At 44.2% G+C, this 69,682-nt stretch overlaps 5 protein-coding genes across 6 annotated transcripts; all 5 read left to right on the forward strand.

Annotated features, from left to right (window-relative positions):
* The first annotated feature begins 431 nt into the window (after positions 1-431).
* On the forward strand, positions 432-5,694 carry LOC100973858 (keratin, type I cuticular Ha7-like). The gene is made up of 7 exons (XM_003813834.4): positions 432-860; positions 2,269-2,351; positions 3,419-3,575; positions 3,877-4,038; positions 4,114-4,239; positions 4,593-4,813; positions 5,580-5,694. Exons 1-7 carry the CDS (start codon positions 432-434, stop codon positions 5,692-5,694), a joined length of 1,293 nt encoding a protein of 430 aa, XP_003813882.4.
* A 7,648-nt stretch (positions 5,695-13,342) lies between these two features.
* Positions 13,343-18,545, forward strand: LOC100971782 (keratin, type I cuticular Ha1). The gene is made up of 8 exons (XM_003813828.6): positions 13,343-13,771; positions 14,139-15,084; positions 15,281-15,363; positions 15,700-15,856; positions 16,647-16,808; positions 16,900-17,025; positions 17,202-17,422; positions 18,097-18,545. Exons 2-8 carry the CDS (start codon positions 14,644-14,646, stop codon positions 18,248-18,250), a joined length of 1,344 nt encoding a protein of 447 aa, XP_003813876.2. The 5' UTR covers positions 13,343-13,771; positions 14,139-14,643; the 3' UTR covers positions 18,251-18,545.
* A 6,330-nt stretch (positions 18,546-24,875) lies between these two features.
* LOC100973499 (keratin, type I cuticular Ha4) lies at positions 24,876-34,612 on the forward strand. 2 transcript variants are annotated; one of them, XM_003813833.7, is made up of 8 exons: positions 24,876-28,674; positions 30,027-30,378; positions 30,482-30,564; positions 31,066-31,222; positions 32,551-32,712; positions 32,804-32,929; positions 33,106-33,326; positions 34,135-34,610. In XM_003813833.7, the coding sequence occupies exons 1-8, from the start codon at positions 28,625-28,627 to the stop codon at positions 34,220-34,222; spliced, it is 1,239 nt and encodes a 412-aa protein (XP_003813881.3). In that variant the 5' UTR covers positions 24,876-28,624; the 3' UTR covers positions 34,223-34,610. The 2 variants fall into 2 exon arrangements, with proteins under 2 accessions (XP_003813881.3, XP_034797786.1); XM_034941895.4 differs by having other exon boundaries at positions 28,594-30,378; positions 34,135-34,612.
* Positions 34,613-42,510: 7,898 nt separating this feature from the next.
* Positions 42,511-48,777, forward strand: LOC100971439 (keratin, type I cuticular Ha3-II). The gene is made up of 7 exons (XM_003813827.5): positions 42,511-42,858; positions 44,284-44,366; positions 45,649-45,805; positions 46,722-46,883; positions 46,975-47,100; positions 47,276-47,496; positions 48,322-48,777. The coding sequence occupies exons 1-7, from the start codon at positions 42,511-42,513 to the stop codon at positions 48,437-48,439; spliced, it is 1,215 nt and encodes a 404-aa protein (XP_003813875.4). The 3' UTR covers positions 48,440-48,777.
* Positions 48,778-60,677: 11,900 nt separating this feature from the next.
* LOC100971092 (keratin, type I cuticular Ha3-I) lies at positions 60,678-66,575 on the forward strand. The gene is made up of 7 exons (XM_003813826.4): positions 60,678-61,824; positions 62,816-62,898; positions 63,608-63,764; positions 65,025-65,186; positions 65,278-65,403; positions 65,579-65,799; positions 66,011-66,575. Exons 1-7 carry the CDS (start codon positions 61,477-61,479, stop codon positions 66,126-66,128), a joined length of 1,215 nt encoding a protein of 404 aa, XP_003813874.4. The 5' UTR covers positions 60,678-61,476; the 3' UTR covers positions 66,129-66,575.
* Positions 66,576-69,682: the final 3,107 nt, after the last annotated feature.

A 69,682-nucleotide genomic window follows, 5' to 3' on the forward strand; every position in this document is an offset into this window, starting at 1 on the left:
GGTTTTGCTGCATTGGGAACATTCAGAGGTAGGAAAAGAATGTGGGAGTGAGAGAGACTTGCAGGACATTTTAGGAGCCTTTAGTTCTTGATTATTTCATAGACATAAGCTGACAGAAGGGGAAAGATTTCACAGCCACAGAAAGTGGGCTGCTTGAAGAAGACCTTGTTTTCTCTGTTTTCCAGGACCCTGCAGTGATGGGAAGAAAGAGGTTAGGGCCTCTTTCATGAGCTCATTAACTCTTTATAGGAAACAAAAACCACTGACTAATAGAGTGATTGTATAACAATTGACATAAATATTAATGAGGAAAATGCCAGTTTTCTTGCACCAACACCCACTAAGGCTTATATAAGGTCTACAGGAGAAGGAAGATTTTGGTGTCAAGCAGATCCAACTGTGGGCAAAGCAGGATCTTGCCTTTTAGCACCATGACTTCTGACCATTGCAGTTCCCTCCTCAGCGGGCAGGTTTCAGAGGCCAACGCTGCCTCTCTGTGCCTCTTGGCTAATGTGGCACATGCCAATCGAGTCCGTGTGGGGTCGACTCCCCTGGGCCGCCTCAGTCTCTGTCTGCCCCCAACCTGCCACACCACTTGTCCCTTGCCAGGGACCTGCCACATTCCTGGCAACATCGGAATCTGTGGGGCCTACCGCGAAAACACCCTGAACGGCCACGAGAAGGAGACCATGCAGTTCCTAAACGACCGCCTGGCCAAGTACCTGGAGAAGGTGCGCCAGCTGGAGTGGGACAATGCAGAACTGGAGACCAAACTCCATGAGAGGAGCAAGTGCCACGAGTCCAGCGTGTGCCCAAACTACCAGTCCTACTTCTGCACCATCCAGGAGCTCCAGCAGAAGGTGAGGTTTGCGGTGCACCAGATCAGGGGTCAGGAATCTGCTTACTGCCTGTCGGCCAAATCCGGCCCACCACCTGCTTTTGCAAATAAAGTTTTATTGGTTCATGGCCATGCTCATGCATTTGTATGTTGTCTGCAGCTGCTTTTGTACTACAGTGTCAGAGTTCAGTCATTGTAATGGAGACTGTAGGGTCTGCAAAGCCTAAAGTATTTACTATCTGACCCTTTACAAAAAAAGATTACTGACCCTGGGGCAGCAGTGGATTTTTTTTTTCTTTTAATGTGGGAAGAGAATCTCTTGAGTGAAGGTGAATGGGAATTTGTAAAGGATGAGATGTAGAATTTATCACTCTAGGATTCTGAGTTCATGCTTACTTAACTTCAGCACATAAAATTCCTAAATCGTAGTCACAAAAATCATGCTATTTTCATGAAAACCATGCAAAAACCGTGCTGAGTTTATGAAAGTTGCAGTATACTGAAACTTCTGGTGCAGTAAACAGGGCAAAAGGAATATTTCCTAACATCCTTGCCAAGGCAGTGTCTATCCACACAACAGCATCAACCTCTTATGCATATCTATTGTCACCTTTGATTATCCAGTTAAAGCTTCTGAAGAGCCTACATCTTAGTTTTGGAGACAAGAAGACAAGGAATGTCAAAATAGGGGTTACAGAAACCTGGCTAGATTCAGAGAAGACCTGTGGGGAGGTTGGACAACCAGAGGAAAGATCTTCTTTAGAACAGATCCTACTTTATCTAAAACATTCATAGCCAGTCCTCTGTTCTGTGGCCTAGATTTTTTTTTTTTTTTTTTGAGACAAAGTCTCGCTCTGTCACCCAGGCTGGAGTGCAGTGGTGCAATCTCAGCTCACTGCAAACTCTGCCTCCCAGGTTCAAGTGATTCTCATGTCTTAGCTTCCTGAGTAGCTGGGATTACAAGTGTGCGCCACCACTCCTAGCTAACTTTTATATTTTTAGTAGAGACGGTGTTTCACCATGTTGCCCAGGCTGGTCTTGAACTCCTGACCTCAGGTGATCCATCTGCCTTGGTCTCCCAAAGTGCCGGGATTACAGGCATGAGCCACTGCGTCCGGCCAGATCTTCTTATTTATATTGGGCTAAGCATCATATCTGGCAAAATGAAAGCAAGTCTTTGTTATATGTTCAGTTTGCTACTGTCTTCCATCTCCTGGTTCCTTTGACTCTATGTCTTCATCCTTTTCCAAGAAGTCTCTTGCACATCTTCCTTCCCACACCACAAAAGCATCTGTTGCATGTTTGGGAGTTTGTGTTGTCCAGGTGGATGCTGTAGGTTCAACTTCAGCCAATAAAACTTCCTCTCACCTGAGGCTATAGGTGTCTCTGGGATCAGTAAGACACTTACTGAGCCTACTTTCTTACCCCAGATTCTGTGCACCAAATCGGAGAACAATAGGCTGGTTGTGCAAATAGACAATGCCAAATTGGCTGCAGATGACTTCAGGACCAAGTGAGTTGGGGTTGGACAGGGATGGGAAGGAGCCAAGTGAGAGTTGGGGTTGGATGGGGATGGGACAATGCCAAGTTGGCTGCTTCTGTCTCATGTGGCATCGGATGTCATTGACCCAGACCCCAACCCAGTATTTATAGCAGAAGAGAACAAAGGGCATTAAGCTCAAGATCCTGAAAAACTATCCGCTCTCCAGTGGTTTAGCATTAACAGTTTACAACATGTGCTAGAATGCATCATCCACCTGGTAAGCAACTTGTGAAGCAGACGGGCAGGGATAGAATCTCCTCCACAGGTGGGGACCCTGAGGCTTGGGGTGCTGGTGTGACTTGCCAGAAGCCATGTGGGTACTGAGTGGCAGAGCTGGGACTTGGCCTTAAATTTTGTACCAAATTTTCCTTTCTTGAAGCAATTTCCTGTGAAACTGTTGCCTTAATAAGGATATGTTTCTGTGCTGCAGCTTGATTAATTTGTGAGTGCTGATAATTCATAGCAGAAATCATGCTCCATAGCCTAAGATGAAAACATGTGGAAGTCAAAGGGTTGACACCACCTGAGGAGGGTCTACCCTGGGTGCTGGAAGGGACATTGTGTTTTACCATCTTTCTTCAGGGCACTGTGCAAGTCTCACTCTTCTAGAGCTAAAGAAAGCCATTTCCTTCCTCTCATGCTGGCAATGTGGCTTTTACTCTAATAGGGAATCCAGGGTCCCTTTGGGTATGGGGCTTGTAGAGAGGGGCCTGCAGTGATTGCACTGTGTTGCAAATGCCTGGTTACTTTGCCACCTCCCTTTTGGGCCATTGTGTGTAAAGGCAGGTGCTGGCTGTGTGTCCATCACAGTATCCTCAGTACCAGCTGCTCCCCTTGGTTCATCTCAGGTGCTTAGTATTGACTGAGTGGGGAACATCCTGTTGCTTCCTGGGCTTTGAGCACACTACACAGGATAAGCCAACTCACAATTAGATGGCAAAGGGCAGGCCAGTGGACTTACAGCTGCGAGCTGGGAGTCATGTCCTGGTGCCCCTTCCTGCCCTCTAACTGTCACTCCTGCACTTTCCCTGTTACAGGTACGAGACAGAGCGCTCGCTGCACCAGCTGGTGGAGGCTGACATCTGTGGCCTGCGCAGGGTGCTGGACAACCTCACCCTCGCCAAGTGTGACCTGGAGGCCCAGCTGGAGTCCCTGAAGGAGGAGCTGCTTTGCCTCAAGAAGAACCATGAGCAGGTGTGTGACCCTTGGTGTGATGCATTGAGACTTTCTGGAGGTGAATTCAGGCTCATCTGGGGGGAAAAAACGGAGGCTTCCTTCTGCTTGGGATTGAAGCTTTGCAGGTGAGCTCTGGCTTTTGGTGGGAGATTCCTTCTCATCCACAGCTTCTGGAAGCTGCTAGGCTGGTGCAGGCAGCGGTTTATCTTCAGAGGAGCACAGGGAAATTACTGGGGAGGATGGAAAGTGGGAGTTGAGAGTTTGGGTGAAGGGCAGTTGGGGGCCCTGCAGGCGGGTCATACTCCTCTGATGCCTACAGGAAGCCCACACTCTAAGGGGTCAGCTGGGAGACAAGCTTCGGATAGAGCTGGACATTGAGCCCACCATTGACGTGAGTAGGGTTCTGGGGGAGACGCGAGGCCAGTACGAGGCCATGGTGGAGACCAATCGCCAGGATGTGGAGCAGTGGTTCCAAGCCCAGGTGAGGGGGACTGCTAAGCAGCGGGGATTGGCCTCCATCTGGGCAGGTAGGTGACCATGTTTCTCTATGCTCCAGTCTGAAGGCATCAGCCTGCAGGCCATGTCCTGCTCTGAGGAGCTGCAGTGCTGCCAGTCAGAGATCCTGGAGTTGAGACGCTCGGTGAACGCCCTGGAGGTGGAGCTTCAGGCTCAGCACACACTGGTGAGTCCCTCTGCACGCATGGGAGACCCAGCTTGGCTCCCACTACCCATGAGTAGCTCTCTGGGGTCAGTACAGGCCTCGAATACCAACCACGGACTCAGCTTAAACCTTGGTTTCAACTCTTTTGGAAGCACTTCCCTGTAGATGTGGATGCTGAGTGAATCAACATTAACTCAGGTCAGAGGGCTCTGATCTTAAAGGTCTACCATGAAGTGTGTTAGTTATTCTGGCTGAAGACAGCTAAAGGGAGTTAGATTGCTCTCTGGACCTGGCAATGTCTTGGGGTGTCACAATCTTAAGAGGTTGGAGATCCATGATTTTTAACTTGCTTCCTCCTTTCTTTGATATTATAGAAGGACTGTCTACAGAACTCCCTGTGTGAAGCCGAGGACCGCTACGGCACAGAGCTGGCCCAGATGCAGAGCCTCATCAACAATGTGGAGGAACAGCTGTCTGAGATCCGGGCTGACCTGGAGCGACAGAACCAGGAGTACCAGGTGCTGCTGGATGTGAAGGCACGGCTGGAGAATGAGATTGCCACATACCGGAACCTTCTGGAGAGTGAGGACTGCAAGTACGTACCCTGTTGTTGTCTATGTCAACACCGTGTGCAAAAACAGATAACTTCTCTTGGGAATGACCTAAAAGGAGCTCTGGAGGCCAGGTGGGGGTGGCATTGCAGATCCCATCTTTGGAGCCAAACTTGCTACCACTAGGCCTGGTGAGCTAATGCCTGCCTAGGCGTAGGTGAGGGTGTACAGGAGTTTTCAGGTCATGGCATTTGTTTTCTGACCACGTTGTGCTCCCAGTTGCTGGCTACTCCCATAGAGGGCTAAAATACTGAATGCCCAGCACATTCAGGTTTTGCTAAATTCTCTCCAGAAGAAATATTCCAGTAATGAGTATTCTTTGTGCTCATAGCATTTAAAGTATTGCTAAGGGCATGTGCACTGACTCATTTTAGTTCCACAATAGCCCTGTGAAAAGGGTCAGAGGGCTGATATACCCCTCTAAGCACTAAGGAACACTATGAGGGGCTGTGTTTAAATGGAATCAGTGGCTGACATCTGGGCCATTCTTGTTCCTCTGGCCTTTCTGCCTTTCTCTCTGCTGTGTTCCTTCCATATGGGACGTGACCCTGGCCTGGCACACAGGTACACTGAGTTCTGGCCCCAGCTCCACTGTGGACTATGGGCACGTCATTGCCCCTTTCAGGCTTAGAGGGACCTCTAAGGTCTAAGGTCCTCTTTTGCACTTTAATTCTAAAGTGTCTATAATATACTTTTGTCTTTCACATACTTCTCATGCCAATGTTTCAAACACCCTTTTTCTCTATGCAGATTTCCCTGCAACCCGTGTGCAACCCCAGCCTTCAGCACTCCTAGTCCAGTCCCTGCAGCCTGCGCCCCCTGCTCCCGGGCCACCCATGGGCCCTGCTCATCAACTGGATACTGACACACTCCTCAGCCCGAGGTGCTGGGAAAGGGGAGGTGTCTTCAGCTTGTTAGGCTTTGCTCTGCAGGCCTGCTACCTGGGCCTTGCCTCCCTGGCCAGCCAGGCAGGAGACTGAAGAGAGACAGTGCCACTCTGTGGATAGGTGTTTGAGTCCAGCAGCTCAGCCCCTATGGCTGGATTTGTTTCTTCCCCTCAAGGTGTCCCAAGTGCTCCATTTTCTCTCTTCTGTTGCCTCCTGATCTCTCTGAGATGGGGCAGGCACTTTTGTTTTTATTTTGCTATTAAACTTCGCTTCTGCAGCAGAATGAGCCCAGTGCAGTCCGGCCTCAGCATCTCCATCCCATGCTGAGAGCCTTGCTGGGAACTCCTTGAGCCACATGCTTCTGTAGACGGGGGTTGTGGCTGGCTCACCAGAGTGGTTCTGGGAGATGGCAAAGCCAGTGAAGGCTAGAGTTAAAAATGGGACTGCGGCAAAGTGGCACAGAGGAGAGATACCCAACCTTGGACCTCACCAAGTGTATTTGGAGACAGATTTACAGATAGAGCTTTTAAAATATAGACGCTAAGTAAAATTTCCCTTTCATCTGGATAAGCCACCTGGTCCTTGTGTAAAGGAAGAGCTCAAATCTGCGGCATCACAGACCGTTGCAAAACTCTGAAAATATTAACTGATGGTAATTGCTATCAGTCTAGAAAGGCCCAAACAACCTGACCCGTCCAAGCTCCCCAGTAAGCTCCACTGGTAAGTCCTGGCAGCTGTCTGGCTTGGAATTTGTAGACAGTAGAACATGAATCAGAAGCCCCAGAACAGGTAACTTAAATTGAGCTTTTAGGATGACATGCCCATTATGAGCAAGGCACTGGCTGGGGCTTCGCCGACATTGTGTCACAGGGCACCACATCAGCCCTGCAAAGAAGAAGCAGCTGTTATTATTCTCAGTTGGTGACTGAGTCAAGACTTGAAACCTAGTCTCTTTGAACCAGATCCAAAGCCCGTTCTTTGGAAGCTTTGAGGGGGAAACAAATTAAACATGAGAAGGTCTAGGACAGTGGTTCTTAAAGCATGGTCCGCCAGCTGGTAGCACTGGCATTACCTGAGAACTTGCTAGACATGCACATTCTTGAGCACCACCCCTGACTTACTGAACCAGCATTCTGCTTTAGCATGACTTGCAGGTGATTCTGATGTTGGTTCAAGTTTGAGAAACACTGGGTTAGGAGGTTTATTTGATGAATGAGCCCTTGACTAGCTAGACCCTCTACAGAAAGGGCTGGCCTTGCCGTCCTGATATGTCCTCCAGTGAGGAATCCCTCATACCATCAGATCAGGATAGAGCCTTTCTCTTTTACATTGCAAAACTCTGAAAATGTTACATGATAGTTATTTCTATCAGTCTAGAAAGGCCCAAACAAGCTGACCCATCCAACCTCCCCAGTAACCCCCATTGGTGAGTCCTTATGGCAACTGTCTGGCTTGGAATTTGCAGATGGTAGAACATGAATCAAAAGCTCCATATTTTGATAGCCGTGGCTGAGAATCAGCACATCCCTAGAATTCAGCATCACAGCTGGCCAGAGAAGAGAAGCAGTGAGTTCCCTATCCTTGGAGACAAGCAGAGGCTTCAGAATCACTGATGGGGATGTTGAGGGGAACACTTAGGGAACTGATGGGTCTGGTTGAGATGGCTGTAGCCCCCCTAACTCTGTGCGTCCCTGCTTTCTACGTCTTATTGATCAGTGAAACCACAGGCATTGAAGTGGAACCACCAAATCTACTTTAGGAGCTGGTTTTGGTCTTCCCTTTCCCTCTGTGAATTCTCTGAATCACTGTAGTTTGCTGAAAAATTTACAAGTACAGCTGGTTCTGGTTTAATCCAGGTCTTCCTGATACAGCGGTGTGGTGCTTGAGTGACCACAGTCCCGAGCCCCAAGGCTGGAGGGAGCTTAAGTGAGAATCTTGTTGCTCTGCCTCCAACTGCTCTCAAGCCCAGCGTCCTACTTGTTGGTCATTGCTCATGTACATAGGACTGATCTGCTTGAGAGACACTGGGATTTCCAGCATAGGAAGCCCAAGAAGGGTCAGAGGCTGCCACGCCCTCCCCTCCTCTGTTCTTTTTCTCAAGTGGTAAAACTGTTTTGGCACACGTGACACACCCCTTGGGCACCTACCCAAGAGAAGCTCTCAATAATGAAGAGCCATCTCGATTAGTCTTAATTTAGTACCTGACCCAGCTGCCCTCATCTCCTTTGTACTTAAATAGCTCCTTTCATCCAACAAGTTCAAAGCTGTCTAACAAAATAAACCCACTTATTCTTGCACCATGATGGCGTAGGCAAGCATTGTCCTTCCCATTTAAGGGAGAGAGAGAGAAGGTGAGTCATTCAGTGGTTAAGGGATTCTGCTGGTGACATAAAGTGAGTCAGTGGGGCCCCAGGGTGATTGACCTGTGTTTCTTAAGTTCACATCCAGTGCTCTCTCATTTCTAATTAAAAGATTAGCTTTGATGAGACAGTACGTGTGTGTGTGCACGCGCATCTGTGTGTTTGTCATGTGTGAAGAGTTTCCCTGGAAACCACACAGGTCATCATTACCATCACCATCACCAGAATCATCATCATCATCATCAAATCATATAGCTTCACCATCATCATCATTGTCATAGAACCATATATCCATCAAGCTCTTACTATGAGCCAGGCGCTGGTCTAAATTATAGCTACAGTCATATGGGTAAACTCATTTAATCATTACAACAATCCTAGAAAGCCAATGCTATTGTTTTCTCATTTTGCAGACAAGGAGCCAAGACTCAGAGAGGTTAAGTAACATGCCCAAGGACACACAGCTATTAGGTGGTGAAGCCAGGATTCAGATCCAAGCAGCCTGCCTCCAGCAACTGTGCTCTTAACCACTGTGCTTTACAGAGGCCAAGTCTCAGATTTTGTCAACAGGATGATAGAATCATAATGACCCCATTGTTTTGATTCCTTTCCTTGAAGGAAATGAGTATGTTTATGTTAGAAGAAACGTTTCTGAGAATTTATGCCACAAAGGGTGGTACAAGGAATAAAAGTTCTTTAGTATCTCACAGGATCTTGAAGCTTGAGGACTCTGGCAATTTTAATAAACTAGGAGTTGCCAAAGAAGCTCAACTCACTTCCTGCCATTGTAAAACCACCTTGTCTATTGAGAAAGAGGAGGAGGGAAACAGAATCCCTATAGATGTTCATTGTTTCACCATTTACAAAATACTTGTTAAAGTACTTTGTGTTGTATCCAAATGGAGGCCCCAAACAACCTTGAGAGAGGGGAACAGACATCACAATCCCCATCGTGCAGTGGGAGAAGTACAGGTGTAGGGAGGTGAAATGCCCCCTCTGCACCTCACAGCAGGTGAGGGGCAGCTCCATGCACTCAACCCCAAGTCTTCTCATTTCTTTTTCCCTGCTCTTTCCCTGTTCCCAACTGTGAGGGCCTTGCTGGAGGTACATGTGGATAAAACTTCACGTTCAGACCACTCTGAAATCCTGGATGGATTTTACGGGAAAGGTATCCTAGGGTCTGGGATCTTCCTAGGGGTGACCTTCTCGGTGCTGTCCCCCATCAGCATTTTAGACTCAGCTTCTGGCCTTTGGCCATTGCCTGGAGGCTCCCCCGTTTGATGCTGGTTATTGCATCCAAACCTCCCTTTCCCTTCCTTCCTCCCTGGTTCTTGGATATCCTATACAACCTGCCTCAGTCATTCACATTGGTCTCCAAGGCCCTCTGCCCTCAGGAGGTTTCTCTGGTCTCAAGGGGGCACAACTGTGTCCACTCACCAGCAGGACTGCGTGCTCCCTCCGTTTCCCTCCACCAGCCTTATTCCCCTTTCTATTTCCTCTGTCAATTTGCTTGATTTACTGTAGGTGCTTTTCTTTTTCTGCCCACACCACATCCCTGGAATGATTTCCTATGCTGCACCTGGCGAAAGCCTCTTTCATTTGCTTTGAAACTTACCTTGATGCCCATGGATCCTGTGGGGATGCCACAGGGCTGAAGCGATGGGCCATCACCACCGCCTCTCCTGTGGTCTCCAAAGCAACAAGAACCAGATGCCGAAACAATTCATTACCCTGCCTGGCTGAAGACTAGATTATTAAAGGGAACAAGATTCTAATGAGAACAGTTCTCTGAATTCTGCTTATGAGTCACTTAGAGAGCGAAGCACAAACAACTCTTTGGGATCAAGTGCATAACCTGAAATGGCTTCATCCCCTCGCCGTGTGGCTGAAAATCATGAGCTGGATTGGAATGCCCTGAATGCGGTTTGGGTCAGGGGTGGGTGTAGGAAGAAATGGAGTGGGTAGGGGAAGGAGATATTTTTGGGTGAAGGCCCAATCACATTACATTATGCTAGCTGTGGACCTGTCTGCTCAGCAGGACTCAGAGTTCCTGGGTGCAGGGACATGACATACCCCCCCTCCCCACCATGTCCCCTGCCCCTGGGACTGTGCCAAGCACACAGTAGATGTTCAACAAGTGACTAATGCCCATAATGTCACATGAACAGTTTTCTTTTTATTTATTTTTAATTTTTAGATGGGGTCTTGCTGTCGCCCAGGCTGGAGTGCCGAGGTGTGATCATGGCTCACTGTAACCTCAAATTCCTGGGCTCAAGCAATCATCCTGCCTCAGCCTCCAGAGCATCTGGAACTAAAGTGTGCTCCACCAAGCCTGGCTCATTTTTAAATTTTATTTTATTTTTATTTTTTTAGATGGAGTTTCGCTTTTGTTGCCCAGGCTGGAGTGCAATGGCGTGATCTCTACTCACCGCAACCTCCGCCTCCCGGGTTCAAGAGATTTTCCTGCCTCAGCCTCCCAAGTGGCTGGGATTACAGGCATGTGCCACCAGGTCCGGCTCATTTTGAAACTCATTTTTAATTTTTTTTGTAGACATGGGGTCTTGCTATATTGCCCAGGCTAGTCTTGAACTCGTGGGCTCAAGTGATTCTCCCACCTCAGCCTCCCAAAGTGCTGAGATTACAGATGCAAGCCACTGCACCCAGTACCCATTTTCTATTTACATTGAATACAAACATATTTCTAAATGCCCATCTTACACCTTTTAAATATCTCCTTTCCTTAACTTCTGGCTATTTCTCATACATATTGAGGACCCATCTTGGCCGGAATTGTTCATAAAAAGATATTTTTTTCACCAGAACTATGATTCTTCTGTTTTAGTTTAGTCATATGCTCAGCATAGAGAAGCTCTCTAATCAATGTGTTCTGAATTAAATTGAACTGGATAATGACTGTGCATTTGATAGCCCATTGACTGCTCAATTTCTCCTTGAATAAAAAAAATTTGCAAATATTCCAACTAGGAAACCAAGAGAATACATGAATTCTACCCCTCGCCTGTGTGAGGTCATGGGGATCTTACAACCCTTGGGTCTCATTTTCCCCACTAATTCAAGGAGCAAATTCACTCAAGCCCATTGAGATCTTGAAAACACTGCAAGAAAGAGGCTAGATTCACAAGAGATGGCAGCATTGTGTTTACTCACCAGCTAGTCTGTCTGTGGTCCCCATCCTGAATTCTTGTGCCATTTCACATTCTGCAGGGCAACCAGCAGGGAGAAAAAGGAATATCTAGGAGTAACCAGAAGATAACAGGGGTTTCTTGTTCTCTCCTACATCTTCTGTGTGGCTCCCGACTGGTCATGACCTGCAGCCAGTGCAGGACTGACACTTCCTGCTGCATTTCTCCTTTCTTCTCTTCCCACTCCTTATTCCTTCAGGAACAGGCAGTGTCGCTCCTTTTAGACTTTACACTGCCTGTGTGTAGATGGCAGTATATTTCTCAGCCACAAACAAATCTCAAGCTGGATCACAGAGGTGACGCTTTGGTCTGGACACCTTGGAACAATGTCACTTCTTTCAGAGGCCTCAGAAGCTGTAGTCCTGTGTCCATAGATCTTTTATGAGTCAACTCCATTTACGCCTTGCAGGACACTCAGCACGGTGGGCCACTCCTCAGTCTATTGGCTTATTTTGTCTTGGCTTCTTCTCAGCTTTGCATTTTCCAGGTTAGCCCCTTGGAAGCTGGGCTAACTTTGTCTGATTTGCTGCATGATTCTGAGGATTCCTCCCAACTTTTTTCCTTGTCTCTTCTTTTTCTTGTTATCTCTCCTTGTCTCCATCTCTTTCCATTTCTCTGATCTCTCTGCATTGTACAAAAATTCTATGTTTGCTTTCTTGTCAATACAATCCTTGAATCTTCTCATACTTAGAGCCTAAACACTCTTCTTTGACTACAGTCTCCATGAGGCTATGCCAGCCAATCAGTAGGTAGGAACCAAGAGCTTGGAGAATACTGCTGGCATTTAGTTTGGGCTTAGGTTAAAGCCTGCCTGACTGGGGAAGAAGAAAGGGCTGAGGAAATAGCTGCTTGCTGGAAAGCCAGTGCTTGGAGCAGGCTGACAAGAGTTAGGAAGCAGAAGGCCTGTGCTGTCATCTACAAGCTAGTGCTCATCAATCAGATGCACGAGCCTTTCCATTCATCCCAAGCCCAGATGAAATGAGACAGAAGCTCCCCACAGACAGCTGCCACCTAGCCTTGCGTTCTTCCTCTGGAGAGTCTCAGGAGTAACAGTCTGTAGACCCACCTATTTCTCCCCCTTTAATTGTCTTGCAAGGAAACAAAAGTATTGATTTTATTATAAGTCTAGATCTTCTTTGTAGTGCTGTGGGGCTTTTCATCTGAATAGCATTATAATAAGCAATGATAATGGTCTTGGAGTGTAGATGAAGGACCTTTTATCTGAGACTCAAGCAGAGTGCAACATGAATACCATCATGAAAGCTCAATGGGAGAAGCACTCCAATAAATTGTCAATAAAACGGCAGCTCTGGCTGGCAGCCAAAGCCACAGTGGAGATGGGGGTGCTGCCTCCTGAGATGCAGGTGGTACCTGACGGTGCCTATAATTATGCAACTTTTATATATTCAGAACTTTGGCTACCTCTTCCTCAGATCTTCTAGTGCCTTCCTTCACCTCCCAAAGCAACCCCAAATGACTCCAGCTTGCCTTGCAAAACCCCCTTGCTCATGCCGTGCTCAGCATTTTCTTTCCTGGTGCCCAGGTCCTTGGATTTAATTTCACAGCCACAGAGACCTCCTTTGGTACCTTTAGACCTTTGGTTCTTAAAGCAGGTGGCATCTCCAGTCAGGCTGGAGATGGGAAGCCCAGGACAGAATATGGTACATCTTCCTGATGTATCCATTTCTCTTAGAGATTTAGGCAAAGTATTTGAAAGTTTAACTGGAAATTTAAAAGGTGCTTTTTAAAAACATTAAAGCCGGCTGGGCGCGGTGGCTCATGCCTGTAATCCCGGCACTTTGGGAGGCCGAGGCGGGTGGATCACAAGGTCAGGAGATTGAGACCATCCTTGCTAACACGGTGAAACTCCATCTCTACTAAAAATACAAAAAATTAGCCGGGCGTGGTGGTGGGCACCTGTAGTCCTAGCTACTCAGGAGGCTGAGGCAGGAGAATGGCATGAATCTGGGAGGTGGAGCTTGCAGTGAGCCGAGATCACTCCACTGCACTCCAGCCTGGGCGACAGAGCGAGACTCCATCTCAAAAAAAAAAAAAAAAAAAAAAAAAAAAAAAAAATATATATATATATATATATATATATATATATAAAGATTAAAGCCAACATGGATATATTATGGAATATAGGGTCAATTCATATGAAGTTTAAAGATCAACTACAAGTGATTTCAGGCCGAGGAGGCCTCTTTGGGCTATCTCCTGACTTTCCTAACATATCCATCTACTCTGTTCGGATACTATGGATAACCTTAGGAAATGTTTGACAAAGACCTCCTTATTCCTTTCTCTCTGCCCCTGAATATCTTTCCTAGATTATTTAAATGCGTTTTTTTGTTTTGTTTTGTTTTTTGAGATGGAATCTTGCTCTGTCACCAGGCTGGAGTGCAGTGGCACCATCTTGGCTTACTGCAACCTTCACCTCCCAGGTTCAAGTGATTCTCCTGCCTCAGCCTCCCGAGTAGCTGGGACTACAGGTGGGTGCCACCATGCCCAGCTATTTTTTTTGTATTTTTAGTAGAGATGGGTTTCACTATGTTGGCCAGGATGCTCTCTATCTCTAGACCTCGTGATCTGCCGGCCTCGGCCTCCCAAAGTATTGAGATTACAGGCGTGAGCCATTGTGCCCAGCCTTAAATGTGTTTTTTATGGCTCTCTCGGTTTGCACTTTTCAGCCTCTTTCAAAACGATCTCTTACCCCAGAAACTTATTGTTCTCCAACTAGTTATCAAAGCCTCTACCTTTAAAATTCTCTCCTCTACAATTTTCTTAAGTAATATGTGGTGGTGGGGGGGAAGTATTACACGGACCCGTAAAACACAAATCGCTGTCTAATCTTTTCAGTCATGTCCTCCATTGATTCTAATCATCCACCTTAAGGCTTCCAAGGCACAGAATGCTCCATCATTTGAAGATTCTTCTCTAAATGCAGAGGGAAAGACAGTCCACTGTGGCCTCTTAATGCAACTTCTTCCTCAAACCAATCCGTGTTTCTCCCTAGAAACGGCAGGTGGACCAGGACATGAGTATGTTTATGGGCCTGCAGGATTATGTGACACAAAAGAATGTCATCGGATGGATCAACACCTCAATTAATGAGGGCAGATACTTGGGCTGGACTGTGTAGCCTCTTTGAAGGCCTACCACAGAACTCTGATTTCATGGGTGGACTGTCTGCGGAGGAGTCCTGACTTAGCAAGAAGCCCAAGTAAAGAATTTTATGGGAGAAGGGACTCTTCAGAGGAAGGCAAATAACAGACTGAAGGAAAGGGCGTTTGAAAAGAAGTGAAGAAATAAAAAGAAAAAAGACATTACATACTGTGTCCACACCCTCTGCAGTGGGATATAAATGCTCCCTAGAGGAAGGAGACCCACAGCTCTGTGGCTTGGAGAATTTAGACTCTGTCTTCAGCCAGGCACTCACTCCCTCCCTCCCAGCACTATGCCCTACAACTTCTGCCTGCCCAGCCTGAGCTGCCGCACCAGCTGCTCCTCCCGGCCCTGCGTGCCCCCCAGCTGCCACAGCTGCACCCTGCCTGGGGCCTGCAACATCCCCGCCAATGTGAGCAACTGCAACTGGTTCTGCGAGGGCTCCTTCAATGGCAGCGAGAAGGAGACCATGCAGTTCCTGAACGACCGCCTGGCCAGCTACCTGGAGAAGGTGCGTCAGCTGGAGCGGGACAACGCGGAGCTGGAGAACCTCATCCGGGAGCGGTCCCAGCAGCAGGAGCCCTTGCTGTGCCCCAGTTACCAGTCCTATTTCAAGACCATTGAGGAGCTCCAGCAGAAGGTGAGCGGCATTGCTGTCATCTCCAAGCAAGAGAGTTTGCTGTGATTCTGTCTGTGATACAGAAGTGTGTTTCTTGCTTCTGTGCTGTCATAATTCTTGCTTCCTCTTTTATTTCAAAATGGCTTAAGTCATTTTTAAAAAGTTGATGATTTCATATTTATTTTCAGTCCTCACTAAGCCACCTCTCACTCCCCAGATCCTGTGTACCAAGTCTGAGAATGCCAGGCTTGTGGTGCAGATCGACAACGCCAAGCTGGCTGCGGATGATTTCAGAACCAAGTGAGTTGTTTGGAATTTGCACTAGTGTCCATTGCTTCTGTTTAATCTTTAAAGAAAAGGGATTTCCATCTGAAAACAGATCTACCCACCTGTTGTGAAGGATTCTGCAGAGGACTGGGGAGAACCAAGCAAAGTAATGCAAAAATGGATGAGGACTCACATCAATCTGTTTATTTTGGGATGAATATTGGGTATTGATGGAGCCTCCAGAAACCTCTGTCTCCTGGGCCTATTCATTACAGAAAGTGGAAAGATAAGGCACATGAGGTTATCAAAAATCATTCCTGTGAGTCTTGAAGACCTACCAGGTAGTACTCTGACCCTGTCCTTGCACAGGTACCAGACCGAGCTGTCCCTGCGGCAGCTAGTGGAGTCGGACATCAACGGTCTGCGCAGGATCCTGGATGAGCTGACCCTGTGCAAGTCCGACCTAGAGGCCCAGGTGGAGTCCCTGAAGGAGGAGCTGCTCTGCCTCAAGAGCAACCATGAGCAGGTGAGACTAGAAATGAGAAATGCACAAACCTGTCTCAGCCTCTGGCTCAGGGTAGCTTTAGTGATTTGGGGCAGCAGAATGCAGAGTATGAGTACAAGACTGAGGGTTTCCTTTGAAAACATCATGGCAAGAGAAAAATTGGAGAGAGATAAGACCTGTTCATGTTCCCAGACAGGAAACATCTTTCACTTTAAACTAGCACATTATTTGAGTTGCCCAGAGCAGCTCCATGTGCTTGCAGTTGATCAACAGTTGTAGAATGAGTCCTAGCATTGCAGTGTTATTGCTTTGTGAAGTCTTTTTTTTGGCAAAGGCCAAGAAAAAAAAATATCAAACCTTATAAATGTGAGTCTCTACTCTTTCAAAGTATTGGTGAAGAGTGTTTGTGAGATTCTTCCTCTCTCTTGGGAGGGGCCATGACATGCTCTTATCTCTTACTTGACAGCAAGAGTTTTTTGATATATGGTCTGAAATTGCACAGCCTATTTTTTTTTGGCATTCTGAGGTCCTCACAGCCAACTGTAAACTGGGAAAGTTGAATATCAATTAGTTCATCCTTCAGTGGCATCCAAGCAAACTTTTGGGATTTTTTTCTGAAGCCAAGTGCCATGGCACAGCAGATGGTGGGGAGGGGGCTATGCCACATGGAGTGCCTTGAGCTGTCACAAACTGCTCCACTCAAAGTTTCTTTTCCGAGAAAATAGACTAACAGGGTTTCAACAAGCAATGCCATTCCTTAGAGTCCACTCTTTGCTGAGCATAGTAACTCTTGTATTTTCTGCATCCATAGGAGGTCAATACCCTGCGCTGCCAGCTTGGAGACCGCCTCAATGTGGAAGTGGATGCTGCTCCCACTGTGGACCTGAACCGGGTGCTGAACGAGACCAGGAGTCAGTATGAGGCCCTGGTGGAAACCAACCGCAGAGAAGTGGAGCAATGGTTCACCACGCAGGTGGGCATCTAAGCACGTGGCCCCTCAGGATCCAAGGCCCCCCAGGGCCCTGGAGGCAGGGTCTGATCCTTTCTCCCCTTGGGTGTTTCAGACCGAGGAGCTGAACAAGCAGGTGGTATCCAGCTCAGAGCAGCTGCAGTCCTATCAGGCAGAGATCATCGAGCTGAGACGCACAGTCAACGCCCTGGAGATCGAGCTGCAGGCCCAACACAACCTGGTGTGTATTGTTCAGACCTGCTGGTGAGCGATGGGAACTTGGGAGGCAGAGTCCCGGGGATGTGCTTGGGGCCACACACTCTCCTTAGCTCTTGGAGCTTGTGACTTCCTCGGAATCCTATGAAGAAACCCTTTGAAGGAGCAGCTCTCTGACATTCCCAATCTTCCCCACCACAGCGAGACTCTCTGGAAAACACACTGACAGAGAGTGAGGCCCGCTACAGCTCCCAGCTGTCCCAGGTGCAGAGCCTGATCACCAACGTGGAGTCCCAGCTGGCGGAGATCCGCAGTGACCTGGAGCGGCAGAACCAGGAGTACCAGGTGCTGCTGGATGTGCGTGCCCGGCTGGAGTGTGAGATCAACACATACCGGAGCCTGCTGGAGAGCGAGGACTGCAAGTGAGTACATGGGCAGACGTGTTTGATGAAGTGATGCACGTGTGAGTGTAACAGTTAGACACCATGCAAATATTGCATACCTTGGAAAGGAAATTATGCCTTCACACTAGACATGCTCAAACAGAACTCAGACAACATAATATGGCCATCATTTAAAACATAAATGGTTTGGTAGCAAGAGTTGTTTGATGTACAAACTGAAATTGCACTGCCAAGTCTTTGCATTCTACTATGATAATATGCATGACTGCATGATATGTGATCAATGCCTTACTTTTTACAATACTGTATTGTCTAGTGGGTACATTCCCATAGGCTACCTGATTTGATCTTATAATTACCACCAGGTGGGCTGGATCAGTATTCCCTCCATTCTATAGGAAAGTAAACTGGGGCTTGGAGAAGGTAAATGACTCACCCCATGTCATCAGTTTGGCATGAATGGATTTGAGAGTAGACATCAGAGTTTCAGAGTTTCTGTCAACCTTGGTGCTCTATGGCAGGGAGACCATTAACAATTTGAGTTATCTTTGTAGCAGGGGAGTCTGTGCCTTTTCTGTTCTAGGCCAGGTCAAGTCCCTTGACCCAGGCATTCTTACCCTTGGGGATATCTCTGGCATATGATTTTAAAATTGCCCTTAACTCACTTTTCCACATCATTCTTTTGTCTCCAGTCTGCCCAGCAATCCCTGTGCCACGACCAACGCGTGCAGCAAGCCCATCGGACCCTGTCTCTCCAATCCCTGTACCCCTTGTGTCCCTCCTGCCCCCTGCACACCCTGTGCCCCACGCCCCCGCTGTGGGCCCTGCAATTCCTTCGTGCGCTAGAACCTAGGGAATGCCGGAGGAGCAAGGATGCAGGGCCCAGGACTCCAGAGCTGTGACCTGGCTCTGGTTCAACAAAAGGGGCCTGAAAACATCATTTGCATGGCTGGAGTTGCCCGAGTAAGGCAGCCAAGAAACTCACCCAAAGCCTGCAGCCTCCCCAACTACTCCAGACTGTCCTGCTCACCCTTTCCTTCCTGGGGGTCTGTTCCTTCCTATGCTCACCCAGAGAACTCTCTGATGTGCCAGTGGCCCTCCCTTTTAACCTCCTAATAAATATCATTTCCTTGGCAAAGCAGATGCCTTTTTCATTTGTATTCATTTGTTTCAACGTGCTCATCACCTGAGTACGCTATAAAAAGCCACTTGAAAGACAGGCCATATAATGCCCTGACTCTTGGATACCAGAGCAGTTTCATGCCTCAGGGGCAGATGGTGAATCTGGTGCCCTGGACCCAGGAGCGAGGCAGGCAGGACAGTGGGAAGGAGGGTGGAGGTGCTGAGTGCTGCAGTCCCTATCTCCCCTTAGCTATTCTTGGATTTCCCTTCTAACTTGGACATCTCCCAGAGCTGCTTGTATCCAAATCTGAATGGAGGAGGCATGAGCTGCGGGCTGGAAAGAAGCTCTGGAAAACTCATGTTCTTTCAGCAGGAGTTTCGGGTTCAGTGCTGTATTATTCTGGGTTATTGGTGGTCCAGGCATTTCCCAGCAAAGAAACCCTCTGACCTGCCCTGCTATGCCCAGGAATTCCTCCTTTCCCTTGTGTGGGTCGATCATTATCAGCCTGGGCTTCCAGCTTCTGTCCTCCCTCCTCGACTCCAGGTCTTAGAGACCCCGTCAACTCTTTATTTGATCCTTTGGCCTTTCTCAATTCAATCCAACCAGTACCTGTTGAATACCTACTCTGTGCAGACGCTGGGTGGTGGGATGGGGAGAGACACATGAAGAAACACACAGTTCCTGACTGCAACTTACTGACAATTTGTTAAAAAACTAGTCCCCAAGTAGTGCTGTTATAAGGCCCAGTCCCCTGGCACTGTGAACAGCCGGTGGGTGCTAGAAGGAACTCTGAGTACTGAAAGGGACAATGCTGGTACCCAATGGCATCGGTGTTTATCAAGAAAGGGCATCTCTCTTTGACTCTCATGAAGACCCATGGAAGTGTTTAAGCATAGACCTCCCGAAACCATAGAGGGCCATTTTGATCTGAAGGGATCAGAGGTCTCTGACTTTTCCCACCACACCAGGCTTTCCCAGCGGGTATCAGACTCCACCTGGGTGAAACATAGTCCTGTGTCCTAAAATGATCAAGTGAATCGGAATTTTGTATGTATATATATATAAATATATAAAAAATATATTTTTGTTTGTTTTCCTAAAGCGATGATTCTCTCCACCATAATTTCTCCCTTGATTCTTCTTTTTAAAACTCAAGTTCCAGGATGGATTTGGATTTGTGCTTTGCTGCTTGGCTTGTGAGAAGCCTCTGACCTGGAACACTGTCTCTACTATGATTCACCCTGTGTCTGTGATTTCCTCCAAACCCAAGGTCAAGCTCAGTCCAGAGGCTCTCTCTCATGTTGCTTGTTTCTTTATTCCACATCCTGGTTATGTATATTATTTTACAATAATACAAAAGTACTGCTAATAGCTCCTGTGGTAGACAGAATAATTGTCCCCTCCATCCGTCATCAAAATGTTCATGTTCTAATTCCTGGAACCTGGGAATATGTTAGATTACATAAAAAAGGAAATCGAAGTTGCAGACGGAATTAAAGTTGCTAATCAGCTGAATTTACGATAGGGAGATTATCTCGGATTATCAGGTGGACTCAGGGTTCTTAAAAGTGGAAGAGGGAGGCAGAAGAGTGAGAAGGTGATGAAACTATGGACCCAGGTCAGAGTGATGTGATGTGAGAAGAACCTGCCTTGTCCTTGCAGGATTTGAAGATGGAGGAAGTGGGTCATGAGCCAAAGAATGCAGGTCATCTCTAGACCTTGGAAAAAGCAAGCATTCTCCTCTAGACCCTTTAAAGAGAAACACAACCCTGCCAGCCCTCTGATTTTATTTTTATTGTGGTAAAATATGTACAACATAAAATTTACCATTTTAGCCATTTTTAATGTACAATTCAGGGGCATTAAGTACATTCACATTGTTGAACCCTATGCACAGATTCCCACTAATTTTTGGCAAGTCTCTTCAGGAACTGCCTTTAGATTCAATTATGAGTCACAATCCTATGGAGGTGGTTTTAAAAATGATCCAAATTGATTGTCTACGTCACTCACAAGGTTTCTCTTTGAACAGCTTCAAAAAAGTCAAACCTATCCTCAAAGGACAAAGGTTTGTTATCAGCAAACTGGATATTAAAAAGATACAGACATTAACAAAACAGAAATTTCTAAACATGCTTTGACTAGAGATGGCATCCTGGAATAAAGAAAAATTCTGGCTGGAGGCAAAATTTATAGGATCTGTAAATTCTGCCATGTTTTTTAAACCATAAAAATCTCAATCGTTGTAGCTATACCTCCCCTTAAACATTTCCATGTGGCTTTCAAATTATTTCCAGGTGCTCTGTCATCATCATCAGACACACGGCAGGACAGTGGTTCTCAACCTTGGCTGTGTTTGAAATCACCCAGGGAACTTAAACAATTTTTTGAGGCTTGAGTCTGCCCTCAGGGAGTCTGATTTAATTGATCCGGGATTCAGCCTGGTCACTGGGAGTTTTAGAAGCTTTACAGGTGATGAGCCTCCAATGAGCTAGGTTGAGACTCACTTACCAGAACCTGGATTCTAGCTCTGACATTTATGACCTTAATAGCTCTGTGTCTTTGGATAAGTCATGTGGCTTCTCCTAGCTTTAGTTGCCCCAAAGGTAGAGTGGAGATAACCATGTCTTCTCTACTTACTTTATAAACTTGCCAAAGGAAGCATGGAAAAGTGTTTATGGAAACACTTTGTAGACCACGTATTTTTATTAGGATTATTGACAATTTTTATTATTGCTGGTATAGCTAAGTTTCTTAAGGTTAAAAAAGTATCATCATTTTCTTTTTCTTTTTGGATTTAGGTTCAACAGCAGGATTTGCATATTGTCGTATGGTCTTTCACACCATAAATTCTTTCTTCTTTAAACCCAGCTGTGCACCAGAAGTGTATGGTCTGCTCCGCGTATTTGATACTTTTTGGCCCCAGGCTCCTCTTGTGATAGGTGGGCGGGCAGCTCCTTTTTCAGTTGTCTGGGCTATTTGGCATGTCTGATGCTCCTTGGTGACCTGTTTTATTGCCTCCTGAGCTGTCTTGGTCTAAACTCTTAGCCGGCAGGATCTACCACTCTCCGACCTTTGACTTTTCCCTAGGCTTATCTCCTGGATACTTTTGCTGTTTCTTTTCCTTTCTGTTTCCCTGCAAATTTTATGTTTACTTTGGGATGGAGCTAAGGCTCTTTTTTTTTCCATCCTTACATCTGGAGTTAAAGCCATCATTTGAGTTTTTTGAGGCCTGAGGCTGCTGCCAGGATCTGCAGGAAGAACAGCAGGCTGTCCAGGAGTGCTCAGCATTTTCCTCTATATAAGCATATCCTGTTACTTCCGGGAGCCAAGCCATGCCATGATAAGCTTGTGGGATTTGTTACTTTTTTTTTTTGGAGATGGAGTCTCGCTCTGTCACCAGGTTGGAGTACAGTGGCGCCATCTCAGCTCACTGCAACCTCTGCGTCCCAGGTTCAAGCAATTCTCTTCCCTCAGCCTCCCAGGTAGCAGGGACTACAGGTGCCCACCACCACACCCAGCTAATTTTTTATATTTTAGTAGAGATGGGGTTTCACCATGTTGGCCAGGATGGTCTCCATCTCTTGACCTCGTGATCTGCCTGCCTCGGCCTCCCAAAGTGCTGGGATTACAGGCGTGAGCCACTGCGCCCAGATGGGATTTGTTACTTTTTAAACTCCCAGTTTTCTGAGGAGTAAAGCAATGTGCAGGAAGCCTAGGTGTGTCTTGTCTGGTGCTCATAGCTGGTATTGGAATCCAGGATCTCTCTTCTGCATTTTCTCCCAGCTGTTATGTTTTGTCACAGCCTGGCCTAGGTCAGTGTCTCATCTCTCTAACTCACAATAAATATGATGGGTCAGGCCGACTGAAGCCTGCTTACTTGTGTCATTTTGAATGAGTTAAATTTCCTCCCGACATTTCAGATTCTTCATCTCTGCTACATGATGACAAAAATGGAACCTGAACACTCAGGTTCTGGGGTGAGGATGAAATACTATATGCAAAGGTACCTAGTAGACTATCTGACTAGAAAGTGATTGATTGATATTCATTTCCGTACTACCTTACTGTCTGGGCACTAGTTTTCTCCTCCATAAATTCAGGTCCTTCTAGCTTTAGAGTTCTTTGATTCTAGGAAACTGAATTTACTTCTGAGATGAACTTTTACAGGGTTAAAACTCATGGTTAGAAGGGTAGTCTTTCTTCTAAGTTCTAAATCACTTAGGTCATGTGATTATGCATTTTAATTTGCTTAGATGTTCAGAAAAGACAATCTAGTTTCCAGTTTGGATCAATTATGCAAAAGGACGATTATTTCCCTGTGGAGAAAAATAAATGAGTAAGACTTGGCCTTAGTTCAGGAAGGTACCATAGAGATTAGCTGGGTGCCCAAAGGCTTGGGCAGAGAGGCCTTTGGAGGAATGATGGAGTATGAAGGGGTGGGGAACAGGGCCCTAGAGGGGACCAGAAGGAAAGACTATGAAGTAAGAGGCAATGGGAAGCAATGAATATTTCCCTCACAAACCAGAGAAACCTCTGTGCCAAATATAAAGGTTTTGTGCTGTGTTTAGGTGTTCATGATCAGGAGTCATAGACCTGAATTGTTCAAATCCCTGCTCCACCATTTATTGCCTGTATCTAGGGCAAATTTGGAGCCTTTCCCAGTTTATTTCTTTATCTGTAACATGGGAATAATAGGCCAACCTTATACAGTTGTTGGGAGAATCAAATGAGAAATGTGCCAAAGTGCTTAGTGCCTTGTTTGGCATCTAATAAGCCTTGATGAAATGGCAGAATCATCATCAACAACAACACTGCCATTATTATCATTATTACAAATGCTTGCACAGAGCTATAAGTCTAGAAGATTCCAAGAGGATAACAAAAGCACATTTCAATCCCAGTACCAGAAAAGAGGCTTTGGTGATATTACAATTTCATGTGGAGAACTTGTCCTCCTCAAGAACTACCCCAAATAAGATAACCAAACCCACAAGATCAGGAACTTAGCAGAGAAGATAGAGGTAATGGTTATCTGCCAACTTCCTATTTCAACCACTAAGTTAATGTTAACAATTGCATTTTGATGGTTAATTTATGAATAGAGTTCTGTGCCCCTTGTACTTACAAGGTAAGTGGGTGAAGTTTGAGCACCACTGGGTTGGGATGGGCAATGGGCAATTTGTCTGCTTAACAAAGTAGAATTTTCACAAAATTCTTCATCTGAGCCACCTGGGTCAACAATAGGAACAATGAAGTTTATGGAAATAAACATCATCACCCCCTCCCCCAAACATGTTCACACACAATACCTTACCTTTTGCAAAACAAAAACAAAAACAAAAACAAACAAACAAAAAAACAAAACTATGAGGTAGGCAGCATTATTATTATTTCAATTCAAGAGATGAGATAAACAAGACTCAAAAAAGGGAATGAACTTCTCTGAGCTCATATCATAGGTAAGGATGTAAATCCAGGTCATTTAATTTCAAATTCGTGTTTTTTGGAGAGTGACATCAGCAAGATGAGGGAATAAGCAGCCCTGGACCCTCCTCACCCTCATGGACACACTAATTCAATAATAAAACTCAGATAAATTTTATTTGTGAGAAATCTAGTAACAATTTGAGAGGCTCTTGCACCCTGGATGAGTGTAAAACCAGCCAAATCAAAGTTGGTAGAAAGATTTTAAGATACTCTATCACAATAATCCCTGCTTTCTAAGCATAGTGTCATATAGTTAGGAGGAAATCCCCAGCTCCCAGCTTCTTTGCAGGGAGAGGAGGAAATAACTGGACCATACATCCAACATTCAGATTTTTCTGTGGGCTGCCAACGCACTAGCTTCTGTCTTGCCTGTCTTAGAATGCGGATGGAATCCAGCATACTCCAGACATCTAGGAGCCATTGAGAACAAAGAGGGTAATTTTAACTAGCACATGAATATTCACCACAGCCCTCTCCCCCGGCCAAGTTCAGAGCGAGCCAGTGAAAAACCCTGGGTCCCAGGCTCTCCCTGGAGAGAGAAAGAGTTAGACCTGTGTCCAATATTCTGACTTTTCTGTGGACAGTATCAGGGATGGGCTTCTGTCTCACCTGTGCCAGAGTGCTGATGGAAACTAGCCATACTCAAGATGCCTGGAGGCTGCAAAGATGGTGGTTTGGACTAGCACAAAAATTTGAGAGGTCCCCAGTATCTCTGGCTGGGCTGATTGGTGAAGTTCTTCTCCAGTGCAAGGCCAGTCCATGAAGATTGGGAGAGGTGGCTGTTTTGTCTAATGCACAGACACCAGCACAAAGATCCAAGGATAATGAAGAAACAGGGAAATATGTCCTAAACAAAGGTACAAGATAAATCTCCTGAAGTTGACCCCAGTGAAAGAGATATACAATTTACCTGAAAGAGAATTTGAAATAACCATATATTCAAAATAGAGAATTCAAAATAACCATATAATCATAGGCTGGGCATAATGGCTCATGCTTGTAATCCCAGCACTTTGGGAGGCCAAGGTGGGTAGATCACTTGAGGTCAGGAGTTTGAGACCAGCCTGGCCAACAGGGCAAAACCCCATCTCTACTAAAAATATAAAAATTGGCTGGGCACAGTGGTGCGCAACTGTAATCCCAGCTACTCAGGAGGCTGAGGTATGAGAAATGCTTGAATCCAGGAGGTGGAGGTTGCAGTGAGCCGAAATCATGCCACTGCACTCCATCCTGGGCAACACAGTGAGAATCTGTCTCAACAAAACAAAACAAAACAAAACAAAATAAAAACAAAATAACCATAATTAAAGATGCTCTGCAAGGCCAGAAGAACAATACACAAAGTGAGAATTTTCAACAAAAAGGCAGAAAATACAAAAAGTACCAAACAGAAATCATGCTGCTGAAAAATACAATAACTGAATTGAAAAATTCAATAGAGGGATTCAATAGCACACGAAATCAAGCAGGAGATAGGATCAGTGAACTCAAAGTCAGGCCATTGGAAATTATCCAGAGGAACAAAAAGAAAAAAGAATAAAAAAGAGTAAAGAAAGCTTAAGAGATGTATGGGACATCATCAAGCAGACCAATATTCACATTAGGAAGATCCAGAAGGAGAAGAGAGAGAGAAAGTTTAGAAAACTTATTAAAAAAAATAATGGCTCAAAACTCCTGAAACCTGAGAAAGAACATTGACATCCAGATCCAGGAAGCCCAGTGTATCCCAAATAAGATGTTCAAATAAATCAAAGTGATACACATTATAATTGAATTGTCAGAAGTCAAAGACAAAGAGGGAATTTTGAAAGCAACAAGAGAAAAGTGACATCATGTACAAGGGAACCTCCATAAGGTAATTAATAAATTTCTTAGCAGAAACTTTGCAGGCCAGAAGGACATGGGATAATATATTTAAAGTGCTGAAAACAAACAAACCAACAAACAAACAAACAAACTGCCAACCAAGAATATCATTCCCAGCACAATTATCCTTCAAAACTGAAGGAGAGATACAGACTTTTATAGATAAACAAAAGCTGAGGTAGTTCATCATCACTGGACCTGCCTTACAAAAAATGTTAAAGGAAGTTCTTTAAGTTGGAACAAAAGGATGTTAAACAGTAATATAAATGCATGTGAAAGTATAAAACTTGCTGGTAAATGTAAATACATTGATAAATATAGACTACTGTAATACTATAATGGTGGTAGGTAAATCACTCTTTTAATTCTACTATAAAATTTATTTATTTATTTATTTATTTATTTATTTATTTATTTATTTATTTATTTTGAGACAGAGTTTCACTCTTGTCACCCAGGCTGGTATGCAGTGGTGTGATCTCGGCTCACTGCAACCTCCGCCTCCTGGGTTCAAGCGATTCTCCTGTCTCAGCCTCCTGAGTAGCTGGGATTATAGGCGCCTGCTACCACGCCCAGCTAATATTTATATTTTTAGTACAGACGGGGTTTCTCCATGTTGGCCAGGATGGTCTCGAACTCCTGACCTCAGGTGATCTGCCCTCCTCAGCCTCCAAAAGTGCTGGGATTATAGGTGTGAGCCACCACACTTGGCCCTCTACTATAAAATTTAAAAGATAAAAGTATTAAAAATAACTATAACTATAAAAATAGGTTAATGCATGCGCAATATAACAAGATGTAAATAATGACATCAATACATAAAAGATGTGTGTGGGAGAAGCAAAAGAGTAGTTTTTGTACGCAGTGAAAGTTATCAGCTAAAAACAGACAGTTATAAGTTGTTTCATATAAGCCCTATGATGATCACAAAAAAAATACCTATAGAAGATACACAAAAGAAAAAGAAAAAAGAATAAAAACATATCAATACAAAAATCCATGAAACACAAAGGAAGACAGCAAGATAGGAAAAGGGAGACAAAAGAACTCTGAGAAAGACAAAAGAATTAACAAAATGGCAATATTAGTCTTTCCCTATCAATAATTTATTGAAATGTAAATGAATTAAACTCTCCAATCAAAAGACATGGAGTAGCTGAATGGATTTTCAAAAAACCAACAAGTTCTATCTACATACTATCTAGAAGAGACTGATTTTAGATTTAAAGACAATGTATAGGCTGAAAGTGAAGGAATGGGAAAAAAATATTCCGTACAAATGGTAACCAAAAGACAGCTGGATGGCTGTACTTATATATCAGACAAAATAGTCTTTAAGTCAAAAATTGTCACAAAAGGCAAAGAAGAACATTATATAATAATGAAAAAATTCACCAGGAAGATATAACAATTGCACACATATATGAATCCAACATCAGAGCACCTAATATATATATAACAAACATTGACAGAACCAAAGGGAGAAATAGACAATGCAATAATAGAAGAATTCAGTAACTCACTTTTGATAATGAATAGAACATTCAGATAGAAAATCAACAAGGAAACAACAGATTTGAGCAATACTATAGAACAAATGGACCTAACAAATAACACGTTCTATCCAATGGTAGCAGAATGCATATTCTCCAGTGCATGTGGAACATTCTCCAGGATAGATCACATGTTGGGTCACAAAACAAGTCTTAACGAATTTAAGAGGATTGAAATCATACTAAGTATCTTTTCCTACCACAATGGAATGAAACTAGAAAACTAGAACGGAAATAGGAAAAAAACTGAAAAATACACAAATATGTAGAAATTAAAAAACATTTAAATAATCAATGGGTCAAAGAAGAAATCAAAAAGGAAATTAGAAAATATCTTGAGACAAATGAAAATGAGAACACAACGTATCAAAATTTATGGGATGCAGCAAAAGTAGTACTAAGAGGAAAGTTTTATATATGTATATACATAAACCTATATCTAAACATACACACACGCCTACCATGTACCTACAAAAATTAAAAAATTAAAAAAGATAAAGAACAAACTAAGCTCAAAGTTAGCAGCAGGAAGGATATAATAACACTTTTTGCTCTAAATTTTATTATGACACGATAAAACTTAGAGCAGAAATAAATAAAAATAGAGACTAGAAAAACAATAGCAAAAAATCAATGAAACAGAGTTTTTTTGAAAGACACAGAAAATTTACAAACCTCTAGATAAACTAAGAAAAAAAGAGGAAACACTCAAATAAATAAAATCGAAGATGTGCTTTTCTGCTCCTCTCATGCTGCCTTTGAAATTCAGATGCAGCCTTCTTTAAATGATTTGTATTGTGTTCCACAAATAATCTTTTGGGACTTCTTTCTGAAACATGACTTTGTTTCTCTGCAGAACAAAGGCAAGGTAGAGTGACAGGGAAAAGAAGTGAGGTAGGGAAGGCTATTCTGTGAAGAGTGATTATTGGGCAATAGAGAGGCTCCCTAGGTTATGCAAGAGTCAAAGGGTAACTGGATCCCAGAGGTGATAGAAGCACACTTATCAGAGACAGTGTCTACTTGTAGGGACAACAGAGTAAATCTGCATTCTCATGGGCACTGTGGATTGTCCTGGAAGCATCTCAGGCTGGCATAGTCATACCTCTAGGAGAGTTAATACTCTAGAAAGAGGAACAAGTCTAGAAATAAGATGATAGAAATTTCCAGAGAATTTGAGAAAAAGCCACCATGGATACAAAGATACCTCTGAGCACCCTTGCTCCAATTTTCATTTCTTGGTGAGTCTGCAGTATTATGCTTCATATTCATGCTTCAGTGCTGCCATCTGAACTCTCACTGCCCCAGACTGTTTCCAGCATATTTTTTCTTCTAGATATTTCTACTCTTGCTCATCTTTAGAGAGGCTGTTGCTTTAGTACAAGTTGGCAAATTTTTTAATTTTAGAGCTTTGTGGACACTATAGTCTCTGTCACAACTACACAACTCTGCCACTGTAGCACAAAAGCAGCCATATACAATAGCTAAACAAATGGGCATGGCTGTGTTCCATTAAAACTTTATTTACTGCCGGGCGCATTGGCTCACGCCTGTAATCCCAGCACTTTGGGAGGCCGAGGCGGGCGGATCATGAGGTCAGGAGTTCAAGAGCAGCCTGGCCAACATGGTGAAACCCCATTTCTGCTAAAAACACAAAAATTAGCTGGGTGTGGTGGCGGGCACCTGTAATCCCAGCTACTCGGGGGGCTGAGGCAGATAATTGCTTGAACCCGGGAGGTGGAGGTTGCAGTGAGCCGAGATCGTGCCACTGCACTCCAGCCTGGGCGACAGAGTGAGACTCTGTCTCAAAAAAAAAAAACAGAAAACAAACAAACAAAAACTTTATTTACAAAAATTCAGCAGGGTAAACTTGACGTGTGGGCTGCCGTTTGCAGATGCCCTCTTTTAGGTATATTCCCATCCATTCCATTGGTTTCCATTTTACTTTCTCATTTCTCAACCATGAACATGCCATTGTTTTCAGTTGCTCCATGTGTTGGCAAGTTCCCTAAACCCCAACCAATAGTAAGGCTCAGGATCATTTCGGCGAATACAGGTTGAGTTTCTGCTATAAAAACAAATTGAATGCTGAAACATGGATGAATGTGGGAGGAAAGAGTTACTTGGAAGAGTAACTCTCAAAGCTCTCTCTCAGAGCTCTCTCTCTGGGGAGAAAGAACAGTGGCGGAAACTCCTGGGTGAGGAATCCCTGATTCCCAAACAACTCCACCCCATATCCCTGGCTGTCCTCCCCTCTGAGTAATGCAGACAGCCTTTTGGGGCTGTGATGATTCTATCTCCTATGAAGCCATCTGATGAAACTCTGATTTCACCAACCACTAGCACCCAGGAAGAGCCTGGTATGACATAAGCTGAATGGAATAATTTTATGGGTTGAGGGGGGACTCTTTAGAAGCATCTAACTGGCATATTTTGGAGAAAAATTAGCTGAAGCATTAGGAAAGGAAACTATGCTGTATGCCAAGCCCCCACCCACAATTAATGGTATAAAAGGACTGCAGAAGAAGGAGAGACTCAATCCTGCCCACATCCACCTCCAGCAGCTTACCTGCTTTTCCATTACCTGTTCCAGCACCATGTCTTACAGTTGTTGCCTGCCCAGCCTGGGCTGCCGCACCAGCTGCTCCTCCCGGCCCTGCGTGCCCCCCAGCTGCCACGGCTACACCCTGCCTGGGGCCTGCAACATCCCCGCCAATGTGAGCAACTGCAACTGGTTCTGCGAGGGCTCCTTCAATGGCAGCGAGAAGGAGACCATGCAGTTCCTGAACGACCGCCTGGCCAGCTACCTGGAGAAGGTGCGTCAGCTGGAGCGGGACAACGCGGAGCTGGAGAAACTCATCCAGGAGCGGTCCCAGCAGCAGGAGCCCTTGCTGTGCCCCAGCTACCAGTCCTACTTCAAGACCATTGAGGAGCTCCAGCAGAAGGTGAGGGGGTTGGCCATATGGGGGGCCAGCAGCAGCTGGCTCTCTTTGAACAGTAAGACATTTTCAAGTTCAAGTGTACCTCATGAGAGAAATTTCTTTTCAGATTCTGTGTGCCAAGGCTGAGAATGCCAGGCTGGTGGTGAACATTGACAATGCCAAGCTGGCCTCTGACGACTTCAGAAGCAAGTATGTTGAACTTCAAGGTCCCTATGGTTCTTTCATGGCCCTAGGGACCTACTATTGCCTGGAAGAGAGGAGAAAGCCATTTCTCCCTATTTCTCCTCCTAGGGCTGGTTATGTAAAATTAGTTTCAAATAGGGAACTAGACTCATGTGCTGCCTGCTCTTTGGTCTATACTGGTTTTTTTGGAAGTGTTTCTTAAACCACAAAATTCAGAGGTTGAAATGAATTGTTCTTTGGGAATTGATTTGGTGGTATATTAGCTAACAAAACCGAGAACACAGTGAGAGACTTCATCTCATGTGTGCCTGTGGGCTCCTCGTGGTGTTAGGTGAGTCAGGGAACCTCTTCAGCCTATCCATGGACAGCTTGACTGAAGCATATGGAAGAGAAGAGGCAGAAAACTGTGTAAGTTCAAGAAGATTCAGGCCAATTCTACCCAAACAACACATGAGAGGGGAAGGTGGTTTTCTTTCCTGACTTATCCTCCCACTCCGACGCGTGCAGGTACCAGACGGAGCAGTCCCTGAGGCTGTTGGTGGAGTCGGACATCAACAGCATACGCAGGATCCTGGATGAGCTGACCCTCTGCAAGTCTGACCTGGAGTCCCAGGTGGAGTCCCTGAGGGAGGAGCTGATCTGTTTGAAGAAGAACCATGAGGAGGTATGAAACAAATTCACAAAAGCAGGCCTCAGAACTAAGCTACTAGCACTGGGAATCAGGAGAGGATTACTGTCTGGATCCCTGGTCTGGGATCCTTCTCTGAGGAACTCAAGATGTTCTCAGAGAGTGATGGTGCTACATCCATATCAAGGAGTGGAGTGAGCTGCTCATTCTTCAGCGGCTGGGTGAGGGTTAGGCAGGTGTTGGAATTACTGAGGAGGGACATCATTCATTGAGCCCTGCTCTCTGCTGATCACTGCTAGGTCCTGAATTTGGTGGTGGAGATGGAGGGACAAAAAAGAAGTAAGACATGGCCCTTTTCTTAAAAGAGCTCACAGTCTAGTATAGAAAGACAGTCATATAAACACAGTGATATAAACAAGACAGAGTGAAACAAGTACCATATGAGATGTACAAGCAGTAAGCTCTAGAAATAATCCAGGCTGCCCAAGAGGAGATAGGGAACTCTTCTCAGATGCAAAGAGGAGGATTCCAGTACTTGGGTGTTTCAGTCTGAGGGAAGAGGTTGAACAAAGACACAGAAGTGGCAGGGCAGGGTGTATCTGGGTATGGCTGGGCATGCAGTACCTCCAAGGGTGTGATGAAAGTGAAGATGTGATGGGAAGTGAGGAAGGACTTGCATATGCCAAGGAGTTTAGACTTAGTCTTGTAGAAGGTGTGAGGTTGTTTCAGTTTCTATGGGACAACAATTGACGTGATCCCTGTTGGAGTTTATTGCTATAAAATGTGTGTCACTCTTTGGGAATGATCAGAATCTTCCTTTTAGTGCTTTTTTTTTTTTTTGACGGAGTCATGCTCTGTCACCAGGCTGGAGTGCAGTGGCGTGATCTAGGCTCACTGTAACATCCGACTCCCTGGTTCAAGTGATTCACTTGCCTCAGCCTCCTGAGTAGCTGGGATTACAGGCACGTGCCACCACGCCCAGCTAATTTTTGTATTTTTAGTAGAGACGGGGTTTCACCATGTTGGCTAGGATGGTTTCGATCTCCTGACTTCGTGATCCACCTGCCTCCGCCTCCCAAAGTGCTGGGATTACAGGCTTGAGCCACTGTGCCCGGCCCCTTTTAGTGCTTTCTGGGCAGCATCAAGCTCATTTTCCCAGAGCAGGAAGATGGCACATCTTCCATGGGACAGCAATTGATGTGATCCCTGTTGGAGTTTATTGCTATAAAATGTGTGTGTCACTCTTTGGGAATGATCAGAATATTCCTTTTAGTGCTTTTTGGGCAGTATTGTGCTCATTTCCCTGGAGCAGGAAAATGGCAGATCCATTGCCGCAGGTTCATTGTTTCCCTTTTCTCCAACAGGAGGTTAACACCCTGCGCTCCCAGCTTGGAGACCGCCTCAACGTGGAGGTGGACACTGCCCCCACTGTGGACCTGAACCAGGTCCTGAACGAGACCAGGAGTCAGTATGAGGCTCTGGTGGAAACTAACCGCAGGGAAGTGGAGCAATGGTTCGCCACGCAGGTGGGCATCTAAGCACATGGCCACTCAGGACCCGAGGTGACCCAGGGCCCTGGAGACAGGGTCTGATCCTTTCCCCACTTGGGTGTTTCAGACCGAGGAGCTGAACAAGCAGGTGGTATCCAGCTCAGAGCAGCTGCAGTCCTACCAGGCGGAGATCATCGAGCTGAGACGCACGGTCAATGCCCTGGAGATCGAGCTGCAGGCCCAGCACAACCTGGTGTGTATTGTTCAGACCTGCTGGTGAGCGATGGGAACTTGGGAGGCAGAGTCCCGGGGATGTGCTTGGGGCCACACACTCTCCTTAGCTCTTGGAGCTTGTGACTTCCTCGGAATCCTGTGAAGAAACCCTTTGAAGGAGCAGCTCTCTGACATTCCTGATCTTCCCCACCACAGCGAGACTCTCTGGAAAACACGCTGACGGAGAGCGAGGCCCGCTACAGCTCCCAGCTGTCCCAGGTGCAGAGACTGATCACCAACGTGGAGTCCCAGCTGGCGGAGATCCGCAGTGACCTGGAGCGGCAGAACCAGGAGTACCAGGTGCTGCTGGATGTGCGTGCCCGGCTGGAGTGTGAGATTAACACGTACCGGAGCCTCCTGGAGAGTGAGGACTGCAAGTGAGTATGGGGCAAATAATGTCTGGGAAGAATGTGTACAGTGGGATATTGTAGGCACACAAATGGTGGCCATGTTTTCAGCTAGTCAGGCAACACACATTAACTGTGTAGCATGTGTCCAGTGATCTGTGATAGCTAAGCAGAGGGAGGCCAAAGGTAAGGGAACAGCCCTGTCTCAGGGGGCTAACAATGGAGGAGTGGTGGCAGGAGCTGGCCAGTCGTAGGAATAACATTTGTGTAAGGCACATTAAGTTCCAGGAGACCTCAAGAGTATGAGATAATATTTTTGAAAAGCACAATTTTTCCACCTCTGCACATGGCATTCTGGGAGAGAGAGAAGGGTTTGGTAGTAATCAGAACTTGGTTCTGGCTGGGTGCAATGGCTCATGCCTATAATCCACTTTGGGAGGTTGAGGTGGGTGGATCACTTGAGGTCAGGAGTTCAAGACCAGCCTGGCCAACATGGTGAAACCCCATCGCTACCAAAAATACAAAAAATTAGCCAGGCATGGTGACGCATGCCTGTGATCCTAACTACTTGGGAAGCTGAGGCAGGAGAATTGCTTGAACCTGGGAGGCATAGTGAGCCTTGGCTCCCACTTGCAGTGAGCCAAGATCACACCACTGCACTCCAGCCTAGGCAACAGAGCAAGACCCTGTCTCAAAAACAAAACAAAACAAAACAAAAAGAACTTGATTCCAACTAACTCCAGCCACTGAGAATTCACAGGTTGTGTCATTAAGCCCAAGGTATTATGTGCATTAAAACCTCCTCCTAAAGCTATTCTAAACCTCCTTGTCCTCCTAGGCTCCCCTGCAACCCATGCGCCACCACCAATGCTAGTGGCAACTCCTGTGGACCCTGTGGCACCTCTCAAAAGGGTTGCTGTAATTGAAAAGCTTGTATCCTCTTTGAAGACATCTACAAAGCCATTTAGATCAACCACAGGAAGGATCCTCCAGTCCTGACTTTTCTGGAGCTCAGCTGACATCAAGAAACCTCATCTTGCCTCTATGTTATTTCTAGAATGCTGAAAAGCTTTCCTGACCCAAGCAAAGACACACATCATCAACTTCCAATGTCTGGACAACTCCTTCCTGTTGAGGGTCGAGCCTCTTTGTTTCTAAAGATGTTCAGCTCCCTGTAATCTGAGCTCCAGTTACTACTTAGGGTGTTTCCTGAACATACTACTGCATTTCCTGTTTTCCTTTTTTCTTTGGCATTCTCTGGAATGCAAGGAGGAGACTTCATTTACTTCCCAATAAACTTCATTTCTCTGGCATAATAAATGTTTCTCATTCATATTCATGCATTGTAAATTACTCATCATGGCTGTTTCATAAAAATACCCCTTCATTAGGAGAATAAAATGAAGTAAATGACTGAGCCAAGCCTTTATGCTTCACCAGAAACACTGATGTAGACAGGGAAGGACGTCCTTCTGGGAGACTCCCACCCAGGGTAGGCCATGCAGGAAACCTGGCCTTCAATACCCATGCTTGCCTTGCCTTGACTACAGGGCCCTTGGCAATTTTGCAAAGCCTCCCCAGACTTCACTGCTATCTCCAGCTCTCACCCTCATCAGAATAGAATGTTCTGCTTCCCTTTCTCCTAAACTGCCTGAAGAAACTACAGAAACTGCTTCTACAGAAACTGTTCAAAGAGCAGTGTTTCTCTCCTCTCAACCTCTCTGCTGCTCCTGCCTTGCTGATGTAGATACCTACTCCTCCCTTAAAATACATCTTCATTGATTTCCATAACCCTGCACACTCTGGGTCTTCTTGTAATATCTCTAATTACCTGTTCTCTGTTGTCTTGTTAGCTGTCTTCCCCTTTTTGTCCCAAATGAAGGAAACACCTATATTCTCAGCCCTCTGTCTTTCTCTTTCTACGTCCCTGTTCATGTAGATCTAGCTCCTCTATGCTGCTGACTGCCACATCTCCCTCTCATCTCAGCTCAGTTTCCAGGTTTTCTGTTGCGCATATGACAGCTTCACTTGGTATCAGGTCATTACATCATGTTTAATTGGACTAAAACGTATTTTTCCCAAACTGGTTCATCTTGCTGCCCACTTGTTATGCCTGACATGTTGTCCTCCAGATAGACCCTTTAAATGCAGTCCTTACCTTTCCCCTCTTCAAGTTTATTCTTTCCCCTAAATCTTTGGTCTTATCCATAATGTTCTTCCATAGCCTCTTTATCATTTCATTTTCTATAATTCCAAGAAAGGCCAATGTTCATTAAACATCTCCCCCAAAACATTAATCTTACCCCACACCCCACTTGCTTCATCCCTGAATTTTTAAAGCTTTCAATTTTATAGGCCAGTCTCAATTATCCATTTAATTTAATCCTATCTGATTGACACAACTGCAATCAATCATCTATAGTGTGTGCTGGGTACTGTGGGCGGTACTGAGAAACACAAATAAGTGAATCCCAGTCTCGGCCCACAGCATGTTTTACAGTTTAGAGTGGATGAGACAAAGCTACAGTCATCATAGACAAATATCAGTGTGGCTCAAGAAAGGTGTAGATAAAGAATTACGAATTTCAGATGTGTGAGAGAATGAAAAGAAGAGGCTCCAAGGAGGGAGCACTCAATCAAAGCCTTGAAAACCCAAATGTTCTGTTGATATAAATTTTGTGTGCCTGTCTTGTTGACTGCAGGCCCTTCAGTAGAGGCAATATCATCACTTAATTAAAGACAATGTAAACCATGGAATACTGTAAGTGGAATAAATAAGGAAGAGTAACACTGATGAAAATTCATGAGAAGGTTATTAAAACTTTATATACTTCCCATAGTTTCAACTTCAATCAATGATTACTGTATGATATTAGCATAATTCTGAAATAAAGTTTGCTGGGAAATGTCTGGTCAGGTGAGTGTGTGTAGGCCATAGAAGAGGGAAAGCTTTGGCCAGGCGCAGTGGCTCACGCCTGTAATCCCAGCACTTTGGGAGGCTGAGGCAGGTGGATCATGAGGTCAGGAGATTGAGACCATCCTGGCTAACACGGTGAAACCCCATCTGTACTGAAAATACAAAAAAAAAAAAAAAATTAGCCAGGCATATTGGCACACACCTGTAGTCCCAGCTACTCAGGAGGCTGAGGCAGGGGAATAGCTTGAACCCAAGAGGCGGAGGTTGCAGTGAGCCAAGATCGTGCCACTGCACTCCAGCCTGGATGATAGAGTGAGACTTTGTCTCAAAAAAAAAGAAGAGGGAAAGTTTTCCTGAGCCTGAACTTTGCCTGGAGGAGTTATGAGGTGTGTTTAGAAATTGACAACCCAATCCCTAGCCTAGAACAGAGGGTAAGTGTGGTAATAGGAGATGAAACTGCAAGGTAGTTAGGTACGGCCATATTTGGAAGTGCTCCGAATGATTATACATGAGATTTTCTTGTAAGGGAGTTTGCCATATGATATATCTGGCAGCTGTGTACAGGTTGGGTTGTGAGGAGTCCTAGAAGCTGGATGAAATAGAAGGAAGATCAATTAAGAGGTGAGAGACAATAAGGACTGAGATAAGTGGAGGAGAGTGAGGCCAAAGAGGGGTAGGTTTTAGAGGCATGGCTTAAATATGGAAGCTGAGTAGAGATAGAGGAACAATGGAAAGAAAAGGAAGGAAACTAGTACTGATCACACACTGTATTAGGGTTATCCAGAAAAACAGAAACAGTAGGCTATGTATAGATACATAGAAAGAGATTTATTATGAGGAATTAGCTTATATGATTATGGAGGCTGAGAAGTTTCATAATCTGCTGTCTTCAAGGTGGAGGCCCAGGAAAGCCAGTGGTATAATTCCAATCCAAACCCAAAGGACTGAGAATCAGGAAGGCTGGTGGTGTAAGTCCTGGTTTGAGACTGAAGGCTCAAGAACTGGGAGCATTGATGTTAGAGGGCAGGAGAAGATGGATGTCCCAGTTCAACTCTATTCCCATTGGGAGTGTAGGACTGAGTGTAAGAGAAACAATGATGGCTCTGGAGAGGGTTTGTGGAACTAGATCCCGAGTTCCGTTTTGAGGTGTCTGTGTCTGTCTTTGCTCAGCATAGCTTACTACTGACCTGGCCTATTCTCCAGACCCTCTCCTGCTTCTCCCTTACCGGTCAATGAGAGAAATAATTTGCCTTTCTTCTACCTTTTGGTTCTATTTGACTACCCACATTGGAGGACACTTGCCCACATTAGTGAGGGTGATCTTTACTCACTCTCCTGATTCAAATGCTGATCTCTTTTAGAAACACCTTTACACACATACCCAGAAATAATGTTTTACCAGCTATCTGGGCATCCCTTGGCCCAGTCAAGTTGATACATTAAATTAACCATCACAAACACCTACTATGGGTCTGAAGATTTTCAGCCTGAGAAAACGAAACAACAATGAGTCTCCATTGGAGAGACCTGGAGAAGAATAACTAGATTTGAGGGAGATGTCGGAGAGCTGGGTAAATAAAGATGATAATTAGAGCTATAGGAATTGTTAAGACTGTCCAATGGAGGCTAGCAGGGAATAGAAGAACCTTGAGGACCACTGATAGAAACCACAGAGTTCAGCTGGGGCTCTCCAAAGTCCCTGATGTGAGGTTCAGCCTTGGTTTTGCCAGATCTTGAGGACAGAGATGACATCTGGTTGCAAGCAGTTTGAGAGGGAAGTGGAGAAGCACCTTAAAGGACACAGAAATCAAAAGAAGTTGGAGCTCTAATGAAAGAGTTGTCAACAGCATCCAGGGCAAGGATGGTGAGAATCAGACAAATCTACTGGTTAAAGCAATGGGGAGACTCCTGGTGATTATAAAGAGAACAGAGTCTGTGGGAGGCTGAGGGAAGAAGCTGTATTTCCATGGTTTTTTCATGTCTGTCTCAAATCACCAACGTGATAGTGAGTGTAATGCAAAAGTTCAACACAACACATTTGTACTCAGCTGACTTTGCTTTATCTTCTGTGTACTGTCAAAAGGTTTTAGCATCTGCCCTCTCCCTTGATCTGCAGAGCAGGACACATATATAGGTTTTCATTCCATCTCTGAGTGGGCCCTGGATCCAGATTTTTCAGGAAGACTAGCACCATTAAATTACATCGTCCTGGACTGTGCCATGCTCTTGTCTATTCTAGACTGAGTTGATAGTCTAGAGTAGTCAAAAACATAGCATAGATCTCGTGGGAGCTGAATGATGAGAACACGTGGACATATAGAGGGGAACAACACACACTGGAGCCTTCTGGAGGGTAGAGGGTGGGAGGAGGGAGAGGATCAGGAAAAATAACTAATGGGTACTAGGCTTAATACCTGGGTGATGAAATAATCTGTAAAACAAACTCCCATGACACAAGTTTATCTATGTAACAAACCTGCACTTGTATCCCTCAACTTAAAATAAAAGTTAAAAAAAAACACATAGCATAGATGAACTTTGTATTTTTCTGACTTGGCTTGGTCCCTGAAGACTCCAAGACTCCATTCCCATTGGGAGTCCAAGACTGAGTGTAAGAGAAACATGGTGGCTCTGGAGAGGATTTGTAGAACTAGCTCCTGAGTTCCATTTTGAGGTGTTTGTATCTGTTTTTGCTCAGCCTAGCTTAATGCTGACCTGGCTCATTCTTCAGCCCCTCTCCTGCTTGTCCCTTATCAGAAGCCCCATTGAACAGGGCCAAACTTGTTGGCTTATTTCCTGAATTACCCCTTCAATTTCTCCTCTCAATGTCCTGAGGCTGGAGGATTGATAAATTGACAACAGTTGCCTTTATGGAACAGTTTGTGGAAGCCCTATCTTCTGCTCTTCTAGGAAGCTCTAACAGACTGGCCCAAAACCATGGGCTGGGGTTGTTATTGGACAGTCTTTCTGCTTTTCTAATTCCCTCTGGGATCCCTCTTTGGCAAAAAGTCCATCTTCTTGCTCTGTGTGCATGTAGTGATACTGCTCCTGGCCTCTCCTTCTCATTTGTACATATTAAAATATAATTAATTTTCAAGTAGCCCAATGTAACTTCGTATTTCTAAAAGAATAAATTTTACATTTCTCATGGTGACAATTTCAAGCACCAGAGCCTGGACATTGGAGAAGATGGCTTTGGGAAGAAGGAGGGAGGCCTCCTAATGCCTTTGAAGTCCCACAATGAGGAAGGTGGCCTCAGCAGAAGACCCATCCTATGTCCACTCCGTGGTTAAGCATCACTGGTGGGTTGGCATGTGATCTCTTCTATGGAAATAGCCCGGGCTTCCATAATAAATAGCATCCTTAAACCTCAACTGCAATTTGCTCACATCTTAAGACCAGAAGCCTCAACCATAGCATCTGCCGCTATTACATGGGCATGTATAAAACCTTTCGGTTTGTTAGGATTTGACTTACTCGTCATGTTTAATGAAGGGCCATTGAACAGAGACAATAGCATCACCCATGTAAAGATAAGAATTCACAGTACACAGCAAGTGGAGTAAGTAAAAAGCAATTGCCTTCCAGACTTTGTGAGAAGCTAATTGAAACTTGGCTCTTTTCTCCATAGACCCAAGTTCTTCCAACTATTAGTATATAATGGCCAAGTAGCTGTGCAGAAATTATAGTTACTTCTACTCAAGATGTGGGAATAGTTGTGTTTTCTAAACTCTGACCTCCACTTTTAAAGACACAAGGATACTTATCTCTGGATTATTCCACTGTGACTGAGGTAGAAGCTACAGCAATGGTTATAGGGATCCCTGTGGACATATTTACCAGTCTGTGACACACTATTCCTTTCCTTTTCTTTAAAAAGTGCCATTGTCAGATTTTTCCTTTTGAAGCTTGGGACGTAGAAGAAGGAGAGAAGAACACAAGGTAATTAGAGAAAAGCTAATGAATTCAGCTATTTGCTTTATGTTATTTGATCTCATCCAATAGGACTTTAATGGTTTGGTACTGATTTTAAACCAGTATGCCCATGCCACATCTCACTGATGGTGGAATCATTTTAAAGGTAGAGATTCAGACCGGGTGCGGTGGCTCACTCCTGTAATCCCAGCACTTTGGGAGGCTGAGGCGGGTGGATCACCTGACGTCAGGAGATCGAGACCAGCCTGCCCAACATAGTGAAACCCCGTCTCTACTAAAAATACAAAAATTAGCCAGGCACATTACAGGTGGTGCACGCCTGTAATCCCAGCTACTAGGGAGGGTGAGACAGGAGAATAGCTTGAACCTGGGAGGCGGAGGTTGCAGTGAGCTGAGATTGCACCACTGCACTCTAGCCTGGGCAATAGAGCAATAGAGTGAGACTCTGTCTCAAAAAAAAAAAAAAAAAAAAAAATTAGAGATTCAGGCAGGAGGGGCAGAAAGTTGTGGATTGTGATTGTAGGGGAGGATATCAGTACCTTCAATGCATTCACCCTGGAAGACCACATGTTTGCCCCAAAGCTGCTGTCCTTTATAAAAGCATATTTGAAGCTTCTCCTTGGAAATGACTTCCAGAGTCACCCAAGAAAACACACATTATTATTTTGTAGTCACAACCTGTTTCTGACCCATTAAAGATGCTATGCAGTTTGGTTATTCACCCTATGCACTAGGTGTGGTTTCAAATGACTTCTGGCTGGTTCCAAAAATAAACACACCCATAGAAGATGAAGATTGGCCTTCAATGAGGATAACCAAAAGAATGTGTCCCAAGCTGTGAGGGCAAGTTTGAAGGAAGGGTGATCTGAGGAATGGCAGGTCACCTGTAGGAAAAGAATTCTTGTATGGCAAGACTTAATATGTAGCTTCCGAAAGGAACAACTTGGAGGAGTATCTTTCAGAATTTGAGCACTGATAGATTAAACATAAAATCCTCATATTTCATAGCTCCATCTGGAATGCATGAGAGTAGAGCATCTGCTTGCCAAAATGTGCCAATGGTCATAAAATGCCACTTCATGCACATGACATAGTGGTGGATTTTCAGGGTCATATCCTTTGGAGAGCTAGGCTTGGGTATTTCTCCCTCAGATCAACCAAGGGTTTCCTTTTTTTTTTTTTTCAAGCTTCTAGTGGGTATAATGCATTTTCACTTAGTAAACTTCCTTCCTTCAGCATAGAAGTGACTTTTGGTTCTTTAATAAGTAAAAAACAGGCTTGTTATTTTTTGGCCCATTCTAATTTAGGATATTGTCAGCACTGATTGAGCTCAATGGAGCTCAATCTGTATTTTTTGCATTATTGCATCTCAGTACTGAAAAGATTGGAAGAGAGAGACATGTAATATGACAGAGTGTGGACACTGGAATTAGAGAGATCTGTATTTGAACCCTGGCTCCATCATGTAGAAGCTCTGTGACCTTGGGAGACCTCTCAGAGGCTTAGGGTCCTTATCTACAAACCCTTGCAGCATTTTGAGAGGACTGAAGGAGCTGGTGCATATGAGGTGCCTGGCACTGTGCCTGGTGCACAGTGGAGGCTCAGCAAGCAGGACCCATCACCAATGACAGAGTCACGCTGTGCACAGGCATGGAGCACAGTGCTTCATGCAGAGTAGGTGCTCCCAAAATTTAGGTTTCTTAATGTTCTGTGAACACTGAATACTAGTAGAAACGGAGGTGGGTGGCTTCCTGCAGCCCCATATGAAGAGGGTAGAGTTGCCTCCATCTGCCTGGATGGAACTGCAAACGGGCCCTGAACCAATGGCCTTGTAAGTCCTTTCTCATTTCAGCTTCCAGGATTCCCTATCACATAGTCTAGTTTCTAGACGGGTTTCCTTACATGGCTTTTCTCACAGAGTCTTAATTGAATATGAACTGGATGAGACACAAGCCTTTCCTCATTTAGGAGAAAGAGGCACGTATGTGCCCCCTACTCTGGGGACAGGGCCCAGCTGTCACTCTAGCTCAATGTCCCATGGATAAGCACTGCTACAGGCAAGGTTGGTCACTTTGAAGCCAAACCATGAAGCTCTTACTTAACCAATCAGCATGTTTTGTGAGGAGTCCTGACTTAGCAAGAAGCCAGAGTAAAACATTTAATGAGGTATAGGACTCAGGTGAAGTGGCTAAATAACAAATGGAAAAATCAGCAAATGAGGTAAAAAGGAGGAATACTTGACATGGTTGCCACACCCACTGCTAACAGAATATAAAGCCCTGGAAAGGACCAAGGCTTATCCCAGGGAAAAGGAATCAGGTTTTCAAACTGACTTCCAGAGCTCCACTGCCTCCCTGCACCATGCCCTACAACTTCTGCCTGCCCAGCCTGAGCTGCCGCACCAGCTGCTCCTCCCGGCCCTGCGTGCCCCCCAGCTGCCACGGCTACACCCTGCCCGGGGCCTGCAACATCCCCGCCAATGTGAGCAACTGCAACTGGTTCTGCGAGGGCTCCTTCAATGGCAGCGAGAAGGAGACCATGCAGTTCCTGAACGACCGCCTGGCCAGCTACCTGGAGAAGGTGCGTCAGCTGGAGCGGGACAACGCGGAGCTGGAGAACCTCATCCGGGAGCGGTCCCAGCAGCAGGAGCCCTTGCTGTGCCCCAGTTACCAGTCCTATTTCAAGACCATTGAGGAGCTCCAGCAGAAGGTGAGGAGGTGGGCACCACACTGCCAGCTTAATGAACTACTTATCTATACATGACATACTAAACTGTGAATGGATCTAAGTCTGTTCACAGTAATGCTGAGAATGATGAAGACATAGACTCACTGGCTTAGGTATGACATCAAGTAGTCTTAGAAAATCTGTTGTAGAGCCACAAAGGAAGGATGCAGGCTGGTGTTAGAGTGAAGCATTAGACCAAAATCAGTCATAGCAATCTTACATGGCATCTTACTCCAAACCAGAATATCTGATTTTTTGGTTTGATTATGATACCCTGGTTTTGTTTTCAGAGCATTATCGCATTTTCAGAAAGTATGCACCTGAATTATTTTCTATGCTAAGAATTTCCTAAGTAAATCTTCAAATATTTAAAGCCTTTCAAAGCTGTAGCAAAATATAGCATTTATGGCAACACAAGAGAGCTGTTGACTCCAGCAATATCTACAGACACATGGACCATCCTCTAGAGCAGCCATGTGTACACATGACAATATGGGGCCATCCATTCTGGAAGAGAAGTAGATATAAGTAAAGAGTCCACAGAGAATTGGGACTGAATACCTGGTGTAGGTTTGGGAGGGATCCCAGAAGAGGCAATGTCTGAGTGGGGTTTGAAGGATGAGTGGGAGTTTATATCCAATTGTACAAGCCCTTGATTCTGGGAGGGAATTGACTGTCCACTGTTCTGTAGATCTGGAAAATTAGATGCCAGAAAGGGGTTGTGCTATTTGAATATCATTCATTTATTTACCCAGAGTTGGAGAGTGTTAGGCACAGTGCTGGAGTGGGGGATAATGTACTGAGTAAGATGGTCTCCTTCCTTCAGGAGCTCACAGTCTAACAGGGGAGATAGATGTGGAAACAAAATGATCACACAAAAGTCATAAGAAGTGTTATTGATTAAGTATGTGGGTTACACAAGGGGTCTTGCTAGTGGGTGAGGGCATTCTGGGTAGAGCAAGAAGCTTTTTGCAAAGACATGAACAAGGGCAATATGAGGGGAGAGTGGAGAGAAGTTAGCAGGTGGAACAAGGGTGGTATGAGTGTTGGATAACCAAGTTGTTCTGGCTTGCCTGGGATTTTTCCCATTTTAGCATCCCAGGAACCCCTCAGTCCTAAGTAAACTGTGATGGTTGGTCACCCAACCAAAGGGTTGGATACCCAGTAACCTCAATTATTGCAGGAAGCCAGAAGCAGATAAGAATAGAATTCATGATGAATTCACATTGGTTGTCCGGTTTTGAAATGGTCAGTTTTATGATCAAATCCTCCTTTTATCTCAGAGCTGAAAATCTGCAAGGACTCAAAGCTATTTGGGAGGAATGTGGCTGAAAGAAAATAGCATTTCACTTTAAGGCACAAGGCATTTCTTAGAATAACCCATTTCATGATTAATCCTATCCCCAGATCCTGTGCAGCAAGTCTGAGAATGCCAGGCTGGTGGTGCAGATCGACAATGCCAAGCTGGCTGCAGATGACTTCAGAACCAAGTAAGATTTTCCTAACCATCAGAGCAGTCTAGTAATGGACAGGCTGAATTACAAAGTGATGAGCTCCCTATCCTGGAATGTGGAAGCAGAAGTTTCTATTGGGAAGATTCTTGCATTGGGTTAGGATTAGGTTAAATGTCAAAGCCTCTTCAATAGGTGCTCAGATTCTGTGTTTTAAGTTTTTTTTTTTAAATTTTTTTATTTTGAGATGGAGTCTCCCTCTCTCATCCAGGCTGGAGTGCTGTGATGCAATCTTGGCTCACTGCAACCTCCGCCTCCCGGATTCAAGTGATTTTCCTGCCTCAGCCTTCCTCGTAGCTGGAATTATAGGCATGCGCCAGCAGGCCCAGCTAATTTTTATATTTTTAGTGGAGACGGGGTTTTACCATGTTGGTCAGGCTGGTCTTGAACTCCTGACCTCAAGCGATCCACCCGCCTCAGCCTCCCAAACTGCTGGGATTACAGGCATGAGCCACTGCGCGCAGCCCTGTGCTTTAAGTTTGATTGTAAGACACCATCCATTCTTACTCCTTTTCAACCCAATGTCTGGAGTAAGTTTAAAAGTGATTTTCACATTGGTCTCTTTGTATACATTAGTCACTGTCAACCCCCCAAAAAGAAGTTATTAAACCACAAAAACAGGAGGCAAAATCCATTGCCTTTCAGAGAATCAATCAATACTTTTAGGTATGACCATTATTACAATCATGAGAATCCTTTGCATTTTCCTGGGATCTTACATTTTACAATATAATTTTACATATATCGTCTTCAGTCCAACCCTATGAGGTGTTAGTTTTGTCTTCATTTTACAGTTGAGGAAATCAAGCCTCAGAGAGATAAAGGTATCTATCTACAGTCATTTAATGAGAAGACTGGCTCTAACTCTGAATTCAGTGTTTCTTCCACAACACTAGATTGCTTCTTGGCAAGGCTGGAAAGGATGGCAGGACAACCCGGAGCAGGCTTACGAAGGGCACTGATTCACTTGAGATGGCAAAAGCAGCAGGGCTTAGTTGATAGCAACTTGTAAACGAGAGTCTTAGAACAAACTTAGTTCGTGTTAGACTAAACTATCCACAGGCATTCCACCAATACCTTTTCTGTGTGTCTCAGTGACAAAATAGGCCTCACTAAGTACAGGGGTATTTTCTCCCTTAATTTTTAAAATTTGAAATATTTCAAAATATAATAAAATTGACTAAGTCAGCCAAGTAAAGGCCAGGAAATGAAGACTTTTTTTTTTTTTTGGACCTCTTTTGACCTCCGGCTGTGTGTGCAGGTACCAGACGGAGCAGTCCCTGCGGCAGCTGGTGGAGTCCGACATCAACAGCCTGCGCAGGATTCTGGATGAGCTGACCCTGTGCAGGTCTGACCTGGAGGCCCAGATGGAGTCCCTGAAGGAGGAGCTGCTGTCCCTCAAGCAGAACCATGAGCAGGTAAGAGTCCCAGTCCCCAATATCCCAATACTGAGAGCTCTGTGATCCCCCTGAATAGGATAAGGTAGGATTTGATTTGCTAAGCACCCTAGACCTAACAACATTTTGCTGGTTGCTCAAAACATACTTTGGGGCTTGTTGGGAAATGAGTGACAGCTTACCTTTTTTACATAAAGGAGTGTGGTAAGCTGACCTATTTCCCCTTGGGACCAGACATGTATGGCTGAAAGGTCACACAAATATCTTTAAACTACTGTCTACTGTTTGATGCTATCTATTAGCTTCTGAAGAGGTGCCAGGTAGGTTAATGACCAAGATTGGAAGGAGATAGAAAACATTCTTACACTCTGTTTCACCTAGGTAACTAGAACTCAAGCTAGATAAATGGATGGATGGATGAATGGATGGATGGATGAACTGATGGATGGGAAAACCAGGAGAAATGAAATAACTCAAATAATGGTTGATTCAGATCTCATGGCTGAATGCAATACTACGAAATCAGATGCATTTCTCAAACATTAGACGTTTTCATGATGAAAACATGTGTCATACTCTAGTAGTATCCCATGAAATAAATAGGAGGAATGAAACCTGGTTTCTCTATATTTAAGTAGCAACAATTGTAAGCCAATTATCATGCCAGACTTATCACTGAGCAAAGAGGAAATAAGAAAGAAATGATAGAATCTTGGACTGGGTAGAAATATTAGCAATCATTTAATGAAGCAGCCTTATCATACAGATGAGGGAAGGGATTCAGAGAAGCGGCCAGAATTTCTAGAGGTGACAGCTGGGCTTCAACTCATGTTTCCTAAGCTGCAATGCAATCCTCTTCCCATTATATTGAACTGCCTCAAAGAAGTTATTGATAGACTTCTTTCTGTGGGTTTATTTCTTCCCTTTTCTCCATTAGGAAGTCAACACCTTGCGCTGCCAGCTTGGAGACCGCCTCAACGTGGAGGTGGACGCTGCTCCCGCTGTGGACCTGAACCAGGTCCTGAACGAGACCAGGAGTCAGTATGAGGCCCTGGTGGAAACCAACCGCAGAGAAGTGGAGCAATGGTTCGCCACGCAGGTGGGCATCTAAGCACGTGTCCACTCAGGACCCGAGGCCCCCCAGGGGCCCGGAGGCAGGGTCTGATCCTTTCTCCCCTTGGGTGTTTCAGACCGAGGAGCTGAACAAGCAGGTGGTATCCAGCTCGGAGCAGCTGCAGTCCTACCAGGCGGAGATCATCGAGCTGAGACGCACGGTCAATGCCCTGGAGATTGAGTTGCAGGCCCAGCACAACCTGGTGTGTATTGTTCAGACCTGCTGGTGAGCGATGGGAACTTGGGAGGCAGAGTCTTGGGGATGCCCTTGGGGCCACACACTCTCCTTAGCTCTTGGAGCTTGTGAGTTCTTTGGAACCCCATGGAGGAACCGTATAAGGAGCAGCTCTCTGACATTCCTGATCTTCCCCACCACAGCGAGACTCTCTGGAAAACACGCTGACGGAGAGCGAGGCCCGCTACAGCTCCCAGCTGTCCCAGGTGCAGAGACTGATCACCAACGTGGAGTCCCAGCTGGCGGAGATCCGCAGTGACCTGGAGCGGCAGAACCAGGAGTATCAGGTGCTGCTGGACGTGCGGGCGCGGCTGGAGTGCGAGATCAACACGTACCGGAGTCTGCTGGAGAGCGAGGACTGCAAGTGAGTACCTGACGGGCGGCACCCCTGCAAGGGACAGGCACTGTTCTACTGTAGGATAAAATAGGGACTTTGAAAATCAAGTTTCAGGTGCCAATCTGTCTGTAGAGGCCAGAGTTTTATATTACAGCCGTGGGAAGTATAGGATATTTGTTGCTAACATTTTCTGGGCTAAAGATACTTTCTTTTACAAAAGATAGTCATGGGACTTGACTCCTTCCTCCAGTAGAGATTTTTTGGATGTTGATGGCCAAATAAATCTTTCTGTCTTCAGGACTGTCTTGTCACCACAAAAAGGAAAATGAAACTGTAACAATGATCACTTTTTCTGATTTAAACAGAACTTTCAAATCCACCGTTTCATTAATTCTTGTTAGAATCATCTGAGGCAGGCAGAGTGGGAATCATTATCACCTTCTTATAGATGAGCATTTGAGTGTCAATAGGGATGATGATCAATAACTAACAGTACAGCAGTTGCCAGCGAACATAATATTTTTATGAACACAATCTTGTGGAATTTTCATAATCCTGTGTGGTTGGTACTACCAGTCCTACCTTACAGGTGGGAAAGCTGAGGCTTAGAAGGAGGAAGTGACTTTCTTGTGTGTCTAGGGTCATACAAGGAAGGCTGGGATTCCACCTTACATATTCTTTGCTCATTTCTGCCACTGTATCAGAACTCTGTAGAAGGAGTGATCCAAACAAGGCATGGCTTCCTAGGACATCAGAGAACGGGTTCTGCTTGTTTCTGTGTCTCTTTGGATTGAGTCTCTCTTGTTTGAATCACCCTTCTCATGCTGACAGTCTAATGCTTCTGCATCCCAGGCTGCCCTCCAACCCCTGCGCCACCACCAATGCATGTGAAAAGCCCATTGGACCCTGTGTCACCAATCCTTGCGGTCCTCGTTCCCGCTGTGGGCCTTGCAACACCTTTGGGTACTAGATACCCTGGGGCCAGCAGAAGTATAGCATGAAGACAGAACTACCATCGGTGGGCCAGTTCTGCCTCTCTGACAACCATCAGCCACCGGACCCCACCCCGAGGCATCACCACAAATCATGGTCTGGAAGGAGAACAAATGCCCAGCGTTTGGGTCTGACTCTGAGCCTAGGGCTACTTGATCCTCCTCACCCCAGGTCCCTCTCCTGTAGTCAGTCTGAGTTCTGATGGTCAGAGGTTGGAGCTGTGACAGTGGCATACGAGGTGTTTTGTTCTCTCTGCTGCTTCTACCTTTATTGCAGTTCCCCAAATCGCCTAATAAACTTTCCTCTTGCAAAGCAGACATGATTCTCATTTGTATTCATTCTTTTCAAAGTGTTGACTCTCTGTGTGCTTCTTATAAAGCCACTTGAAAGCAGAAGGAGGACTTTATAGGTTAATCATCTCCTAAAAGGTCTTCATCACCTTCATTAACATTCATTAAGCACAGTGAGTCCCAGCATCCACTTAGGCCAGCATAAAACAAGTAGGATCACTAGGACAAGAGGCCTCATCTGAATATGATAAACATATTTCTCATGGGACCTTACTCAGTAAAATGCAACGGTGAGCATCTCTAGACAGTTCCACTCATTCTTTTAAGTCCCTAGCAGGGATGACAGAAGTTAATATTTATTGAACACCTACCAAATGCCAGGAATTGTGCTACTAATTTTTTCTCTTCCTCACAGTGAGGAAGGATCAATGGCAGGACTGAACCCAGAGTTCACTCTCTGCTTGTCAGTTACACATGAGGTGTGGTTATGAGAGGACAAAATTGATTTCAAACAAGCACCCAGAGCTTATACATCCTCCTGGGGAGACACAATGCTGTTAGTGCTCAAAACATCTCTGAAACTCTCCTTTGTGAAATACTGAATAACTCAATACTAAAAAGCACCACCTTGCCATCTTCCATATTTGAGCAATACCCAACCTATTTTGAAAGTGTTTCTTTTCTCACTTGAATTGTTTAACCATGGGAACTACATATGAATTTCGGGACCCTCCCCCTCAAAGTTATTTAGAATCAAATTAGGATATTACAAGTCAGGTGTTTGCAAATGCTAACAGTGACCACGGTACTGGTGCCTGGCCCCTACTGGTGCCTGCTGATGTCTAGCCAAGGTTAATGGCTCCCATCACTGTGCGTGCTGTGGTTTGTGCCAAGGCCACTCCCTCAGTCTGCAGATTGTTCCCAGATTAACCAATCTGCTAATTATGTCTTCTCTCCTTGAGATGAAGCTGATACTATCTCCCCTGCTGTGATGATGCCGGTTCCATCATCACATGTCAGTCTTAAATTCTTAAATTGTTTTTTTTTTTTTGGAGACAGAGTCTCACTCTGTCACCCCAGCTGGAGTGCAGCAGCATGATCACGGCTCACTGCAGCCTTGAACTTCCCAGGCTCAGGCTATCCTCCCACTTTAGCCTCTTGAGTACATGGGACTACAGGCATGCACCACCATGCATGGCCAATTTTTGTATTATTTGTAGAGAGGGGTTTCGCTGGGTTATCCACGCTGGTCTTGAACTCCTGGGCTGAAGTGATCTGCCTACTTCAGCCTCCCAAATTGCTGGGATTACAAGTGTGAGCCACTGCGCCTGGCCAGTCTTAAATTCTTGTGCTCTCATATTCTAGTTCACTTAATATCTACTCCTTTGTAGTTGATGTTGCTGCAGCTTAGACAGGAGACCTTGGAAGACCATCTGAGTGATACTCCATGCTCTGCTCAGAATGTCTTAGACCCAGTTTGTGGACTCTATTCTCTCTTTCCTCAGGGAGAGTTCATTCCCTGGAGCTACTGCATGCCTCATGCAAACCACCCTTGTTCAATTTATCCCGGCAGTTCTCCACACATGCTGGGATTACTGCCCACTGATAGTTACCTCTCAGCTACCTTCACCAGGAACAGTGCCTCCCAAATACCCAGTTGCACGTTTTGTGAGTGAGAGGTCAAAGTTCTCAACACAGTAAATACACTTTGTTTTTAGTGTTCAATTTATAAAATATTAAGCAAAACTTGTTTCTATGTTTGATGTTGTGTCAGTGGAAAACATGGGTCTAGGGAAAACAGTCCTTAGTTCTTATCTCTGCCATGGTGCTTTCCTTGGAGGATAAAAGAAAGGAGTGTCAGGGAGATCACTTTTTCTCAGGACAAAGCCAAATTGCTCTTCTGAAGTATCTGGGAAGGGTCAGTGTTACCACTGAGAAATAAAACTAAAATCCTAAGTCCCCCAGCTGACTGAACGGACTCTGTCTTGGCCAAGGGGACCGAAGAGAAACCTTAAAAACAGAGTCACATGTATGTTTATTGCAGCAATGTTCACAATAGCAAAGGCCTGGAATCAACCCAAATGCCCAATAATGATAGACTGGATAAAGAAAATGTGGCACATATATACCATGGGATACTATGCAGCCATAAAAAAGGATGTGTTCATGTCCTTTGCAGGGACAAGGATGAAGCTGGAAACCATCATTCTCAGCAAACTAACACAGGAACAGAAAACCAAACACTGCATGTTCTCACTCATAAGTGGGAGTTGAACAATGAGAACACGTGGACACAGGGAAGGGATCATCACACACTGGGGCCTTTTGGGGGGTGGCGGGCTAGGGGAGGGATAGCCTTAGGAGAAATACCTAATGTAGATGATGGGCTGATGGGTGGAGCAAACCACCAGGGCACATGTACACCTATGTAACAAACCTGCACGTTCTGCACATATATTCCAGAACTTAAAGTATAATAAGAAAAAAGAAAAAAGAAGGAAAGAAAGAAAAAAACAGAGTCCCTGACCATGACAGGATGGGAGGTCAGACATGCCTCAGTATGCCCCCTCCTTATTAACTTTTAACCAGAATTCTTTCCTAAGGAGTAAGCAGAAACCAGCTCTGGAAAATAAGAAACAGATGAATCATTCCTTTATCACCTTGAGCCCATCATCTGAAGCTGTGACTGGATTCCTTCCTCCCGCCTTCTGCAGTTTCAACACAGCAACCGACTGGCATTCCTTCCTGATAAGAGACCACCAACCATGGAGTGGTCTGGCCAGTCTACAGAGGATGTGCGGTGAGGGTTTTCACATCCTCTGCCTCACCTTTCAACATCAGAGGGCCAAAAACTCCATCCTTGGGTCATGCTAATGCCACCATTTGTGAACATGCGACCCATGAAGAGGCATGAAGCTCAATTGCACATGCTTACATTTGTCTTTTCATAAATATTCATGACTCCTCCTGTAGCTTATTAAATAGTGCATTTGGCCACCTCACTCAGCATACATTCCTTTCTCACATTTCCCTCCCTCAAAATGCTTACTCTTGGCTTCTGCCAGAGGCTATGCTTCCCAGCTTGCAGGATGGTCAGCCTGGAGGCTGCAGCCTTTTATGAGAAATAAAGCTCTCCTTTCCAACTTTATTAATCTTGTGATTTTTCAGCTGGCACTACTTAGCTTACTGACTTGGCAAGATACGCTGGCTGTAAAATTCACCATGACATGATGACCTGCAATTGGCCATCTAGTGTGACAAGGCAATGTTGCCAATGAAATGTGGGTATAATCTAGCTTGTCTCACTTCATAATTTTAAAGTTTCTAGTGAAATTAAATATTTAAAAAATATTTTTATTGGTCATTCATGTGTCTTCTCTATAAATCAATTCAATTCAATGTATAATCATTGAATGCTTACGATGGTGCCTGTTGGGCAGAGCACTGAACAAAACAAAGACCTGCTCTAAGAAGCCTACTTTCAAGTGGAAGAAGACAGACAATAAAAAGAGGCAAACAAGCATGACTGTGTCAAGCAATAAGTGCTGAGAGGAAAAATAAAGCAAGGAAAGGGAATAGGAAGTGGAAACTTTTGGATAAGGTGGTCAGGGCACTCTATGTCTGATGAGGAGAAATAGGGTTTAATCTATTTACATGTAATTTTATTACTGACTTTTTGGACTTATTTTAAAAATCTTACTTTGTCCTTTCCATTAAGGATGATTTTTTTTGTTGCTTATTGTTTCCTCAGTTCCTGACACCTGTGGATTGATCTTGTTTTCTTTGTTCCCCCTTTTAATATGTGTTCTTAATTTTTAAATGTGCACACTTGACTTAGCACTATCTAATTTAATCTCTTTCTTCTTGCATAAAAACAAGATCCATAGAAGATGTTTTTGTTTTTTGTTTTTAAGAGACAGGATCTAACTCTGTTACCCAGGCTGGAGTGCAGTGGTGTAATCATAGCCGATACAGTTTGGATGTTGTCCTTGCCCAAGTCTCATGTTGAATTGTGGTTCCAAATGTTGGAGGTGGGGCCTGGTGGGAGGTGATTGAATCATGGGGGCAGTTTCTCGTGAATGGTTTAATACCATCCCCCTTGGTACTGTTGTCACAACGGTGAGTGAGTTCTCACAACACCTCCCCCACTCCCTTGCTTCTTCTCCCACCATGTGAGGAACCTCGCTGCGCCTTTGCCTTCCACCATGATTGGAAGCTACCTGAGGCTTCCCTAGAAGCAGAAGCCTCTATGCTTCCTATACAGCCTGCAGAACTGTGAGGTAATTAAACTTCTTTTCTTTGTAAATTACCTAGTCTCAGGTATTTCTTTATAGCTGTGTGAGAATGGATTAATACAATGGCCCACTGCAGCCTTAACCTCCCAGATCCTGAGGATCCTAACCTCAAGTGACCCTCCTGCCTCAGTCTCCGAAGTAGCTGGGACCACACATGCATGCCACCATGTCTGGCTAATTTTTTACTTTTTATTTTTGTAGAGACAAGGTCTCTCTATGTTGCTTAGGCTGGTCTTAAAATCCTGGGCTCAAGGGATTCTCTGTGTTGGCCTCCCAAAGTGTAGGGATTACAGGTGTGAGCCACTTTCCCTGTCAGAAATTTTTGTTTATGTTCTTTACTTTACTTTTTTATCTTGGTTTATTTTATTATTTATTTATTTATTGACAGGATCTTGATCTGTTGCCCAGGCTGGAGTGCAGTGGCATGATCATAGCTCACTGCAGCTTCACCTTCCTTGTCTCAACCTATCTGCCTGTCACAGCCTCCCAAGTAATGGGACTATAGGCATATGCCACCATGTGTAGCTAATTAATTTTTTTTTTTTGTAGAGACGAATTTTTTTTTTTTTCTATGATGCCCAGGCTGGTCGTGAACTCCTGGGCTCAAGCGATTCTCCCACCTTGGCCTCTGAAAGTGCTAGGATTGTAGATGTGAGTCGCCATGTTCAATCTTACCTTATTTTTATGCTCCAAAATTTGGTCATTATTATTATTATTTAGAATTATCTACATGGTTACCAGTTTATTTGTTTGCAGTGTTTCTTGGACTTTATTCCTCCTTTCTGGTTTTAACTTTTTATTTTCTGAAATACATTCTTTGGTAGTTTTTATAGCATTTGCTATGGTTTGAATGACACCTCCAACCATTCACTACTACTTAAACCATTCACTACTACTTAATGGTCAAGTAGTGATAAGGCCATGAGAACACTGCCTTCATCAATGGATTAATGTCATTTTATCATGGGAGGGGGGTAGTTATCATGAGAGTGGGCTTGTTATAAAATGAGTTTGGCCTCCTTTTGCTCTCTGGCTGTCATGCTCTCTTGCATTTACACCTTCTACCATGGGACAATGCAGCATGAAGGCCCCCATCAGATACCAGCATCTTGATATTGGTCTTCCCAGTCTCTAGAACTGGATAAGTAAATTTATTTTCTTTATAAATTATCCAGTGTGTGGAATTCTGCTGTAGCAACACACAGCAGACTAAGAATCTATAAGTGATAACTTCTCTGTTATTTTCTGAAAATGTCTTTTCTTAGTGGTCACTCTTACATGATGGTTTAGTTTGTATAAAATTCTAGGTTGGCAGCTCTTTTCCTTCAGCGTGTTGGAAATATTATACCATTATCTTCTGGATTCTGTTGTTGATGCTGAAAAGCCTATTGCTAACCTGTATTTCCATTGTTGGTAGTTCTTCTATTTTTTTCTCTGTGACTGTTTCTAAGAGCATCTGTTTGTCTTTAGTGTTGTGCAGTTTCACTACGTTATTTCTACGGATGGCTTTGGTTTAGTTTTCCTACTTAGGACTTATGTGCTTCTTGATTGATTCATGTATTTCAATACCCGTGGAAAATTCTCAGCCATTACATTTTTTTAATATTACTTATATCTTATACTCCATTTTCTCCTTCTGAATTCCTTTTTTTAAAAAATAGCTTCACTGAAGTATAATGTATCATATATAATTCATATACTATAAAATTTAGAGATCTAAAGTATAAAATCAAATGGTTTTTAGTATAATGAGAGTTATAACTACTACTACCATTTTAGAACATTTTATTACCTCTAATAGAAACCTTGTACCCTTTAGTAGTCACTCTCTGTTCCCTGCAACCCTCCAGGCCCAGGAAATCATTGCTGTCTCTTTAGATTTGCCTGTTCTGGACATTTTATATAATGAAGTCATAGAATATGTGTTTTTTTGACTAGCTTCATTTACATAGTATGTTTCAAGGTCCATGCATGTTGTAACATATAACATGTATTATGGAGGAATAAGTGCATGATCCTAACCTAGGATCATGAAGATTTACTTCTACATTTTTTTCCTAAGTTTTCTAGTTTTAGCTGTTACATTTAGGCTGTGCTCCATTTTGAGTCATTTTTTTTGTCTGTGGTATAAGAAAGGGGTCAAACATTTTATTCTTTTGCATGTGGATGTCTAGTTGTCCCAGCATTATTTACTGAAAAGACTATTTTCCCCATTAATTATATTGGGACCTATGTTGAATATTAATGGACTATAAATGTGAGGGTTTATTTCTAGACTCTCAATTTTATTCTGTTGGTCCATATGTCTATCTTTATGCCAATAGAATACTGTCTGTGTTACTGTAGCTTTGTAGTAAGTTTTGAAATCATGAAATGTTAATCCCCCTACTTTGTTCTTCTTTTTCAAGATCGTTTTGGCTATTCTGGTCTTATGCATTTCCACATGAATAAAAGGAACAACACGTCAAGTTCTATAAAACAGCTCTCTGGGATTTTGGTAGGTGTTGTTGAAAGTTTAGATCAACTTGGGTGATACTGCCATCTTAACTGTGGAGCCCAATGGAACATCTCTCCTGTAACACAGAGGTGTGTAGGAAAGAAGGACTGCACTCTTCAAGCCACCCTGCTTGGATCCTCCCTATGTAGAGGGAACTGGGATTAGAAATGGGTGAGCTATGAAAAATGGGATCTGCTGATGTGTATTGGCTGCTGGGAGGATTGGGAACTGCCACTCAGCTGCCCAGCCCATGGTGCTTCTGGAAGGCAGAGCCATGAGAAATAATGGAGTCCCTCATTTAAACATCATAGCCCCCAGTGTTCTTATCAAGTTTCCTTTTTTTTGTGTGGTTGTTGAGTAAATGCTTCTCAATTTGTTGTAAGCCCTTTAATCAATGCCTAGAGCCTTTGACTGATGTCTTTGTTAATTTTGAGTGGCTTAATAGATGTCTTTCTAGGGGAGAGACTTCCCCAAGCTCTTCATACCACCATTTCTGTGCTTCTTCAAACAGATTTTGGACCTTCACATTCTAGCTTGTCTGTCATCTCTTTCATATTTTCAATCTCTAAATATTTCTGTGTTATATTCTGGTAAATTTCCTTAGAGATCTTCTCCAGTTGACTTATTCTCTTTTCATCTTTGTCTAATTTAATGTTTAACCTATCAATCGAGTTTGAAAATTTGTTGTATTTTACTTTTGTAGAAAAGAAAGGCTCTTTTATTATTAATTTGTTTAGAATTGGCTTTAATAAATGCAATTCTAACAGAGATGACAATACTTTATTTGGCTTTGTAAGAAAGGGATATTTCAGCTATTAAAGCTAACAACAATTTGATACATAAAAAATGATTGAATAAAGGGAATAATAAGGCAGAAATGCATATTTTATATCTTAACAGAAATGAATAAATGCAACATTCCATGTAAAAACTAACAAAATTACATCAATTCCCAGACAAAATCTATTAGGAGTCAACTTAATTTTATAAAAATGAATTTGTCATTTAATGAAAAAAGTAAAAGAAAAACAATTAAATTTATTGACTCCTAGAACTCTGTTAAAATATTTCTGTGAAGCTCTGTGGAACAATTATTAATAAAATTAAGCTGACAGAACAAATGCAACAATTAAACAATTGCTGTGACTTAATAGGAGAAGTATAAAATATCTAAAAATGTCCAATAGAATTATGAGAGCTAAAACTTTGTTTTTAATTAAAATTTCATTAGTTCAGTAGGAGATGAGTGAAAATTTAGCACCCTGAATAATATTATTGATATCAAAAGAAAATTTTGACTCTTTGAAGCCACAAAAGACCTAGTGATGAAATTTTACACTTAAAATTTGCACTTTAAATTATACTCTTCACTTTTAGAAGTTGTTTGACATTTTTTTTTTAAACATGCCTATATTTTTGCATAGTGGCTACCATTTTCTTTTAGGGATTTGATTCCTTATTTTGTCGTATAAGCTCTTTAAACATAGTTATTTAATATACTTGGCTTTAACCTTCTGTTTCTTGTATCTTCTCCTCCTTGCTAATTGTGAGTTATTTCCTTGGGTGTTTTGTTAATTTATCAGCATGAAGGTTCTTGCATTGATTCAACCCCCAAACCTTAATGATAAATAGGTCACTAGTTTAACAATCTCAAAGGAGATTTTTACTATTTACTTTTTTTTTTACTATTTTACTATTTACTATTATTTACTATTATAATTTTAAAATTAGAGCCCACTAAGAGATAGTTCAGCTTTTTAAAGTTTTCCTTTAACAATAAGCACCCTTTATTTTTCTAGTTCACCTTTTTACTAAGGGTTTAGTGTTTAGAGAGACTTGCATCGTTTGGTGGTCTCCGCCTGAACTCTCTCATAAAGACTAAAAGCCTTATCCTATTTCTTTAGTCTAATTTATCCTCTTTCAATTTAGACTCTTTCACAAGCTCTCTGCAAGTTTGGGCAAGTCACTTCCCCTTTTGGGTCAAAGTTATTCCATTTTTAAAATGAAAGAGTTGAGTGAAATGACCAGTTAGGTCCTTGGTAACTCCAGCATGCTAAGCCTGTAGGCTTTATCTGACTTAGATAGTATTTCCAGAAAAGAAATTTAATTATCCTTTATGTGTATGTGGGAAGTATAGTCTATGGATGCGGGTCAATATGAGGTGGTTCTAGCAGCCAATCTTGGACCACGGGCTAGCAGTCAATGGCAGATGTTTCTCCAAGGGTTATTCCTCCTTGTCTTCTCCTTCACCCAAAGCTCAGACCTCATGCCAGTCAATTCATGAGCTATAGGTAGGTTGATTTCCCTTCATTCCTTCTTAGTAGCTCACCTTTGGAATGGGCAAAGTCAGCAGATGTCACAAGGGCATGAATGCCGATCACAACAAAGGCTTTATTTCTAGAACAGGCTCAAGTGTAATGTAGTAATTATATTGGAACAGGAGCCTCCTAGGCTTTTTTTTTTAATAACTCATTGTTCCTCTAGAAGATTTGCAAGAATTTCCTTCCGAAATTTTAAATGTAAATTTTATTCTGTTTATTGTGGAGAAGTAACACAAATATTTTCAAAGAATTTGGAGAGAAGAAAAAAAGCATTCATAATCCTGTCATTTAATAGCATCCAGTGTCATTGTGGTGTGTTTTCTTTAATCTCTCAATTGTCCTCATTTTAATAATAGTTTAATTTTGTTGTGACTATCTTTTGTGTACCTTACTCTGGATAAGCATATTGCTGTCGAGTAGGGTCACCATTGTTTGACCAATTGTTCTAAGTTGCTCCAAACAGATGGGATATAATCTATATCTGAAGGGATATAATTATGTTTAAATTACTCCAAATTGTTGGTATATAATTGTATCATCAACTTAGAAATAATTGAAATCAGAGAGGTAACAAGAAACTGTACTATTGCTGAATTCTATCTTTATTTACACATTGATTCATAATTCTTCTTCAACACAGCATGTCTATGGTTAACAAGATGTTTTTCTCACTGCCCTTGATTTCTGTCCTTAGGTAATAGCAGATCAGATTGTTTGTGAAATTCTTCAACATTTCAGTAGAATGGTGATGGGGTTGATAATGCAGTGGGAATCAGAAGATCTGGGTCCTAGCTAGATGATACTAAGCAAGCCATTTCTCCATTCTGAGCCTCAGTTTCCCCTTCGTAAAACGAACGGTTTGGATGAGTTGACTATTAGGATCCCCAATATCTTGTTCCAAGATTTTCCCTCTCTCTTTTAACCATTTTCATATTTAGGATCTATGTTAGGAGGCAAGAGGGAGGAAGAGAAGAACCAAATGCAAAGCCATCTGGTTTTTGGTCTGTAGCTGTAGCTGGGAGGCTTGGAAGCTGCTTGGATTGGTAGCTGTAGCTAGGAGGCTTGGAATCTGTGGTCTGCTTTATCCTCTGCTAGCAAGGACATAGGAAGCCCCTCCTCTTTCTGGCCAATGTATGCCTCCTCAGGCCCATACTTGAATTTTTTCCTCATTGCCTCTTTAGGATATCAAATAAGGCTCATCTTACGTCTTGTGACAAAACAGAAGTGGTGTCATATGCACGGTCAGTTCAGATTACTCATGCTTCTTGGATAATTGTTCCTAAATAATAAACTATTACGAATCATCAAGTTCAAACAAGTCTGGCATCTGCTTAAAGCCCACTCCAATTATTGTATAAAAGTCTGTATTGGTAAGATCAAAGCTCCAAGCTTAATAATCAGATATATAAATGTATTGCAGCAGAACTTCTCTAAGTAATGAACATCTCAATTCTGTGTGTTTGAAGTCTTGGTTTACCGAAGTTCACTGTGGGCATTACTTTAAGAATGTGCACAGGCGCTGCGTACAGCAGGCATACCTGTGTGACCCTGGAAAGGTCCTGGTAACTTTCCGGTGAAGGTAGCCAATACCCTCTCCATGGTCCTGATCATGTGCGGCCCCTTTGCTGCACTTGGCCCTTCTAACATCACCTCCTCTTGGAAGCACCCTCCTTCCTGCCCTTCTGGGATGCCATGAACTTGTTTTTATCGTTTTTTTCTCACCATTTCTCCATTTATCACAGATTCTTTTTCCTTCTCCTGATCTCTGATTGGGAAATTCTCCAAAGTTTGGTCCTCAGCTCCTTGTTGCTCTTCTCTTTGTACTCTCCCTTGGCCCATTTCTCTAACTCTCTCACTTGTACTAAACCTTATCTGTATCATCATCCCTGCCATAGATTCTAATCTTGCATGGACTGTTGTAATAGCCTCTTTGCTGAACTCTTTGCCTCCAATCTTTCCTTCATTTTTCAAAAACAGAAAAATATTTGCTAAAACATTTCCTAAAACACCTTTTGTCACACCACACTTAGGTTCAAAATCTTATACTGGCTCTACAGCTTCTGGGGAAGTCCAAGCTGCTCCACTTCACCATCGAGACCCCCTACCATAGGGTCCCCATACAATCCCCCATAAAGCTTTAATTTCTAGCACTTCCCTTCACAACTCTCCCCTTCCTGCTGCCTAGACTTACCCTGGTCCTTCAACCATGCCTTGGGCTTTCCCACCCCATTCCTGTGTGCACATTATTCTCCTCACCTGCACTTCCTACTTTTCTCCCCTCTGCTTCTTAGAAGCCTCCCCATCCCAGCATAAATCCATTCATCCATTCCTAAGAGCCTCCAATCCTGGAGCTGCTCACCCTCCCCAGTGTGGAAACCACTCAGTTATCACTTATCAACTTCTGCCTCAGATTATTATTTCCTGTTCATCCCTTCATTACTCTACCCACACCCATTCAACAGTGCCTACCAGGTGCCTAGAGCTGGGGATTCAAAGACAAACTAGACCCTGCCCTTGCCTTCAGGGACCTCAAATAGAGACAGAGAGACAAGCACATAAGTCATGACAGTGTCATGCTCAAGGTAAAAAGAGAGCTTGGAGAGGAGAAAGGGACGACTTGTCTGAAAAAGGGAAGGAAGTAAGCCATTGATATTTAAGCCACGTGTTGTGATGAAAAGAAAAGTGATCTGCTTTGGAATCCTAGCTCCACAACTTATTATCCTCACCCTCTATGCCTTGGTGTTCTCATCTATAAAATGGGAATTATACAGTTTACCTTTAAGAGTTCTGGTGAGGAATAATGGACATCTAAGTTCTGCATGTTTGAGGATCATGTTTGTAAAAAGGATCTAGTTTGTGAAAAGTGTCCACACTACCTTGGGCTTGTGCAGGTTCTTAACAAGTAAGAACTTCTTCTGACCATAGCATTGAGTCCTATCTTCCACCCCTCCCAGTGTCTATTACATCGCCCTGGATGAAATTGTCATAGTGGATATCTATTATTTGGTTGATTGACCTCATCATGGACATGAAAAAAGCCCATCATATCAGGAAACATGGCCATCAGGAACTGTCCCAGAAAGGATCTATTCCTCTTTCTGAGAACCATGAATTTGGAATTTGGCACTTGGAAATGTGACCTAGCAAAAGACGCATGGGCAAGAGCTATGCTTTTCCATTTCACCAAGGAGAGCCAGAGCTTGCCAAAGAGTTGGGGGCCTCAAGCCACGAAGCAGAACAGCAATACTGTCTCTTGACCTGCTGCACCCCACTGAAGAAGGCCAGGGCTTTCATGAGTCCAGGTCTTTGAAGTCACACCATGAAGCTCTTACATCATGACACACAGCATGGAAGAGGAGTCCTGACTTAGCGAGAAGCCCAAGTAAAGTATTTTATGAGGGGAGAGGCTCTTCTGAAGAAACACAACAAATGGAGGGAAGGGCTTTTGACAATCACCAAATGAGCAAAAAAAAAAAAAAAAAAGGGGTTGTCTTACGTGTCCACACCCTCCATGGACGAGGTATAAATGCTCCCTGGAGGAAGGAGACCCACCGCTCTACAACTTGGAGATTTTGGACTCTGTCTTCAGCTGGACACTCCCTCCCTGCACCATGTCTTACAGTTGTGGCCTGCCCAACCTGAGCTGCCGCACCAGCTGCTCCTCCCGGCCCTGCGTGCCCCCCAGCTGCCACGGCTGCACCCTGCCCGGGGCCTGCAACATCCCTGCCAATGTGAGCAACTGCAACTGGTTCTGTGAGGGCTCCTTCAATGGCAGTGAGAAGGAGACCATGCAGTTCCTGAACGACCGCCTGGCCAGCTACCTGGAGAAGGTGCGTCAGCTGGAGCGGGACAACGCAGAGCTGGAGAACCTCATCCGGGAGCGGTCACAGCAGCAGGAGCCCTTGGTGTGTGCCAGCTACCAGTCCTACTTCAAGACCATTGAGGAGCTCCAGCAGAAGGTGAGGAGTGGGCTACACAGTGCCTCCAGTAGGAAGTTGTCGGGAGAGAATCCGAGCTGTGATTGAGAAACAACGTGAGCTCTTGATGTGAATGAAAAGCTGAAAACTGGCCTTTCCATTTTGTTTTTTGAGGGCCCATCTAATACTAGACTTGGGACTGTTAGGTCTAAATATTTGCATAGTGTTAGTCTATGTGGAGGTAGCAGCACTTTGCATAAATGAGCTGTAATTAAAAACTACCTCTGAATGCTTCCATGCACCTGCCAAGCTCCAGAATTATTACCCTGAGGTGAGAGAAAAGGACTGAGTCCAAAGGAAGCTGAGGAAACGGAATCTTTTGTAAAGACTGGGACATTTTCTTTCTCCCTCATCTGAGCTTTTTGCCCCTTGGACTGCTGGCTGCCTCTCTCTTCTAGGTTCCTACTTATCCCGATTTCATTGTCCTCACCTTCATGCCTCTGGGCTTCTCCTGGTGCACAGTGTCCAGTGAGAGCCTAAAATGTTTGGCCAAAATTGGGAAGATTGGAAATTACCTAGGACAAAGTAGTCCCAGTTGTCTGGGACATCTGGGAACATGTGGCTTCTTCCCTGATCCAGTCCCCTGCAATTGCTAGTTTACCTATTTGTCTTTTCTGCTTGATTGAAAGTTTCTTGAGGGCAGGATCAAGCGCTTACCAATTTTTGTATCCTCAGCTCCTAGTATCATGCCAGAAACATAGTAGGTGTTTTTCATAAATGTCAACTATTATGATCAGCTTCTCAGTATTGCTCATTAGGATAGAAAAAAGATTATCTACTTATACTGTTTGCATATTTTGGTGTTCTTTTTTTGAATATAATTTTGGAAATATTCATTGAGTACCTGCTGTATATAGAAAGCATTTAATAAGATAGACATCCTGATCCTTCCAAGGAAGTGAATTAGGAAGGACTGCCATTGGTGAAAAATTACCAAGTCCTTGCTCATTCTTGAATGTTTTGGGCCTTCTAGATCCTGTGCAGCAAGTCTGAGAATGCCAGGCTTGTGGTGCAGATCGACAATGCCAAGCTGGCCTCAGATGACTTCAGGACCAAGTGAGTGGGCAAGCGGGGTGTTGCTGTTTATTTCTCTTCTCTGGCAGCCCTCCTTTCCTTTAGCCTGTTGTCAACACAAGTTAAACAAACAGTGACTGAGCTATGTTCTAGCTGCTTTCTCCAAGATTCACAGAGCCACCACACACCGTAGCTCAGAGATCCTTTCCCCAGGCCTTAGACTTCCTTTCCTCCTTCTTCTCCTCTGTGAAGTGACACCCCTAGTTGTACTGTGAGTTAGTGTAGATGTGTTGGCCCCTGATGTTCTCCTATGCACAGAACCCATTCATGAGAATGGCGAATGTGGAAGTGTATTATTTTGGAAATCTTACAGTTTGTCGGCTTTTATCCTAAATCCACTGGCTTTCTTTTTTCTTTTTTTTAGAGACAGGGCCTTGCTCTGTCACCCAGGCTGGAGGGTAGTGGTGCAATCATAGCTCAGTGTAACCTCAGATCCTCAGATTCCTGGGCTCAAGCAATCCTCCCCCTTAGCCTCCTGAGTAGCTAGGAATATAGAAGTCTATCCACTGGATCTTTAAACATAAAATTACCAGTGCATTTTCTTCCAGCTCGATGCTGAAAACCTAAACAAAAGAGATGGCTATAAAAACTACAAACCCTAATTCCTAGTTGCCTGACTAACAAAACCAAAGCAGAGTCAAGGCCAGGCCTATTCCTGCCCAGCCTGTTCCTGACCCTCCTGTGATCACAGATATGAGACCGAGCTGTCCCTGCGGCAGCTGGTGGAGTCGGACATCAATGGCCTGCGCAGGATCCTGGATGAGCTGACCCTGTGCAGGTCTGACCTGGAGGCCCAGGTGGAGTCCCTGAAGGAGGAGCTGCTGTGCCTCAAGCAGAACCATGAGCAGGTGAGTTCCCTGAAGAGTAATGGGCTCAGACTAGCCAGGACCTGTTTCACAACCGCCACAGGGTCCAGGACAGGCTGTCAGTAGAGGCTCAATTAGCTGAGGAAGTAATTCTGCATACAAAAATGGATATGTAGAGAATGAGTAATCTAAAAACCTGTGATATGAGATTAGGATTTTTCTGCCAGAGGCAGGAATGAGAGTGAGGAAGTTGGCAAGCCCAGTAGTGAGGAAAGCTGGGTAATGAGGCAGCAGCCACAGCCTCTCCTGTGCCCAGGTTAGAGTGCACACAGCAGAAATCTTCTATTCCAATTCTCCATTTGTAGCTGGAGAAGCCAGGATGGCCTAGGCCCATCAGGCAGAGAGGGCTGAGCTGGAACAAAATGCAATTCTCTTCGTTCCTATCCAGAGCTCTTTCTGCTTGCTGTTCAGTGTTGCTTGGAAACAGCCTCGAGCAAAATGCTCACCATTATGGCTAAGTCAGTTGGGCAAAAAAGAAGACATGTATTTTATGCAACCTGAAATCCAAGAACAATGTAAATGGCGACAGTTAATATTAATCAAGTGCTTAGTATGTGCCAAACATTGTGCTAAGTGCTTTAACTCCGGAGGCAGTTCTCATTTTAAGATGAAGAAATCGAGGCTTCAAGAAGCTTCTAGAAACAGTGTATTAAGTGGTAGAGATGAGGTTGAATACAAATTTGTCTGAAATCCGCCTAAGCCCAAGTACCAAGCTATGCTTAGCAGGGAAGTAAACAGATACTTATTGCCTTCAGCAAAATCTATGCTGGTGGAATCAACAAATCACCCTTTAAGTCTCTTCTATGCCAGGATGGCAGATTTTGAAGTAAGCATTCTGTATTTCCTCTTTAGCTAGACTCTGTTCTTTTTGTTATCCATGCTTAAGAGTCAAACATATGAGGCTATATGGTATACTAGCAAAAACACTGAACTGGGCATTTGGGGACCAGAGTTTAAATAATGGCCCACCATGTATCAGCTTTGAGCCCAAATCACTGAATCTCTCTAAATGAGGAGTGATACATTTAATACAAAGAGCAGAGGGAAGTCATGGGCTTGAAAGTCGTTTGTAAAAAGTGGAGTATACAAATTAGTTATTGAATATAGATCCTGGTTAGTGACAGGATCAGAGGGAACAAAGTTTCTTGAAAGCTTAAGAATGATCAGAAGTTGAATTGCATTCTCTTAAGGAGAGCACCAAGATCCTTTGTGAAATTTAAAATTTTGCCCTTTCTCCATCAGGAGGTTAACACCCTGCGCTGCCAGCTTGGAGACCGCCTCAACGTGGAGGTGGACGCTGCTCCCGCTGTGGACCTGAACCAGGTCCTGAATGAGACCAGGAGTCAGTATGAGGCCCTGGTGGAAACCAACCACAGGGAAGTGGAGCAATGGTTCGCCACGCAGGTGGGCATCTAAGCACGTGTCCACTCAGGACCCGAGGCCCCCCAGGGGCCCGGAGGCAGGGTCTGATCCTTTCTCCCCTTGGGTGTTTCAGACCGAGGAGCTGAACAAGCAGGTGGTATCCAGCTCGGAGCAGCTGCAGTCCTACCAGGTGGAGATCATCGAGCTGAGACGCACGGTCAATGCCCTGGAGATCGAGCTGCAGGCCCAGCACAACCTGGTGTGTATTGTTCAGACCTGCTGGTGAGCGATGGGAACTTGGGAGGCAGAGTCTTGGGGATGCCCTTGGGGCCACACACTCTCCTTAGCTCTTGGAGCTTGTGAGTTCTTTGGAACCCCATGGAGGAACCTTATAAGGAGCAGCTCTCTGACATTCCTGATCTTCCCCACCACAGCGAGACTCTCTGGAAAACACGCTGACGGAGAGCGAGGCCCGCTACAGCTCCCAGCTGTCCCAGGTGCAGAGACTGATCACCAACGTGGAGTCCCAGCTGGCGGAGATCCGCAGTGACCTGGAGCGGCAGAACCAGGAGTATCAGGTGCTGCTGGACGTGCGGGCGCGGCTGGAGTGCGAGATCAACACGTACCGGAGCCTGCTGGAGAGTGAGGACTGCAAGTCAGTATGGGGGTAGTAATCTTCTCCTTGGGGCATGTTAGGTTGCTGTGGAGATGAATAGTCTTCTTGATGGAAATGAATTTATAATTTCAAGCTTTTGTTTGGAGGAAGTCCAAGGAGGAACAATATTCTTACACAAAGCCCTTTTAGTATTTTCCAATCTCTTCAGCTCATTTTACTCTAACTTGCTCCAATGATTTTCTGCCCACAGGCTCCCCTCCAACCCCTGCGCCACAACCAATGCATGTGACAAGTCCACTGGGCCCTGTATCTCTAATCCCTGTGGCCCACGTGCTCGGTGCGGGCCTTGCAACACATTTGGGTACTAGAGGCCCCACGACCAGGAGGAGAAGAAAGGCATCAGTCACACCTCAACTCTACTTCATCCCAACATCTCCAACAGTGACCAAACTTTGGAAAGAGGCAGAAACCTTTCTATCAACCCTGGCTTCCAGGGGTCAGCTCTAGCCTTCCACTGTATTCCCTGGCTTGATTCTTCAGCATAAGGCTGCAAAATCTGTCTTCTGAGTCACATAGAGAGACCTACAGCAGGATCAAGATCAAGCAATATCTATCATCATAAAGACACATTTGCATAACATGTTATACTTGGATAAAACTTAAATAATGCAATTTAGAGAAAATTCCATTAAGTGTGATAGAGCTGATGGGCATGCTGTGAAACAGAACATAATTGGAGCAAATCTTCCTTGTCACTCTTGGTCTTTGGAGATGCAATAGAAATCCTTTGTTAACCTCCTAATAAACTGTTATTCAAAAGTTATAATTGTCTGTTTCACTCATTAATTCCAAAATTGGCTGTCTTGTATAAATTAAAAAAATAACCAGGGTTTTTCCATCAGATGAAGAGGTTATTCACCCCATATATGGTCTATGATTTCCTTCAATGGAAAAGCCTCCATGAAAGACTATTAACCTGGATTTAGTGTTTGGGAAGAAGGTGGTGGGAAACAGAATGGCAAATTCATATGAAGGTGTCTTTAGAGACACAGGAACTATTTATTCTGAAACATTAAGTGGAGGGATCTGAAAACATTTTGAGTAAAAAAAAACCTGTACTGAGGTAATATAAATCTATCACCTTAACATATGGTATATAATCTCATATACACATATACATAACCACATACCATATAAGCATATGTACACCACACACACATGCACACACAACCATGCTGTGCTGAAATGTTTAGGTAGAAAGTAGGAAGGAGCAGCAAAGGGTAGAGGGATATAGTGGCCAGGAGGAGTGTGGGATCTGCTAGGCTGGATGGTGGGGAGGTGCCTTTGGTTCACCTTCCTCTCTTTGTTCCTGCCTCGGCACTCAAGGACTCCTTGTGACTTTCTGTAGTTCTATGATGTGGGCCTGGAACCCTATGCTGGAGTTCTCTGCTCAGTTGCCTGGGGTCTGCGTCAGATGATGGAGAACTGTGAGTGGGTTATTTGACGGAAAAGTCTCTTTTGTCCTAGTGAGCCTTGAGCTTTGGCCCCACCTGTTTTTATTTATATGCCATTGGGACCATCATTCTGTCACATTACTGCCTTCAGTGGCATCCAGATTTGGCAATGTTTAAAAAAACAAAAACAGCAATCAAGTAAGGAAACCCAAGGCCCAGCCCACAAATGAGATTGAGTCTCATTTTTCACTTCTCTACTCCTACTTTTCTAAATCAATGATTGAAATGAAGAGATATTGAGAATGGGAACTCTTAATAGAGATTAGAATATCATCAACCTATGAGAACAGGTAGGGAGGGGCAGGAGGTAGAGTGGGGGTTGGAAATTCTCTCCAAAACTTGCAGACCATATATTTAGGTGTGGTAGAGATGTCCAGGGAAAAATACCCAAAACCTTCCATTCAGGGCTGTGGATACCAGAGGACAGCTAAGGAGACCAGCCCTCAACAGTTGCTCGTGGCCACCTTCTTCCCTTAGGTGTGGACCAGTCCTCTCTTTTGTGTTAGGGCTAACATAGAGAGAATGCTGAGTGTCAAAGATTGGTCACTCGCTACTCCATTTGTCTTCAGCAGCACAGTTCTATAGAATGGAGAACAGATGTTCCTGAGGATCTGAGAGTCTGGGCTCCTTTTTAGTGGAAGATCATGTATATAAAACATTTCTTTATTTGAGTTTGGAAGAGAAGAATCAGTAGAAAAGGTCTTTATAAACTTTAAAAATAACCTGGATAGGATACAGATTTCAATTAAATCAATGTAGAAAGTCACCTCATCATTCATCATGAATGTCTGCTGCTTGCTTGGAAGGAGGAGATAAATAATGGGTTCAGAACGCTTTCTTTCTCTCTTGTATATTTCAGTAACAATGCAGAGGCAGGAAAAAAAAAAGCAAGAATTCTTAAAGGCAAGGTTCTGTTATTCAACCCTGGGCTTTCCCAGATGCAAACTTAATTTCTCCTTTCCACAGGTTCCCAGGTCTGCAGTCGCTGAGGTCATCAGCTCCTCGAGCCAGGCCTTCTCAGAAAACAGTGCTCTGAGGGAAGAGGCCCATAGCAAGGAAGCAAGGAAATCAGACCCCAGGAAATGTCTCCTAATCCCTGCCCCGCCTCTCCCTGTGAAATAAACCATGATGGCGCTGGGCTATGAGTCTTACCCACTAGGAGATGGTGTGGGATGCTGTGACGAGAAGAAGAATTATGGCTTGTTTTGGAGGCAACATTTTTTGGTCCTGGTTTTGGATATATTGTTGACTCCCCTGACCATCAGAGTCCTCCTTTTGAGAGACCTGGCCTGGCAGCATTGTGGGGTTGTGAAGATCCCCTGTGTATGGAAGTGCTTTATAAATGGTGCAGCATGGTACCTATGTAAGACTCAGTATTCTTGTTGTTGACACTTTGACCTTGAATACGAATTCCTGGGCTCTTGGGATCTACTTTTGATATTGTCTAGTCCCAGCAAAACATTCTACTCAGCCTCCTAACAGCCTGTTTGCTCCTATTTTTGACAGATGTGAACCAAGCTCCTATTGTCTCAGTTTGGAGAGCTTGCCTTAGAGGTGACATTTGCATTGAGACCTCAAAACAGAGAAGAAACAGAGCAGAGGGAAAGAGCTTTCCAGAGAGAGGGACAGAAAGTCAAGGAAGGGAGGGAGTAAGGCAGATGCCTTTGAAGAAGGGAGCAAGGCCAGGGCATCGGGAGTGATGAGTAGGGGAGGAACAATCAGCCTGTATGTGTGGGCAGTGGCCAGGGTACATGGGGGCTCGCCAGTTCTGTGGAGGATCCGATTTCATTTCAAGGGAAGAGGAAAGCCTTGGGAGAGTTAAAAGGATGAATTTGATTGACACTTTTATTAAAAGGAGTGCATTGGCAGCTGAATGGAAAATAGGTTTGCTGAACACTAACATTTAAAGTTTCGGGGTAGTGGATGACAATTACAAGTCAGGTATGTCTTCTTTTATGTTTCAAAGAAGAATCACTGACATCTAACAACAACTGCTCACATTTCTCATCAAAAACAGGAGAGTCTGGCAGCAGGCACCAAAAGTCCCAAGAGTGGCTCCAACTATAAAAGGATATGAGGATGACATGATCTGTCCCTTGTTATTGCAAAATGCACACTGACAACTTGATGAAGTTATGTGCCAGGCAGGTGGGCCCCGGCCCCACCAGGCTCCTCGCTGAGCCTGCTGCAGGTGTGCAGAGGTAGCGTTCCCTCACTCTCACTTTTTTTTTTAAACTTGTAGGGACAAGCACAGGACTGAAATGTAAAGTGTAGGGAGAGCCCTTGAAACTATTGCTATGGAATAAAAGATGAAATGCTCCTGATTATTGTAAATACAAAGTTGCATGCGGGATTGTGTAAAGACAATGCCAGGCTGGACTACCAGAATAAGCCAACAGCACGTGATG

The sequence above is a fragment of the Pan paniscus genome, chromosome 19 (genome assembly GCF_029289425.2).
Source record: "Pan paniscus chromosome 19, NHGRI_mPanPan1-v2.0_pri, whole genome shotgun sequence".
Taxonomy (NCBI): domain Eukaryota; kingdom Metazoa; phylum Chordata; class Mammalia; order Primates; family Hominidae; genus Pan; species Pan paniscus.

Excerpts from the sequence above, each read along its gene's own strand:
- LOC100971092 (XM_003813826.4), top strand. The coding sequence starts at position 61,477 with ATGTCTTACAGTTGTGGCCTGCCCAACCTGAGCTGCCGCACCAGCTGC. Across the intron at positions 63,765-65,024 it reads TCAAGCAGAACCATGAGCAG|GAGGTTAACACCCTGCGCTG; the intron begins GTGAGTTCCCTG and ends TTTCTCCATCAG. Across the intron at positions 65,187-65,277 it reads AGCAATGGTTCGCCACGCAG|ACCGAGGAGCTGAACAAGCA; the intron begins GTGGGCATCTAA and ends TGGGTGTTTCAG.
- LOC100971439 (XM_003813827.5), top strand. The coding sequence starts at position 42,511 with ATGCCCTACAACTTCTGCCTGCCCAGCCTGAGCTGCCGCACCAGCTGC. Across the intron at positions 42,859-44,283 it reads TTGAGGAGCTCCAGCAGAAG|ATCCTGTGCAGCAAGTCTGA; the intron begins GTGAGGAGGTGG and ends TCCTATCCCCAG. Across the intron at positions 44,367-45,648 it reads GCAGATGACTTCAGAACCAA|GTACCAGACGGAGCAGTCCC; the intron begins GTAAGATTTTCC and ends CTGTGTGTGCAG.
- LOC100973499 (XM_034941895.4), top strand. The coding sequence starts at position 29,905 with ATGCTGTATGCCAAGCCCCCACCCACAATTAATGGTATAAAAGGACTG. Across the intron at positions 30,379-30,481 it reads TTGAGGAGCTCCAGCAGAAG|ATTCTGTGTGCCAAGGCTGA; the intron begins GTGAGGGGGTTG and ends ATTTCTTTTCAG. Across the intron at positions 32,930-33,105 it reads TGCAGGCCCAGCACAACCTG|CGAGACTCTCTGGAAAACAC; the intron begins GTGTGTATTGTT and ends TCCCCACCACAG.
- LOC100973858 (XM_003813834.4), top strand. The coding sequence starts at position 432 with ATGACTTCTGACCATTGCAGTTCCCTCCTCAGCGGGCAGGTTTCAGAG. Across the intron at positions 2,352-3,418 it reads GCAGATGACTTCAGGACCAA|GTACGAGACAGAGCGCTCGC; the intron begins GTGAGTTGGGGT and ends TCCCTGTTACAG. Across the intron at positions 4,039-4,113 it reads AGCAGTGGTTCCAAGCCCAG|TCTGAAGGCATCAGCCTGCA; the intron begins GTGAGGGGGACT and ends TCTATGCTCCAG.
- LOC100971782 (XM_003813828.6), top strand. The coding sequence starts at position 14,644 with ATGCTCCCTAGAGGAAGGAGACCCACAGCTCTGTGGCTTGGAGAATTT. Across the intron at positions 15,364-15,699 it reads GCGGATGATTTCAGAACCAA|GTACCAGACCGAGCTGTCCC; the intron begins GTGAGTTGTTTG and ends GTCCTTGCACAG. Across the intron at positions 15,857-16,646 it reads TCAAGAGCAACCATGAGCAG|GAGGTCAATACCCTGCGCTG; the intron begins GTGAGACTAGAA and ends CTGCATCCATAG.